Genomic DNA, 69,769 nt, shown 5'->3' on the forward strand with positions numbered 1-69,769 from the left:
GTAAGATTATGACTGCAAACCCACTCTCCTCCATGACACAGGTAGAGACACAGGGTATGGCCATGGCCTCTCAAGAATGCCTCGCTGTGTTGAGTTACTTCCTTCTGCAGGCAGTGGTGGGAAGCTTGGGTCTGGCCCTACCTGGCTCAGAGCAGGACACACAGTGAATTTTTTCATCATGCTCCTTCTGAGGTGGATGGAAATAAAGTGATGTGACTAAGTATGTGGCATGGAAATGGAAAGTCAGACCTCACATAAATGATGTCAGGTGGCAACTGGGTATGCAGAACATGGAAGCAGGGTGAGGGGTAACAAGTGAAGGCGTGACGATCTAAAACAAATGAGGGAGCAAGCCCACAGACTTCTGGGCAAAGAGTCCTTCAACAGCTCGTGCAAAGGCCCTGGGGTAGGTACCTGCTTGCCTAGGAAATAGTGGAGAGAGAAATACAGGACAAGTCAGAGAGGTAGGGTGGAGGCAGATCCAGGATGGCCTTGCAGGCCATGGGCAGTGCTTTGGATGGAGAGTAACTGAAGGGCTTTGGGCAGAAAACCAACATGTTTCATTTGTCTTAATAGGATCACTCTGATGCCATCTGCAGTATACAGCAGGGGGTGGGGAGGGCAGGGCAAGGACAGAAGCCAGGAGACCAGGGAAGAGGCTATCCCATCAGTCCAGGCAATCAACGCCAGCTTCAATCAGCCCTGGAGGTAGTAAGAACATGTTTTGAAAACTGCATTAACAGGCTTTATGTCCAAGATGATTCCAAGATATCTTGGCCCAGGCAAATATTTGACCAGGAGGAGTATTGTGGCAGCAGGGGGACTTTGGTCGTGGACATACTGGGTTTGAGATTTTCATCGGTCATCCCAGCGGAGAAAGCCACTAGGGCATGAGTTCTGCAGGGGCAGATGTGGGGCTGCCAGTGCACTGATATTTAGTGGGACTGGAGGAGACACTGGGGTGCATGGAGACAGGGGTCCTGGGCCTGAACTCACATCTCCAAGTGCAGGATCCAGCCATAGGACTGCCCAGTGAGGGCGGCAGACATGCGGTGGGAGGTTGGAGGGGATTGGGATCTGCTCAGTGGTCTGGATCTCAGGGCCAGAGTCGGGGAGATGGGGAGAAAGAGCCGTGGAAGCCCAAGCCCATGGGGGCACGGCCACACATGTGTTTCAGAAGCTCCTCCTAGTTGAGTGGAGTGTTTATAACAAACCTCTGGTGAGTGGATGGAGCAGCAGGTCTGAGAGAGGCAATTTCCGACCCTTCCTGGTTTGCCAAGCTGTTTTAACACTGATAAGTATGGAATTTTACAAAGTGGATTTTCAGCACCTATGAAACAATCACAGGATTTTTCTCCTTCATCTGTGAAGTGAAAGAAGCGCTCACTGCTTAGAGATGGGATGGCCTTATCTGGGGTGTCTGAAGTGGCCGGTGACTTCCCATCCTTCTTATCCACTTTGGAGCAGTTTCCATAACATATTAAGTATCTGTTCGTTAAGTGTCTGGTAAAGGTCAGGCAACACAGGCCTGACTTTTAAATAAATAAATAAATATTTGACCATTTTCAACTTCTCCCACAATGATGAGTCTAGCCCCATTTTCTAGGCCTTCCTTTGAAACTTTTTTAAAAAACACGCCTTTTTTTTGTACCTTCAAGCTGGTGCAGGTGGCACCATCTCTTTAGGGACTCTGCAGCCAGTCCCACTCCCAGCCCTGTGCCTCTCTCGGGGGCAGGGGGTGCCCACACGTGTTCCCTCTGCCCCTTTCCGAGGCCTTACCTCTTACCACCTACCCCCACCTCTTCCATCTCTGAGCGGCCTCCAGCACTGCTCACTTGCTAATGGCTGTGCTTTTGGCTTGCTCTGCATTAATTCATCCCTTCTTTATTTGGGATTTTTAAAGATTGCTCTTCTAGTTTCTTGGAACAAAAAAGCTCAGTTCATGTACGTTTGGTCGTTAGCATGTTGGAGTGAGTGTGGTCATCACCCCAACCTCCCTCTGAGCACCCTTCAGTGGCTGCCTGCGGGTTCAATGGGTGCTGCTCTTACTTGCTTTCATTTTAAAATGAAAAGTGTGCAAATTCTCTTCTGGCTTCCTTCATAAGCCCCAAATTATATATGAGTGTTGTTATTTGTGGTATTTATTTCCAGGTAGAAATATTTTTAAAGGTGAGCTCTTGTTTTTAATAAACTGTGCTGTGTTGAGTGAGCAGACTGCAGATCATGTATGCATATGCTTCTGCATGAATGTATCATATGTACGTACACTCAGTGAACAGACTGCAGATTATCTGCCTTTGCAATTTCTTGACATTTTCCTTATGGTCCACAGATGGTCAGTTTTTATGGCTATTCCATGTATGATATATATAAATCGTGTATTTGAGCAATTCAAGACATACAAAATAAAGTCAAGCTTTTTTATTGTTTTCTTTGTTCATTTTTGGCTTTTTGAACTGTTGCTTTAAATTAGGACAAAGAAACCCTATTTTCCAAAGACCCCCGAGGCTGCGGATGAATGGGCCAGAGGCTCCTCCTGGTCCACTGAATGCTTCCCCACTCCCCCTGCTCCAAGCTGCCTCAGGAGACCCTCAAACCCAGACTGGAGGGACACTGGTCTCAGCTCGCCTTCTCCTGGGGAGGGGGCCATCTCTCCTGGTGGTGGCACGTCCCTGTGTAAGCTCTGCTGGCCCATTATCCCATCACCCCTGCCTGACAAGTCCAGTTCCACATTCCCTGATTCCACCAGACAAAAATTAAAACCACACATCCCATGATGTCTGAACACAGGTGCCCAGTGAAGCCCATGTCCTGCTCCTCCTCCCTGCTGCCTGCCCGCCCCCAGCTCCCAGAATAGCCTGTGGCCAAGGCTGGCCTGTGGTAAACAGCCCCAGAAGCTTCCTCAGTGGGTCCTGGATGAGTAATCCCTAGGAAAACATCGAAGGGTATGAGAGGTGTAGGTGCCAGGACCTAGTGGGTGGGTCCCTCTGGGCCTCCCTCTTGCACCCTCCTGGAATGTTCTCTAGTCATTTGGGCAGGAAAACCTGTCATCCTCCCCTGATGGTCCTGGAGCTTCCAGGACAGTCTTTCTCCAGCAGCTCTGTCTCTTCACCTCATTGCACACCCCCCTCCCGCCCTTCATCCTTGTGGTGGGGGCTCCATGTCATGGTGACCGCCGTACTGACCCGCCCTCCATCCACACCGCCCTCCATCCCTCACACAACCGTCACCATTATGCCTGTCCTACACTGCCGCTCTTCTTGGACCTCACCTCAGTCACCCACAGGAGCCCTGTATCCATGGTGGTTCTCAGCCAGGCCAGCTGTGGCTTCCCACAGCCAGGGGGATGTTCAGGGTGCGAGGCTCACCTCCTCTGTGCCTTAACCAGGACTGAGGACTGACTGGCCACTGGGGGAATCTGGGCAGACTTCTCGGCTGCCCTAAGCACATTAGAGCAAGCGGCATCTCCTCGTGTTGCCTGTCCCCAGGGATCCAGCCACAAAACCCAAAGACCCAGAGTCCACAGTCCTGGGCCTGTGCCCAGGCCACGTGCTCCCTCTCTGCCTGGAAAACACCTCCCTCCACCAGCCACCGGGGAACTCCATCTGTCCTCTGGCCCAGACCCTGTCATCCCCACTGCTGCAGCCCATCGCTTTCTCCTTGCCCCTGGGAGGCCTCCTGGGCAGATGTCATTGGATGGCACCCTGGGGACTGTACTCTCACTGAGGCATCCTCAGAAACCCAGAGCCCAAGAGTCCAGGCCCTCTAGCTGGTCTAAATGGGAGGTTGGTCCTGCCTTGCCCCCAGCCATCGTCCCATTTCTACACTCCCTCCCGCACAAAGTTCTTCAAAAGTCACGTCTGCCCTATGGTCCCCACCACCCTCTGCTTCACTCAGGACTCCTGCCTGCCTCACCTGGCCCCACCAGGGCCCTGTGGGTAAGACCACCAGCAGGCCGACATGGCTTGGGGTGCTCCTTGTCTGCTTACCAGATGGGTCACCTCCCTCCTGGCCTCAGGGGCAGAGGTCCCAGGGCCCAAGTCTTGGCCCTGCCACCCATTCTTTCCTGATCCTTTGGGCACGACCTATGGCTCTGTGTACACCGGCAACTCACAGTCCAAAATCAGACTCCTCAACCCTAGCACCCAAACCTGGTCTTCCAGGGCCCATCCTGGGGCACTCCCCTTCCTTACCCATGGCAGATTCTTTATTCTACTTTCAAATGTCTGAGCCCAGGACATGGGGAGCCCACCCCACCCGGGTCTGACCTGCCACCTCCCACCTTTACGGCTGTGCTGCTGTTGCCATGTGGGCACAGCCCCAAGCCAGCCTTTCCTGCCCTGAGGCTACCACGTCTCTCTGTCTCTATCGTCTGGTGGCTGCTGGCCTCCTGTGGGTTGCCCTAGCCTGCTGTCTCCATCACTCAATTCCAACCTTGAGGAAACTGCCAGACATCATCCCATCCTAGGACCGTGTCACCTTCAGCCCCCCACCCAGACCCCATTCCCACAGACCTCCAAGTTGCTTATTCTTTCATGTGCACATTTCTGACCAAATGTCACTTTCTCAGGGGTCTTCCTTCACCTCAGCCAGAATGTCCAATTCACTCTCTCGGCTGCACCAATTTGATTTTCGACATAATTCTTGTTACCACCTGACTTATTTTACATCGGCTCATTGGAGCTCCAGCCCCCAGAACTGTTCCCTGGTCTCTGACAAGGCCTCATGTCAGTCCCCTGGGGCCCTTCCCAGAGCAGCCCAGCCTGGCCCCCAGGCCTTTGTCCAGAGACCATAAGGCAGAAGCCTGAGGAGCTTCAGGCACTATGTGCACGTGTGCATGTGTGTCTGTGTGCATCTGTCTGTGTATATGTGTGTGTGAATGTGCCTCTCTGTGTGTGTCTGTGTGTGTTTGTTTTTTGTGATTTCCACAGATAAATGGATTGAACCAAATCAAATTACTCCTCAGAGCAAAGTATAAAGACACTAGGCATAAAAATTCAGCCAAGGGTTTTCATGGTCCGTCCCCTATAGCATGTGCTCCGTTTTCAAAGGCCATTTCATGTGTGCACTTTAGCTTGCTAACACCTGACCCCAAGTTGGATGGTGGCTTGTGGTCTGCTCTGAGCACCTGCTCTGCACCAGGACAGAGTTGTGAACAAGGCATCATGGAAGGCTCCTACTTAGTGGGGCATGTGCCTTTTAGGGGAGACAGGCCATAAACAAAAACAGAAGATGTTGCCTTCCAATAGTGGTGGGTGTTGTTAGGAAAATAGAATGGTGGGACATTGAGGGAAGGGGGTGAGGATACTTTGAAACCATGTGGTCAGCGAGATAATGCTTCTTCAAGGTGATAGTTGAAATGAACCAAGGACTATGCAAGGGAGCCATCCAGTGGTGAACAGAAGTCCAACTAAGCTCCCCAAAGAATTTAGCAGGGGAGGGGCATGAAAATAAGCTCCCCTCTACATGATGTCTACGGTTCATAGGGTCAGGCCACCCCACAGCCACCCTGAGGACATGGACCAGGGGACCGCTGAAGCAGCCAGAGGCTACAGAATCCCAAGGCCAAGGAAGACGTGTGGAGCTCAGGGTCCTGCTCCCTTCGTGAAAGGGAGCCTCCATCTCAGCGTGGACGCCGTCTCCTCGGCCTCTCTGGGTAACCTTGCCCAAAGTGACCTCTTTGGCACACAAATGGCGCCGTCAGTGTGGGAAGGAGGGGGAGCTCCATCTCCAGATCAGATCCACGCTCACACTCTGCCCGTCCAACTTCCATTTCCAGCTCCAGAAGGGCTGAGTGACCTTTTCACTTACTTCACTGACCAGCTGGGCGGGGACTCCTCTTCTTCACCACAAGCAGCTAGTGGGTGCCTACTGCATGTTGGGCCCTGGGCCAGACGCAGAAGTGCTGTGAATGCAGGTAAGGGGAAACTGAAGTCCAGAGAGGGCAGGGAGATGCCCAGGCAGCACTGCAAGTGCACCAGACAGTGGGGGCACCCCGCCAGGCTCCCCACCAGAGACTGCTTCTCCACAGAGAGGCTGAAAATTCACAGTGCCTTGAGGGCATGGGGCAGACAGCCTGTTTGCTTGGCTGCGGATGTGTTTGGACTGCCTTCCCCGGCCAGGGTCACTTACCCTTCTCACCAGGACTTTAGACATTCACATGAATATTCCCCACTGGGGGCCCAGAAGAGGCCACGTAGAAGTGGCCCGCCCCTGGGTATGGGTGGGTGATTCTGCGCGTAGGAAGCAAACGGCGCACACACACCAGCCAGGGAGGTGCGGCCTCTGCAAACGCCAGGTATCTCTCAGTGCCAGGCGAATCCTTGCACGGGGGCGCCCGCGCCACCAGAGTTAAGGCGCAGGCGTGTCCCCTTGGGGTGGGGTGAGGCCCGGCCGGGCGCAGGGGCAGCTCCGGCATCCCCTCCGGATTTGCTATTGGGCCGAATACCGAGCTCCTCGCGTTTCTTTCGCGGCGGCGCCGGGGCTCCCCCTCCTCCCCGGCCGGCAGCGGGGCGCGCGGGGGCCTCCCGGGGCGGGGGCGGGGGGCACCAGGTCGCCGCCCGGCGGGGAGCTCATCCGGCGGCGCAGACGCCCCGCGGCTCCGGGGAGGGACTTGGCCTGGGCTCTGGCCCTCGGCTCATCTGGGGAGGAGCCGCGCGGCTGCAGCTGGCGGCCGCCGGCCCGGGCAGGCGAGGTCCCGCGAGCGGCGGCCCGGCCCGGGGGCACCCCCGCCCCCCGCCCCCCAGCGCCCGCGCCCGCTCCCCTCCCGCAGGAGCCGGCCCGCTGCGCCCGCGCCCCCCGGCCTTCGTCTCTCGGGTCTCTCCGTCTTCGCTCGGCAGCCGCGGGAAGGAGGCGCCCTCTCCTTCGCGGGCCCGGAGCTGCAGAGGCGGCGCGGGGCGCGGCCGAGGGGAGGAGAAAGAGGGAGCGGAGTCGGCTCGGGTCTGGCCGTGACTCGCGGGGCGGCGTCTCCGCCAATCTGCGGGCGCTGACGCGGGGGGCGGCTCCGCGGCTCTCGGATATCTGCCGGCCCGGGCGCGGGGCGCCGAGAGGCTCCGCCGGGCGGGCGCTGCGCTCGGGGGACGGCCGCTGCACCTGCCTGGGGACTCCCCGGCCGCCCCGCGCGCCCCCCGCCCTGTGCCCGCCCCCGCCCGGTCCCCGCCGTCCTGCGCCCGGCTCCCCCTCCAGGTCCCCGCCTCCGGGCCGCCGCGGGAGGGAGACCAGCCCTGCCCGGAGGAGCCGCCCCCTCTCGGCCGGGCCGGCCCACGGAGCGGCGGAGGGGACTGCGCGGAGCCATCTCACCGCCACCCCCAGGCCGCCGCGCCCTGGCCTAGATGGGCCGCAGCGTCGGGCCCCCGCGCGCCGGATGAGCGCAGAGACCCCAAGCCGGCCGCTGCGTGCGTGCGGCCTCGCCGGGCTGCGCACCCAGCTCCGCGGACGAGGGCCGCTGGGCCCGGCCGCCGAGGGCGCGGCCGCTCCGGGGAGGCGAGGGGGAACGGCCCCCGAGATGGCCCGGCGAGCGGGCTCTTCGGCGGTGGGCGCCCCACACGTGGTGCGCGCCGGGGGACAGCCCTGGAGCTGGTAGCCGGCCGCCGCCAGATGGACCTTGACCTGTGCCTCGGCAGTGCGTTCGTGCCAAGCCAAGACTAGCCGGGGCCGGGCGGAGCGCGCCCCGGGAGGGCTCCCGGAGTCCCAGGCGGCGCTCGCCCGCGCGGCCATGAAGATGATCCTGGTGCGCAGGTTCCGCGTGCTCATCCTGATGGTGTTCCTGGTGGCCTGCGCGCTGCACATCGTGCTGGACTTGCTGCCCAAGCTGGAGCGGCGCGCCGTGCGGCCCTCGGGGGAGCCCGGGTGCTCGTGCGCGCAGCCCGCGGTGGAGGCGGCTGCGCCGGGCTGGGCCAAGGCGCGGGGACGCCCGGGGGAGCCCGCTTCCGCGGCGGGCGACGGGGGCTGGCCCAACAAACACACGCTGCGTATCCTGCAGGACTTTAGCTCCGACCCTTCCTCCAACCTCACGTCCCACTCGCTGGAGAAACTGCCGGCCGCGGCCGACCCGGCCGAAGGCGCCTTGCAGGGGCAGGATCCCGGCCGGCCCCGGCCCCGCGATCCCGCGCACCGGCCACTGCTCCGAGACCCCGGGCCGCGCCGGTCGGTGCCGCCCCCTGGCCCGAGCGGGGACAGCTCTCTCCTGGCGAAGCTGTTCGAACACCCGCTCTACCAGGTGTCCGTTCCACCGCTCACCGAGGACGACGTCCTCTTCAATGTGAACAGTGACATCAGGTTCAACCCCAAGGCGGCCGCTGAGAATCCTGACTGGTGAGTGAGGCCGGAGGCCGCTCAGGGTGGGTGCCTGCAGGCCCCGAACCCTCAAGCAGCCATCAGCCTGTGCTCCCCTTTCCCGCAGATGCCCTTGCACATCCAGGCATTGTTTAAAGAGGCGTAGGGGCTCAGGAACCCCCAGGGGGCATGGACCCCTGTGGCAGAGTCCCCACCCTGGCAAGGAGAGCTCTGTGGGGCGGGGCAGCATGGTGCCTCCTACTCAGGGCAGTGCCTTTGTCTCTGGAGTGACTGCCTCCTTGAGAAGGGCCTCTGGGTGGTTTGGGAGCTGCTCCCTGTGGAGTCAAGGGAGGGTCAGTGCTGACTCTATAGCAGAGCAGTTGCTGGCCTGCAAAGTCCTGGTCACTGGCTCTAGAAACTAAGTCAGGCAATGCATGCCCAAGCTGGCAAGGAAGCGAATGAGAGACAGAGACTGCCCCTTACCTTTCCCTGGGGAGCTGCTGGCTGCTAAGATTTTAGATTCTCGGCGACATTTCTCTAGTGGACACGTCAGGAAAGTCTGCAAAAGCCTAATGAGCCTTGTAAGCCAGCCGCTGAGAACAAAATTAGCAGAGGGGCGTGCTGGCCCCAATGAGGCATAACAAAAGGGCTCTCCCAGCCGGGGTGCAGACAGCAGCTGCCCTTGGAACGGTGCCAGCTGCGTTGGGTGACAGCTTCATAAAAGGTGAGAAGCATCCTCAGGAGCATCGCTTTAAACTGTCCTGGTTTAAACAGGATCCCCCACCCCCACCCCACGCCCTCCTCGGCCACACAGATCAGAATAAACGGATGCTACAGCCCAGAGTAGTGAAATATTAACTAGCAGCAAGGCCAGAATAAATACCTACCTGCAAAAGGTTACCCAAGGAACTCAGGGGGAAGGCCAGCTTTCCAAAACATCTTATAAAAATCCTTTCTACCCTGAAATTTGACCAGGCCCAGGCTTTTCTGTCTAAATACACCAAGGTGCTTGGTGGCCTCTGAGCTTTGTCTGCTGGCCAGGTTCAAGGAAATGCTTAGAAACTTGAGAATCAGAGCAGTGACCTAGGCCTGGGGCTCTTCCCAGGAGAGACAGCCCAGGGCTGGGGGTCAGTGATGTGGCCTCTGGAGGACAGGACCCGGGGCCAGAAGGGCCTCATCCGTAGGTGAATTAGAGTTAAGACAGGTTCCACTTTCCCTCCAGCCCAGCCGCAAATAGGCTCTGTCCTCCCCCAGACTGGCCCCTCAACTCCAGAGATGTGAGGAGGGGCCACGTGGGCGGCAGGTCCTCACTTAGGGCCTCAGCTGGAGTGAGTGCCTGACTCTTTCCTCTCTCCCCACCCAAGACTGCTCTCGTTAAAATCAAATTTAGCTTCTTGCATCATTTCTACGCTTGGTTGTTGGAACCAAAACAGAGCGTCCAGGGAAGGTTTCTGACAGGCGGGGCGTGTCTGTGATGTGCACACAGCTCGTGGTCAAAGATGGCTTGCTTGTCTGCCCCCAGGAAGAAGTGACAGCCTCCCCTACCCCAAGCTGACATAACACTTGTTGGGCTGTTTTCGTGACCCCAGGACAGACGCGGTAGGGCCTGGCACTGATGTTCTGGGCTCAGTCTTGATTTAGTTATAGCTGTCTGGGCGTCTCCCGAGGGTAAGTAAGAATTACAGTTTAGATATGTTATTAGTTAGTAGAACAACAGCCGCGGAAAAAGTACAGGGTGTCCGCAGGGTCCTGTCTGAGCAGAGGCATCTTTGAATAAATCTGCATTTGTTTAGATCCAAAGTTAAAACCTTGGCATTGGCACCAACTCCCTCTTATTCATCCAGATTTTACCACCCTGTTCTTTCCCTGCTGATTCCGGGTCACCTTCATTTTCTGTAGGCCACGTGAAGGCACTGAAAATGAAGAATTCTTGCCCACGGGGGAGGCGGCAGTGGACTCCTACCCCAACTGGCTTAAGTTCCACATCGGCATTAACCGGTACGAGCTCTACTCCAGACACAACCCTGCGATCGAAGCCCTGCTGCGCGACCTGAGTGCTCAGAAGATAACCAGTGTCGGTAGGTGCCCTCACTGTGCTTCTCAATGGGGTAGGGTCTGCTGGGTGGGGGCTGGCTTTCCTGTGGAGGAGAACTGGGAAACCATGGCTCCTTGCTGGAACATTACCTCCTGGAGTGATTTATGAGGGCAGCCTTCTAGAGGGACAAGCTTGCGAGGCCTGTAAAGGAGGGGAGGGATACCTCTGAGCAAGGCCAGTGAGGGAGGCAGAGGTGCTGTCGCGTTCTGCAGGGGCGAGGAAGGAGCAGGCACCCCTGCTGACTGGGGCGCCTCCCTCGGCACAGCAGGAAGACAGCGGGCAGAGCTCAGAGACCCGCTCTGCCCTGCTCCTGCCCCTGCCGTTTCCATGCACAGGGAGTGACCAGGGCTCAGCTCTGCTAGGGTGGAGGCCCATGCGCTTAGTAATTCAGAGGCAATATCACCGAGTACTTTGGGATCTGCTGAATTGGACAAAAAAAGGCATCCAATTACTGATTTCAGGGAAATGTGTCAGCAGCAGTTTCTGAGCACGGAGGTTTGGGGCCATTGTTCTCAGGCCTGTAGGCGATCATTTGTGAAGATCCTCATTAGTCACCGTGGCTTCCAAGAGGCAGTGAGGGATGGGCTGAGGCCCTGGGGTGGAGGGAACAGTCTGGGGGGCTTTGCAGGAAGCTGGGCTGAGTTCACACCGCGGGAAGGGGTGGAGGGAGGCCAGTCGGGGTTAAGGCGAGTGTAGGCCCCCACCCTGTGCTGTGGAGCAGACAGTCCGAGACACTGTCTTCTTGGCATTCCCCTAAGCAACGCTGATGCCCTGGGGCTCGGTCCAGCTGCTGACACAGGGGAGTGCAGCTGACAAGTGGGTTTTCCAGAGCTCTTTAAGGACTGTGTTTGGCTCGCTCTGCCCAGTACTGAGGTGTCTGCTGGGCATCTACTTGCTGTGTAGCCTCTCTCTAGCCTGTGATTGCTCACCCTTGGGAAGGGGAGCGAACAGGAAGAAGCTGGTGTTTCCTCTCTTAACTGGCTGCACCTCCCAGACCCCCATCCTGCCTCGGCCTTCCCCGTGAGAAGCTCAGCCTCCCTCCTGCCATGCGTACAACACAGACCATCCCGTGGACAGCCACGGCCAGGGTGCCCCTTTCACTCCTGATAATAGACGAGGCCAGTATCCAGGGCGTTGACTCACTGGTTCATCCACTCAGAAGATTTTCTTGACCATCTCCTGGATGTCAGGCCACTTTCTGGGTAGCAGGTTGAGGATGAACGAACCTCAGCAGGATTGATGCTGCTGACCCAAGACGTCCGGGGGCAAGCAGGACATGAACACACAATGAGGAGGCATGAATGCTTTGAGCACCATTCACATAAAATCTAGGTGACCTCCATCTAGAAGGAGGGCATGGAGCATGTTCCATAAGAAAAGATGTCTGACCCAGGGCTTAAATGAAGTACAGGCACTTGTCATAGACAGGGATCTGGAGGGCTGGGGCTTCTGGGAAAATGAGAACATATTAAAATTAGAAATGTTTTTAGGGAAGTACAATGTTAAAGGAACCTGCGCTGCTGCTGTCTGTGGCACCTCTCTTTGCCTCAGTCTCCCCATCTGTCAAATGGGCTTGTGGCTACTCAGGTACATTGCATTTGTTCTAATAAGATGATGCATATGACCAAGCTTGTAAATATGAACTAGTTTTTTTTTTTTTTTTTTTGCACTGCGTGCTTGGAGGGTCACCACTCTCAAGTGCAGGGTCTGGGGTGGAGGAAGGCTTTTGGGATTCAAGGGCTGGCCAAGCTCGCCATATCCCTCAGGGAACAAACAGCCTGCAGCTCTCCCTGGACACCCACTGTGCAGAGGACAGGGCCCAGCAGCTCAGGGAGCAGCTAGAGTGAGAAGACAGACCTCTGGGGCTCACAGGCATGTTGCCCACCCTCAGTGTCCTCCTCTCTCTGTCTCCCCAGGGGCCTGTCTTTGAGGCGCCCCCTACCCACAGTAGTCTGACTGCCCTGGGCAGTGGTGCCTAGGCTGCCTGACCACAGTGGACTGAGCCTGTGCCTGGGGATCCCATCCTGGCGGGATGCTTGGTGGTGTGACTGGGAATGTGTCCTTGCCCATTGTCTCTGGTGGGCTGTCTGTGTTTCTGCCACTCACGCCTGGACTGCCCTGGCCAAGCTGGTCCTGCCCAGTCACCATGTAGGACCTAATTGGTACTGGAAGGTTGACTGATTCATCTGTGTGTGGTGTGAGTCTGGGCAAGTGGATTAACCTCTATGCTCTGGGTTCTCACATGGAACATAAAGATGGTGTAACCTAGTACCTATCATCTCTGGCTTGCAAATCTGAAATCCAAACATAACTTGTTCAGCAAAATCTGACTCAACCTGAACTTATATGGGAGCAAAACCTAAATTGACAAAGCTATTTATAAATCCTTATTTTTCTCACTTGGAGCGAATATTCACATGTTCCTCTGAGGAAATAGGAGTGTGTTTAATTACGGAGTTCTGCCCAGACCCATTTGGGCCGTTACATAATATGTGGGATGTACACATTACCTGCGCCTTTTGTCATCTGAAATTTTTGAAATCTTTGAAATCTATGAGTACTTCTGTCCTCAGAGATTTTGATGACGGGCGTGGACCCGTGAAACCTGTATCATGGGGTTGTTGAGAGACCTCAGCGAGTGAATAAGAGAAAGAGGTCAAAACAGAGCCTAAGCTGTGTCCCTGCCAGTAGGTGTATGTGTGGCACGAGGGTTTCGGGGGCAGGCCAGAGCCTCCTTGACCAGAGCAACCTGTGCCGGACAAGCCAATGGGAGGCCTCAGCCAACACTGGGCCCCACTGTCCCTGCTGGTCTGGTGTCATTGGTCAGAGGCGGACCCTTTGGAAACTGCCTTCCCAGAGAGGTCACAGTGGGTGGCTGCAGTGGGTCCCAGGTGAGTTCATGCTTGTGAAAAAGCCCTGGTCTACAGGGAGCAGCAGGAGAGGGGCTGGCCCTGGGCCAGGCTGCAGGCATCCCTTGGAGATGCACACTCTCTGGGCAGAGTCTGCCCTACATCCAGTTGGATATTTTGACCAAGAACCCAACCTTCTGCTTGAGATAGCAGCCCCTGGCTGGGCCCTTGGCTTAGCAGAGCCAGCTGGGCAGGTTTGGAAATGGAGGCCCTAGCTAGGAGCTATCTGCATGGCTGTGACCCAGAGCAGGATGCAGCCTTTGAAGGCCTGGTGGTGGGGAGCCCAGGGCTGCCTCAGGGTCAGGGTTCAGCAACGCCACCCTCCTGAGCGTGAAATGGGAGAGAGACATTGAAGCCACACTGAGCCACAATGGTGGTGTAGAGAAGAGCCTAAGTTTAAAGAACTGGAGATCCAACCCACTTCTAACACCCCTTCTGCAAGCAGAGAAACAGGCCCTGGGTTGGGGGTGGCTTGCGAATCTCCGCTCCCAGCTCAGAGCTCTGTCCCCTAGCCATCCAGCCATAGTAGTCCCTTTAACCTCCAAGGTGTGCATCCCGCTGTTAGGCGTGAGCCCAGAAACGTTGTTGGAAGGGGGAAAAGTTGCCGCAAGGTTCCCAGAGCTTCCTGTCGGAAGGGTTCCATTAACTCTCCCCGTTCAGAACCACTTGATCCACTTCATGAAGCACGTGTGGCCTTCGGTACAGCTGCTGTGGCCGACAGAGATTTATTTATAGCCGGGCTCCTGGCTGCTTGGTAACGGCCATTCACTGCCTTTAAAGAGGCTCGGGACGTTATCTACCTCTATTCAGCTTGAAATCAGGCATGCGGCGCCTTCAGCTCGGGCCGCCGATAATTAAATTGCTATCGTGCACAATTATGGATGCAAAGAATAAATGACACAATTAACTGCTCTGTACTTGGAATCGCTTAAAAAGGAAAAGAAGTCACATAACACGGAGAGGATCCAGGCAGCCTCTGGCTGAAAGACACCCCCGTAGCTCCATCCAGGTTGGACACAGCTGTGGTCGGTGCGTGAACAAAGGAGAACCGCTCCACAGGACCAAAGTCCCGGGCACTCAATGATCTAGCTAGGATCCAGGACTAATTGGCCGGCTAGCTTCCAGGAATAAAGACTGTCATTGGGGTAGCCCAGGGTGGGCAGCTGCCTGAGGGCCCCCCCGGGGGGGCACCCTGTGTAATTGGTCAGAGGCAGACTCCTTGGGAAGGCAGTTCCAGACCCAGAGACGGCACAGTGGGTGGCTGCAGTGGGTCCCTGTCTCCAGGTGCTGGCTCTCCAATAACCAAAAATGCTCAAGTCACTGGAGGCATTTAGGGTCATCCGGGAGGAAGGACGTAGCCCACCCCAGACCATCCGGAAGGACAATCTGGTGCCAGCAGTGCACCAGAGAAGGTGGCAAATAGCTGAGCCCTTCCTCAGCTCTCCTTCCCACTGTCTAGTCCAAGATCAAGAACAAAAATCCACACGAGTGCCTGGGCACCTGCTTTTTCATCTTGAGCAGGCCACTGGGGGTTCCAGAATCCAACAGGCATGTATTCCGATTGCGTTCCTTCTCATTCCAGAGAAGGTGCTGGTCTCCAGCTAGGGCAGCGCTCTACTTTCGAAGTAAATTTAATTATCATAACACAAGTGAGCTGTCTTAAAGAGCTTGGCTACACCGCTGTCTAAGCTGGGGGTGGTGACAGCTCAAACACCCTAGGGGTGCCTGTGAGGGACTAAAGTTTAGTAGAGGTCTGCTAAGCAAGTAGGCAGGAGAACCCCGGCCTCAGAGCCTCTTCCGGTCCCTCACTTGGAGCAGCCCCCTCAGTGCCAGCCCTGGGTGTCCACCAATGACGGACAAGTGAACACACACCACGCTGCTCTCTGAGGGCCCTCATCCTGGATACCCGCAGGCAGGATAAGGGGCTCTGTGTGGCAAGGGATCTAGAGCACTGGTTAGATCCCTGTCCCACCAAGGGTGAGGCATGTGGGATGGGTGGAGAAGAACAGGTGACCTCAGTGCTCCTGGCATCACAGTCCTCAAATCTGAGCCATCCTTGGCCAGGAGCTTCTTTCCTCTCACACTTAAAAATAAGGCAGTGGTTGTGAAAATATTTGGAGTGCTTGCCTGACCATGATCCCTGAAGACAAACATTGATCCCACTTCCAAGACGAGGTGACAGAGGCCAAGGATAGTGACGTCAGAGGGCCCCACTGGTGGCTTGGCAGCGCCTTACCCGTGGGCGTGTTTGTGTGGCCCACGAGTGTCTTAAGAATAGAATTCATTATTTAAAAATCAGGAGGTGGCTAATGAAAATATGACTTGGGGGTTCTTGTTAGAAATAGGGAGCCTGGCAGCATTGACCCTGGTTTCCATGGGGAAACAAATTGATGAGTGGGGGCTGCAGCCAGTGAGTCAGGACCCAGGTCACTTGTCCCTGCAATCACCAAGGTGTGTGACGCAGGAATAGCTGACAGCAGAGCCCAGAGCCCTGCGTCTCCCACTACTCACACCTCCTTGGTGTGGCAGTGTTTGGGTTCCCGGCCAGGATGGCACCCCCTTTCCCTTCCCTGCTCTCTCCTCCTCAGGCTGCTCTTCTTGCTTGGTTTACTTGATGCTTCCTTGGAGGATCCTAAGAAATGCAGTTCCCGTTCTAGTTCTTCAGAGGGGAGCTGTGTCTTGGGGAAAGACAGCAAAACCACACAGTGTCCGAGTGTCTTAGTGGTCATGAGATTTATAGCATCCATGAACATTAGAACAAAGTATAGTGTGTCCTGTTAGTTTATATGAATATGTATAATTACTGCGTGTCATTAATCATCACTAATCAGTGCTAATTAATGTATGTTAATGCATAGCTGGGGCATATGGCTCTCGAGGGTTAGCAGGAAGGACAGAGCTGACATCCATGGTCTGAATGGTGGGACGTGCCTGTAGGAGCCGGCTGAGGAGGTGAGAGCCTATATAAGAGGCTCAAAGGAGCCAGGCAACTAGGTAGGTGGCCCCCGTGTATTAGTGATTTGGTGACAGTGAGGCCTAGATTTGGGTGGGACCATGGAGATGGAGAGAAGGTGACAAATGGGGCTTCTTTGGGGTGAGTGTCTTCTGGGGACATGGCCACTGGGTGTGTGCCAGTACAGCCCCAGTCTTAACCTGGCCCCGAGTCCATGGTGGGCTCACTGCACCCAGGTGTCCTCAGGGCTGAGGTTGGCCAGGTGTTGACAGGCGTCTGTCCCCCGAGAAACCCGGAAACCTGACCAGGTGAGGGCATGTCCACCACCTCTCACGTGGGGTCCTTGCTGCCCACATGGGCTCCTCTCTGAAGTTTGCCTCTGCTCCACAGCGCCTCCCTACCCTGCACGGCGGACAAGATTCCTCAAGCCTGTGTTCAGGAAGAAACCCCAAACTCACAGCCTCCTTCTGGAGGCCTAGTTAGTGTCCTGGCTTTGCCACCTGGGCCCTCAGATTGGGCTCATTCAGTAGCAGCAGAGCAAAGCCACTCGCTCCATCTGCCTGTCACCCACCCCAGATGAACACTTGGCCTTTGCCGTGACTCGAGGAGTTGGAGTTTGCATGTGGGTTTTTGCAGGGAGACCATCCCCCATTTCCAAGCAGAATTCCAAGTGTCTTCTAGTTTTGGACTCCAGCTTGGCAGAGTGAACGGCGGACCCAGGTGGGAAGGCACACGTCCTTAGACAAGAGGAAGGCAGTGTCCAGGGCAGTTAGCAAAATCCTGGCCTTTCCAGAGTCCTTAGTCACCCGGAGCCTCTAAGGCCCATTAATCTCTAGTTCCGTGCTTGCTCCGCGGAGAGGAGCTGGCAGTGCAGTGGAAAACACGGGGCAACAGTGCATTGAGATTCGCTTCCAGAACAAGAATGACTAAACCGACCAGATTTGCATAATAATTTATTATTCAAGAAAACCAGGATTACAGGCCCTGGAACGAGCTGATGTGCTGTCCCCGATTGGCCCGGGAAGGAATAATTAAATCCGGTGACCCCAGTTATTACATGGAAATGGGGACATCGAATGGGGCTTAATCGGGCCACTAATTTTCTTAATGATCACTTCTGTTTTCATCTTATTAAAAATGTAATAAATGTTCATTGTAGAAATTTAGAAAGCATAGATAAGGGAAAAAAGGAAATTAAAATCATCTGTGGTTCTACTCTTGGGGGTAACCACTGGGCTGTAGCTTCGTATCTGCATCCAGATTTTCCCACCCGCTTACGTACACACCTTCCAAAGAAGGCAGCTCACGGAGCGTAAATGCTTCATAAGCTGCTTTGCTGTGTCATTAGAAATTCTTTGGTACTGTTAAGAGGGCTACAGAGTATTCCCTCACATGAGATTACCCTGCATTGTACTTCTGCCCCCAGGGTTGGGCAGAAAAAGCCTAAAAAGGCTATTTCTAGTGTTTTGGAGTGAAGTGGAATTTATCGCTGGCTTTGTGTTCCTGAAGAGGGTACAGGCTGGAAGGGCATCACCGACAGACCTAAGTCTCACACTGGTTTGGGGGAGCTATGCCTTCAGCTCCACCTCCTGGACCCCAAGACAAGGGCGTGTCCGACTGCAGCCAGGCTGTCCCTGCCACAGCCACAGACTCTCCAGAGGAAGGAATGGCCAAGTGGCTGGGTTGGGTACCCAGGGAGTAGGTCAGAGGCCATGAGAGCCCTTCAAAACACTCAGGGAACTTAGACCTCCTGGTCATTCTTCGCACTCATGGGGCAGTTTGCCATCTTGAATGTGCCATGTGCCCTGTGCCATTCCGGATGCTTCACAAGCATTACCCACTTAATTATGACAGCAGTCTTGCGAGGTAGATGTGATTGTCATCCCCGTGCTGCATGTGGTCAACCTGAGGCATTGTCAGATCAAATAATACATTGCTCTCATTTGTCTTGACCTTCACCATAGCGCCATAAAGAAGGCTGGGCAGGCATCTGCTGAGCTCCATCCAATACAAGGGGGAAACCAAGATTAGGGAGAGTGAAGACTCCCTCTCAGGCGCCTGGACATAGGAAGCTGGGCAGAGACTCCAGCCTCAAGGCTCCTCCATACCAAAGCCCCCCATTATGGCACCCTCTGAGTATGGTGCCCCTCCAGTATGGTGCCTCTCCAGTATGGTGCTCCTCCAATACGGCACCCCTCCAATATGGTGCCCTATAGTATGGTGCTTCTCCAATGACATTCCTCCAATATGGTGCCCTCCAGTATGACACCCTCCAGTATGGTGCCCCTCCAATATGGCACCCCTCAGTCATCTCTACTCATCTGGCCTTGATCTTCACCTCCATGCACATTCCTCCCCATTCATCTACTGCTCCAACTGGAATCCAAGGGTTATCCTAGGTTCCTTTCTCCCCTCCACACCCCACACCTACTCCACTAAATGGTTCCTTGGAGCCTCAGATATTTCTTAAATTTTTCCATTATCCCCATCTCTGTCATCCAAACCACCATTGTCTGCTATGGCTGCCTTGGCCTCCTTCCCCTGGCTTCTACTTTACACCCTTGTAGCCAGCCCTCTACACTGTGGGGGACAGCATTTACCTGGTTCCTGGCTATTCTGCAGCCTAGCACCAACCACTCACCCCATGTTGGAAGGACCCCTCTGAGAGCTGCTGCATACCCAGGCCCCCAACCCACTTCCCTCCTACCCACTGGGATGGGGGGGGGCCCCACGCGCTTCCTCGAAGGCTATAAATGTGCCTAGTTCTCTCCTTCTTCAAGGCCTGTGCATTCCTTCTGCCTTCCGTAGTGTGTTCAGGCCAACCTCTACTCCTCCCTCAGAGCAGCTTAGGTGTCACCTCCTCAGAGAGGCCTTCCTAAGGGTTCCCCAGGGCCTTTTGTCCTCTTGTACCAAAGCCTGAAGTCATCTTGCTGTCATGCCATACCAGACACAGACTCTGGTGGGGATACTTTGCCTCTTCCTTGGTCATACCTGTGACAGTAGCACAGCTCGTGCCTGGTGTGGATGCAAGAGGCCCTCCGTGTGGCCTCTTTCACATGGTCTGGGGCTCTTGCCATGCAGAAGGTGGGGTGGGTAAGTGAGCTCAGCTTCTAAGGTGGCCAGAGACCAAACCCAGCCTCTCACCCCCACATCTTGTGGAAACCCCTGAATATTTTCCTTCCTTCAACTCCATCAGCATATAGGAGATCCAGAGTCTGGGGAAGAGCAGGTATTTTCAAAAAATCTTTAAGCTTCTGAGCTGGTGTGGCAGTTGGGAAGCCATAATGATGCTTTTGGAGACTTCTACCCCCATAGTGTCCATGTGGAGCCCCTGAAGCCCTCTGTGATGAGTCAGGTGCTTCTGGCCAAGGGGTCTCCAGGGTCTCCTCAGACTAACCCTGCTCAGACTTGCAATCGAACCCCAGAAACTTATACTGGGCAAGCAGTAATGTGGGGAGGGGTTGGGGGGGGGCGTATAAGTAGGTCATCCAGGTGTCTGGGGAGGGAGACATTGCTGGGATGTACATATACTTGGCCATCCTTTCTAGAAGCCAGTCCCTTTGTGTCTGGGTCAGACTGTCTGAGAGATCCTGCCTCCAGCACCAGCACCTAAATATCAGGTGGGAGTGTGTATCAGCATCAGTGGCCGTTGGAGCAGAGTGGGAGCTGGCCTCACTTGCCCATAGGAGGAGTCTTGGGTAGCAAGTGACTCCATATCTCTTTCCCTCTCCCTTGCAGCCATGAAGTCGGGGGGCACGCAGCTCAAGCTCATCATGACGTTCCAGAATTATGGGCAAGCGCTGTTCAAACCCATGAAGTAAGTGCTGGGGGCTGGTTGGGACTGGGATGCCAGGGGCAGAGACAGGTCTGTACCAGCATGTGCAGCACCAAGTTTCTGGTGGAAAATGCAGTGTTTCCTCCCAGAGGTGTTTTGAGGTGAACTTTGGGTGACTGCTCTGGGCTTTCTCTGCATCAAGGCAAGAAGTTAACGCAGGTGTCCTGCATCCTCACCTCCTCCTCTCCCAGGCCTCCCCAGTCCTCCCCATCCCCACCTTCACCCACTGGCAGATCATTCCTACCCCAGTGAGCATCATAAATGTTTTAAACAAGGAGCCTGAATATGGACACCAAAGAATGCTCCTAGAGGAGGCGGCTTTCGCCTCTCCTGCATGCCTCAGGGATCAGCAGACTGTTTTTCTATAAAGGGCCAGCTGATAGGTATTTTAAGTTTTGTAGGCTATATGGTCTGTGTCTCCATGCCTCAGCTCTGCTATCCTAGCCCAAAAGCAGCCAAATGATACATAAATGAACAGGCATAGCTGTCTGTCAGTAAAGCTTTATTTATAAAACTAGCGGTGGGCTGGATCGAAACCCCCCACCACTGTAGTTTCCTGTTCCATAAAATAGAAACCGTGCTACCAAAATAAATATTAAGGCACTTGTTGGCACATGAAAATTTATGGGAGTGGTAGAAAGGGGTATTTGAAAGCCAGGCCACCGCAAGAAAATTCATGAGGAGCATCCGTGTTTTTGGTGTCCGCTCCGAGGATGCTGGGGCATAGGTATCCCGTGTGGTCCAAGGTCGCTGTGCCATCTCCTGTTAGCCCCACCAAGGCCATTTGTGAACTGACAAGAGAGTTCGTTGCACTTAAAGTGTGGGTTGTACCTCCCAGTGCCCACGAGGACCATGCTGGTGGTGGGAGCTCATGGCAAGCTGCCGGGGCTGGGCTCCACCAGAAGGGGCAGTTGCCTGTGCTCGCCAGATCTTGGCCATCTGTCCCGATCTCCAGTTTTCAGGATAAGCTAGAAATACAGATATCTTTCTCTGCTAATTTTCAAATTTCAAAAAGGTTGGTAACTAATTAAGAAACATTCCAAATACCTTAGAGACCCAACAAAATACAGCTACTAGTTGGTAACTTGTTACCAAAGGGGTGATTTGGGGCTGCTGGGATAAGGTGCAAATGCCCCACACTAAGGCGTAGTGAAGCTACCCGTGATGCTGTCGGATCTGTGAGTACAGGCCCCTCCTTTCTGGGTCTGTGCAGAAAGGGAATTTTACAGAGCCTTCAGGAGAATCAGTATAGAAAAAGGAGCTGCAGTGGGCTTGGCTGTCTTGGGAAGGTGGCTGGATGCAGGAATGTGGACAATCAGCATGGCTCATATAGCCCCCCCCCCCCTCCAGAAGGATGACTGGGGCAGGGTCCACACAGCTGGAGGGTATGTAGCCTGGGCAGGGTGTGGGTTCCTCCTGGAACATTCTGGAAGGAATGAGGCCTGGGCAAGCCTGGGCTCCTTGTGGAACATTCTGGAAGGAATTGAGAACTAAGCAGGCATGGGCTCTTCATGGAACATTCTGGAAGGAATGAGGCCTGGGCAGGCCTGGGCTCCTTGTGGAACATTCTGGAAAGAATTGAGGACTAGGCAGGCATGGGCTCCTCATGGAACGTTCTGGAAGAAATGAGGCCTGGGCAGGCATGGGCTCCTCATGGAACATCCTAGGCTCCTTGGGCTTCTTCATGATTTCAGCCCCTCTGTTGAGGAAAATAGTTGAAAGGGTGTGGCCTCTCACAGGGGAGCTGAGGCAGAAGGACTACTTCCGGGTCCCTGATGCCACGAGGATGCTCTTCCCGCCCCTCTGTGGGATTACCTGTGTGAGCACCTGTGGTCGGGATGCCCAGTGTAGGCTCTAACAACAGCAGGAATGGTAACGTTGCCTGAGTGGCTGCCGTGTGCGTCCCTTGGGCCTGGCCCTGTGCCAAGGGTTGCAGGTCTGTTGTTCCGTCAGCACGCCTCTGGGAGTTATAGGAAGTATTATTACTCCTGCTGCTGTTCTGCCACATAAAGAGGAGGAAGCCGGAGCTTGGAGAAATGGCGTAGATTGCCCTAGGTGGAGCCCAAAGCCCAGGCTACCCAGCCTCCCCCTCTGCCCTCATCTCCCTGACCACCACCACTCCGGCCTCCCCCTCTGCCCAGCTCCCCCTTCCCCCACCGCCCCCTTTTCCCTGGTCTCCCTGACCCCCTCCCCCCTCCCCTCCACCTGCCTTCCCCCCACCACTGCCCCAGCCTCCCCTCCCCTCCCCCTCCTCCCATCTCCCTGACCTCCTCCCCCACCCTCCACCTGCCTCCCCCCCCTCACCTCCCCCTCCCCTTGGTCTCCCTGACTCCCCCCCTCACCTGCCTTCCCCACCCCACTGCCCCAGTCTCCCTTCCCCCTCCCCCTCCCCCTCCTCCCATCTCCCTGACTTCCTCCCCACCCTCCACCTGCCTCCCCCCTCCTCACCTCCCCCTCCCCTTGGTCTCCCTGACTCCCCCCCCTCCACCTGCCTTCCCCACCCCACTGCCCCAGCCTCCCCTCCCCTCCCCCTCCCCCTCCTCCCATCTCCCTGACCTCCTCCCCCACCCTCCACCTGCCTCCCCCCTTCCTCACCTCCCCCTCCCCTTGGTCTCCCTGACTCCCCCCCTCCACCTGCCTTCCCCCCACCACTGCCCCAGCCTCCCCTCCCCTCCCCTCCCCCTCCTCCCATCTCCCTGACCTCCTCCCCCACCCTCCACCTGCCTCCCCCCCTTCACCTCCCCCTCCCCTTGGTCTCCCTGACTCCCCCCCTCACCTGCCTTCCCCACCCCACTGCCCCAGTCTCCCTTCCCCCTCCCCCTCCCCCTCCTCCCATCTCCCTGACCTCCTCCCCCACCCTCCACCTGCCTCCCCCTTCCTCACCTCCCCCTCCCCTTGGTCTCCCTGACTCCCCCCCTCCACCTGCCTTCCCCCCACCACTGCCCCAGCCTCCCCTCCCCTCCCCTCCCCCTCCTCCCATCTCCCTGACTTCCTCCCCACCCTCCACCTGCCTCCCCCCTCCTCACCTCCCCCTCCCCTTGGTCTCCCTGACTCCCCCCCCTCCACCTGCCTTCCCCACCCCACTGCCCCAGCCTCCCCTCCCCTCCCCCTCCCCCTCCTCCCATCTCCCTGACCTCCTCCCCCACCCTCCACCTGCCTCCCCCTTCCTCACCTCCCCCTCCCCTTGGTCTCCCTGACTCCCCCCCTCCACCTGCCTTCCCCCCACCACTGCCCCAGCCTCCCCTCCCCTCCCCTCCCCCTCCTCCCATCTCCCTGACCTCCTCCCCCACCCTCCACCTGCCTCCCCCCCTTCACCTCCCCCTCCCCTTGGTCTCCCTGACTGCCCCCCTCCACCTGCCTTCCCCACCCCACTGCCCCAGTCTCCCTTCCCCCTCCCCCTCCTCCCATCTCCCTGACTTCCTCCCCCACCCTCTACCTGCCTCCCCCCTCCTCACCTCCTCCTCCCCTTGGTCTCCCTGACTACCCCCCCCACCTGCCTTCCCCACCCCACTGCCCCAGCCTTCCTCTCTGTCTCCTTACCCCCAGCTGCGGCAGCCATGGTGGGCAGCACCCAAGGTCACGGGAGGAGCTGAGTGTAGAGATCTGGCAGGTAGGACAGCCAGGCTCCTGGGTCCCTGGGAAGCCTACGTGGCTCACCTTTGCCCCTTCTCTCCTAAACTGTCAGTCCCCAGCCCATTTAGAGCAGGAAGGATGCCTGGTCCTGCCTCTCCAGCATCGAAGGCCGAGGCCACTCGTGGACAGTCTGGGGCAGGGCTTGTGCCAGTGCTCGGCAAAGACCAGTGTGACCTGTGGGCTGAATGGGGATGTTGAGGCCAAGTGGTAGCCATGGAAACAGGGTTGAGAGTCTCTAGGCAGTTGGGGAAACTGAGGCCAAGAAGGGCAAACACATGCTCATGGTTGCCAGCTGGACTGCTGGAGGCAGAGCCACGGTGGGTGTTCTGAGGTCAGCTCGTTCCTGGGCAGCCGACGCCCCCCTCCGCCACCCGCCCCGGGCAGAGTGGACACACGTTGGGTCTCTGATGTCCCTCTCGCCTGGTTCTCTTGCTATTTCTGCTGGCTTGGACCCAAGCGCTTCCTTGCACCCAGACCCTCCTCGCTGACCATGTCCTGAGTCTGGCATTGATCGTGGTCCTGTTGCCAGCACCCTGCTCTCCCCTGAGGAACCCCGGGGCCCAGGCCCACGACCTGAGGAGGCTGCACACGCCATTCCCGTCCCCAGTGCTGCGGTCTGAACATGAAAACAGCTGTGGTTTATGACCATAGCATTACAAAATTAAAATCCATGATTAATAGTTCTTTTTAAGAAAAACTTTCTTCTATGAGCTCCTAATGGCTTTATGTTATCAGTAGCATATTATGAAGTACTTTTCCTGTTTCTGGACATTCTTGCTTTAGGATTAAGTAAGTAAGCTTTCCGACAGCTTCATCAAGACGTAATTCACCTCTCACACAGTTCGCCCACTTACAGCCTGCGACTCAGTAGCTTTTATTCTATTCACAGAAGGGCATGTCCACCACCACCATCCACGGTAGAACCTTTTGGTGACTCCAGAAGGAACCCTGTGTTGCCATCCCTCCCCGACTCCCCCTGGACCACCACCCATCCATCTTCTGTGTCTGTGGAGTCACGTTCTGGAATTTCATATACATACACTAGGATATGTGTTCTTTGTGACCAGCTTCTTTCACTGCGCATCGCGCGCTCCAGGCTCATCCACGCACGGCGGGCGGCGGTGCCCTACTCCTGTCTGCGGCCAAATGGTACTGCATATGCTGTGGATGGGCCATGTTTTATTTGTATTTCCACCAGTTAATGGGCATTTGGATTATTTCCACTTTGGGGCTGTTACAGATAACGCTGCCGTGAACCTTCATGTCCATGTGTTTGCGTGAACCTGTGTTTTCATTTCTTTTGGGTCTAAGCCTAGGACTGGAGTTTCTGGATCTGATAATAACTGAACGTAACTGAGGGGCTGCCAGAGTGTTTCCCACGGGGCACACCGCTTACATTGCACGGCGACCTTGTGCCCTGGCCAGCACCTCTTACTTACTACCTGTCTGATTCTGGCCCCCCTGCTGGTGTGAAGTGGTGTCTCCTTGTGTTTTGTTTTGTTTAAAGACTTATTTATTTATTCATGATAGATGTAGAGAGAGAAAGAGAGAGGCAGAGACACAGGAGGAGGGAGAAGCAGGCTCCATGCCGGGTGCCCGACGTGGGACTCGATCCCGGGACTCCAGGATCGGGCCCTGGGCCAAAGGCAGGCGCAAACCGCTGAGCCACCCAGGGATCCTCTCCTTGTGGTTTTGACCCACGTTTTTCTAATGACTTGTGATGTTAAGTATCTTTTCATGTCCTTGTTGGCCATTTGTGTATCTTCTTTGGGGAAATGCCTCTTCAGATCTGCTATTTTTTGGTTGGCTTGTTTGGTTAGTAGTTGTAAGAGTTCTTTATTTTGCACATGAAGCCCTCATCACATATGTGGGGTCCTTCAAAGCACGAGCTTTTTATTTTGAGGGTCCACTGTGCCTATTTTGGCATGGTAGTGCCTGTGCTTTTAGTGTAGCATGTAAGTGTTCTGTGAACTAGGTATGCCGTGATGCAGGTGAGGAGAGTGACAGCAGTTTGCAAGTGCTGGCTTGTCCACAGAGCCAGCAGGCCTGGTGGTGGTGTGGCCACAGGCACCACGTTTCTCAAAGGCAACTGTGAGGAGCTGGTGGTTTAGCAATGTGAGGTGGAGACAGTTGGACAGGCCAGAGAGTATGGGCACTTTGCAACAATTCCAACTTGTTTCTTGAAGAACGGCCATACAGGTAGGTGCATGATGCCAACTGTGAGCACCTCCTGGCAGAAACATGCACAGCCATCCCACAATTGCCCACAGAGCCCTGGGGCCTGGCCTCGTGCCTCGGACCCACACTGTGCAGACCCCACTCTCCTGCTGCTCAGATGGGATGGAGAGCAGTGTGTGTCTGCTCCTACCACGGCCCCGGGGGTGGGGGCTGAACTCAGAGTTGGTGCTGTGTACGTGTGTACAGAGCAAATGAGGGGGTGGGCGGACAGTGGCAGACATGAGCATGTGAGCAGCCACCCTCACCTCCAGGTGTGACGGGGGGCTGGTGAGTGCATGTTAGGCAGCTGGATAGCTTCTCAGAAGGGACCTCCAGCTGAGGCCTAAGGTTGAGGTCCTAGCACTCCAGACCTGGGGACCCGAGAGCTGGAAGAGGGTGAATGCTGGACTCCCTTCAGGGAGCACCAGTCAGCAAGAAGGTCCATGCCTACTGCTGGCAGAGGGGTGCAAGTGGTGAGTGGGGGAGGGCTTTGTTGGGTGTCAGACGAGGCGGTGGTGTAGATTCAGGGCTAGGGTGAGTGAAGGGTTCTGCCCGGGGGCAGGAGCACCCAGCAGAGAGGTGCATGTGGTGGCCTGGAGCCTTGCAGAGCAAACGTGCCTGCATCAAGTGTCATCTGCTGCTCCCTTGCCTGTGACGTTACAGATGCCCCTTGTCTGCTCTGTCCCTCGGTTTCCTTACATGGCCCCAGGTTGGATTCCATGAGGCTGAGGGTCCCTCCATGTCTTGGGAGGAAAAGGACTTGATGCCCAGCATGGGCTGAGTGCTGGGTTTGGTGGGAGATCCAGGGAGTCACCTACAGTTTCCTCCATAGCGTTAACTCGAGCTCTACAATGATTTCTGGGCACTCTGGGGTTTTGGGTTCTGACTATCCCAGGGAAGGTGACTATTTGATGCTACTGCAGGCAGGCCAGAAAAGGAGTGCAGACACGCTTCTCCTAGGGTCAGCCAGTGCCCGGGAGGCCAGTGTGAGGGTCCCATCATAACCAGCACTACTGGGCTGTCCCTCAGCATCGGAGGCCCTCAGTGAAGTGCACACCAGAGGCTAGAACGCCTCCTGTGCCTATATGCGGTTTGGGATCAAAGTGTCTTCAGAGGCCGTGAGGAAGGGGAAATATCATGACCCATTGGTAGCTTCTCAGGGAAAACTAACTTCAGCAACAGGAATGACATTACTGGGGTTATGATTGCTGGTGCTCTGAGGGCTAGCCTTGCTTGCAAAAAAATAAAAAATAAAGAGAGAGAGAGAGAAACAAGAAAAACCCTGCAAGTCAGGCTCAGTGAAGTCTGGGATGGGTCATTTTGAGGCTGGGTTAATGACTGTCATCCAAGGCTTGGGGAAACCTAAAACCTCGGGAGGAAGATAGGAAGCTCCCCACGGGAAGCTCACTGTACCTGGCCTGAAGGTGGACAAGGTTGAGGTCTTGGGTGTGGCGCAAGGGTATCACAGATCCCCTGAAGAACCCCATCATGGAGGAACAGACCAAAGTTTAGGGTGGCAGGGGGACATGCCTGAGGGCACCCAGGTCACCCAAGGCCACACAGTCAGGAGGTGAGGCTGGAATAGGCTATACAGATAACTGACCCCAGCGCAGCTGGGGTGCTACTCAGATCTCAAGGCAGGCGCACCCCAGCCCAGGACCACAACCGTCCCTGATACTGTTAAAATGTAGGTTAACTTCCTAATTCCTCATTGATGATACTTGAATTCTACACTTACATATGCACCCCTGTTTGAGTGTCTGGGGCCAGAAGTATGAACCCAAGGTGTCCGGGCCACGCTCCCTCTCTGGGCTCCAGGGGAGGGTCCTTCCTGCCTTGTCCAGCTCCTGGCTGCGTGGCCTCCTCCATGCGTGCACATCCATGCTAACCTCCTCCATGAGGACCCCACCCTGCTCCAGCGTGACCTCAGCGTAACCATCACCACCTTAGAGTCCCTGCTTCCAAGTAAGGCCACGTTCGTGGGTACCAGGGCTCAGACTTGGACGTACCTTTTGGGGGACAATTCAACCTGTTAGCGCCCCCGGGTAAGACACGGCCTGCGTGTTCACCAAAACCTCTTCTCAGCATCAGGGTTGACAAAGGTACTAAAGACTCTTCATCTCTGCTGTTCATCTGTTCACCCTCCAACCCCCCAACCTCCTTCTCTGTGTGTTGAGAGATTAGATTAGGTCAAGAGTAAATATCCTAAGCATTGCTACAATCCAATTCCTGCATGCAGACAGCTTGCCCTGGTCCTTTTTTGTGTGGAACATGCCAGATGCCTTATGCTGAGTGCTGTGCTTGCAAGATGCCGCTACCTGCAGCACATCTGTTCCCCTTACCAAACTGGGTTCCGTTGTATGAGTACATCCCCCATGTTGATGGATGTGCAGCTTGCTTCCAGTTTGGGAATATTATTAATAACGCTACTATGACCACTCTTGTACTTTTGGAGGACCCTGTTTTTGGGAGGTGCAATATGCTCAGAGTGAAGTGCTTGGTCTCAGGGCGGGGTGGTAGTGGGCTATGGTAGGTCCTGCCAAAGTTGTCCAAAGGCTGTATGGTAGTCTGTGCTCCAGCAGCCTAGCGTGAGGGTTCCAGGATGGAGCCTTGTGCCTGGGCTGGATGCTGAGGTCTCTGCTGGCCGTGGGGCTGCAGGGGGTCCTCACAGGCCCATGAGAGGTTGTCCACACAGCCTGGAGAGGTCACAGGCAGCAAATGTGCTGATCCCCAGGTCAGGCCTGGGTCCCCACTGCCCTTGCCTAGGTGGGTGGGAGGCTCCCTGCTGTCCTGCTCTAGGCTCCTGCGTCTGAGAGAACTACTGGATGGTGTTGGGGCCCCCCGTACCCACGTATCTTGGTGCAGTGTGGACATGTGTTGGTGGCGATTGTCCCCATGGGGAGAGTGTGCCCCTGCTTCCCCCACCATGTACTTCTCTTCCTCCTCCTCTTTAATGTCTTGACATGGCTGTAGAAGGAACGTGCGTCCCAGGCAGCCATGCTGAGTTTTGACCCTCACACTCAAGAAGGCCATTTCCTCATCTTTGCATGTCCATCAGGGTTTTCCATCTCTGCTCTGGCCTGCATCGGAGCAGGTGACAGGGGATGTTACGTGGCTCACATCAAGTCGTCTGACCTTTTCAACCACAGAGGTAGGCTTTATTTTTATTGCCAACTCTCCTTTAAGGAGGAGGAAACTGAAGATCCAGAGGGTTTAAATATCAACAGGGAGTGACTAGGTGGCCAGGGCACAAGTCCAGCACCTTGGACACTAGGTCCTGGCCCTTTGAGTGGCAATAGGCTGCTGAGGCAGGGCCGTCTTGGGAGTTGGAGCCTGCCTTGCTGGGACCGGGGTGCCCACAGGGAGGCACTCACTAGGCTATCCTCCCAGCCTGCAGATTTCCGGAACCACCACACATGGTGAAGAGGCCTCAGTACTCTGATTCGTCTCCTGTCTGCTATTTTGCTGTGTTGACGGTGTGCAGGGCAGGGCCTCCAGCCCTGCATGTCCGATCTGCCTTGATTTACCTCTTCTCTGTGGCTGGGGATGCAGCTCGGCCATGTGTTCTGTGCATGCTGCAGACCCTGCAAACTGGCCATCTGCTTTTCTTTCCTCTTACAAAGAACAGAAACGTGTGTGTGGATGTGTTTGTGTCCCAGAGAAGCCATCTGCCAACAGCTGTTTGGGGCCGAGGAATTCCTAGCAGCCAAGACGCATACACAGAGGCAGCTGTAGAAAATGTGCAGGCCGAGACGGTATCTTAAAATGCTCTGACCAAGTGTGGTCCACCAGGCAGAGTGCATGCCGGCAGGAGAGCAGGACCCCTCCTCATGACCCAGGCCCTGCTCTGGGCTGCAGCCATGTGCCTCCCCAATGAACTGAGGGCCCAAGTGAACCTGGGCCAGCCCATTCCCTTGTGGGATAAGCAGGTTCAGCTGGGAGACTCTTAAACTTAGCATCGACTTTCCCAGGGGCCCTGGGGCCACTCAAGGGGCCACACACTGGAGACCACTTACCTACCATCCGCCCCCCCCCCATTGACGTTTGGGCTTCCCGCATGACCCGTAGCCCACCAGGGCCCATCTTCCTGTGCTTGTGCTTCCTCTGGGTTGCTGATGCAGGGGCCTACCCCTTGCTGAGGCCCATCCTCTGTGTAATGTGAGGCCTCAGGGGACTCCAAGTTCTGAGAAGAGCAGGGTCTACCCTGGGGCCATCAGGGGGTAGAAATTGTCCCTGTTGCAGCTCTGACACAGACTGGTGGCTGGGAGGTGCCAATTTCCCCCTGCCTCCCCTGGGCTTGCGTGGGCAGAGAGGCTGTGGTGGGCTCTCCATGGTCCCCACGATGCCTGCCCCGTCGGCAGATTTAACCACAACCTGGGGTTCCAGCTTCTTTGTAAAAGCATGAAACCGTGCACACTGTCTCCCCTTACCACGTTCATGGGGACAAGGACTCAGAGAGGCCCCATGAAAGCTTGTGTTTGCCCGGTCATCCTGGAGGAAGACACATACAGCCATGGGCTTTAATTCCGTTTTTACCGTGATAGTATTGGGCTGTGGCATGATGTGAGTTTCAGGGGGTTCGACATGTTGATCTGATACATTCACATGGCAACATAGGTCAGCAGGCCTGACCACCCCGTGCAGTGGGAGCAGTTAAGATCTAATTTCTTCCCAAGCCTGAGGGTTAGGATGCAGGTTGGCTGCATCCTACCTACCCAGGACCCACCTATCTATTGGCTGCAAGTTTATGCCTTAAACAGCATCTCTCCAATTTTTATTTTTATTTATTTTTTAAAAATTTTTTAAAGATTTTATTTATTTATTCATGAGAGACACACACAGAGAGGCAGAGACACAGGCAGAGGGCAAAGCAGGCTCCATGCAGGGAGCCTGACATGGGACTTGATCCTAGGACTCTAGGATCAGGCCTTGGGCTGAAGGCGCCACTAAACCACCCAGGCTGCCCCATCTCTCCAATTTTTAGCATCATTCCACATTCCTGTTAGTTGAGCCACATAGCTCATGTCCAGACACATAGCTGCAGAGACATAGATGCCACTGTGGTCAGGCTCCTAAACCTCCCTGGGCCTCAGTATACTCTTCTGTGAACTGGGGTCATGTACCAGGGGCACCACGGGACATGCTGGGACACATCATTAAGGCAGCCCAAGTCAGACCCGTAGGCCACAGGAGGATTCAGTACAGACAGTGTAGCTGGGCCCTTTGGTGGTCTTGACCCCACTGGCCTGGCCTCACTACCTCTGCCAGCTGTTTGCCCAAGGGAGGGCCCCAGCTCAGCCCTGCACACTGGCCTGCCCACTGCCTTCAGTTTGTCCAGTTGGTCCCCATCGAGCCCTGGGAGTGGCCTTTAACACTATTACGTGACCTGTGTAATGTCCCCAGTAAGCACAAGGCCCAGGGACCTCAGAGGAGCCTCAGCCTCCAAACTCCATACCTGGTCTCTCAGGGTGACAGGGGTCTGAGAACACTTCCTATCGGTGGGCATCATGCAGCTGCTGCTCTGACCCCTCCTGGCTCTCCAAGCACGGCCCATGTTCAATAGCCAAGGCTCAGCCCAGGCATGGGGCTGGCCACTCCTTCCTCCCAGGGTCCACTGTAAGTCAGTGCTTACTGACTGGCAGGGCTAGGAAAGGGGGGGGGTGAGGTCGCTGACAGGAGTCAGCATGGGACCCGGCCCAGCCCGCATCTTACAGATGTGTAAGCCCAGATTGGAACCAGGGGTGACCTCAGAATCACTGAAGGAACAGCATGGCCAGGCTGTGAAGGGAAGAGTCCCCAGTGCTCCCACCCACAGCAACTGGAGAGACAGGCACACAGCACAGCACATGTCCTAGCAGAAAGCCCTTCATCAAGCAGGAGATGCAAACAGTGAACCCACCTGGCAGGGGCAAGGCTGACCCTCCCCAAGCCACAGGTTTCCTCCATGAACACCGCGGTCCTGAGGCCCAGAAGTACAACAGGAGGGCTCTGTGGGTAGTGAGACCCCAGAGGCCTGAGGGTCGACACAGTTGAGGCCGTGTAAACAGCAGATGAGACTCTGACAAGAGGTGATCCTGAGAATGATTCACTGATCCTGTAAGAACCTTCGGTCTTGTCCTGTCCTGTGTTCACTGTGCTGGACTCAGGGCTAAAACAGCTCCTGGAGGGGAAAGCTTAGGCTGGTGTGTGGCACAGACCCAGGCAAGACCACACGACAAGGTCAGACAAGGTGGGAGGGCAGGAAAGAAGGGTTCTTGGCTGCCAGACCACCATGAAGATGACCTTTGGGCCAAGTCTTGTATATATAGGTATATAGGACTTCTTCCTGGAGGCAGGAAGGGTGCTAGGCACATGCCCTACATACTAAGGCTCAGAAAATAAAAAGATTTTGAGGTTCGGTGAGTGAGCAGTTAGGAGTTTCAAGGATTTGTCATTCTGCTGCAAAATAATCCACGTTTTGTCTGCACTGGTACACTGACCCAGGCCCCAAAGGCAAACTGATTGCCCAATAGCCAGTCCCCGGGTGTGGGGCCAGCAGAGGCCTGGCCCGACCAGAGGTGAACAAGGACCCGTTTGTGTCCCTGCTCTGCTCGGGCCAATCTCCAAGCTCACTTCCCACCCTCGTTCTGACTGGCTTCCAGGAGCTCCAGCATCCTCCCTTGTGGGGAGTCGGGCCAGCACCCTTGGTCAGACTTGACCCACTCAACAAGCTGAGCAGCGATGCGGGCCGTGCTGCGGTCCATGTGTTTCTGAGGAAGCTCTTAGGCTAGTGTGGGCAACGGGCAGGAGGCACTGGTGCGGTGTGAACCCAGGGCCGGCCAGGTCCAGGGGGCTGATGGTGAGGAGGCACTGCTGGACATGTCCAAAGCAGTGAATGGGCTGACACCATCAGCCTCCCACCAGGGCCCTGAATCCTGGAAATCTTTGAGAAGTGGCCTGATTGCCCCCATGCAGGGAGCAGAGGGCCACCGGGGAGTGGCTCCAAACCCCAGTGACCTGAGCACCAGATGGAGGCCAGTCAGATTTCTTCTGACGCTCCACCCTCTGGGAGGCTCTAAAACCCTGGGGCCTGGCCCTAAGCAGGGGTCTCTCCAGCTGGCTGCAGGGGTGAGTGGAGGGGGCTCCAGGGTGGCCATCCAAGGGATGGTGAGCAGCCCAGTGCAAGAGTGTGCATGTGTGCACACGCACATGCAGGTAGGCACACAGGAAGTCAAGACCAGCACTCGTCTCCCCAGCCAAGGTTCAGAGGTTGTGGGACCGGCTCCTCTCTGGCCTGAAGCTGGTTGTTGGCTTAGGGCCACACATGGGCTATGTCTTCTCTTGGAGCAGCAACCAGGCTCCCACCCAGACGGGCAGTTTGATGCTGAGAGCTCAGCCAGCAAGCGTCTTGTTGTCAGGGGGTGCCCACTGAACACTCGATCCTTCCAAGTACCTCCCTGCACACACGCAGTTACAGTAACAGGGATCGGGGGTCTAACTGTTATCTGTGCTCTCTTAGACCAGGAGCAACATGGGCAGGTCTTGTGTTACTTTTCCTCAACTCTATGTCTGTAGCACAAGCCACATGGTAGGTGCAAAATAAAATGAGTGTGTGAATGAATGAACGGAAGGACAAAGAACCTGATGGGGTTTAATGTGCATAGCCCACCAGTGAGGGGTGCATGGGGCTCCCCTGGTATCTGGATCACCAGATGGGCCACACATGGTCCCCGCAGGAAGGAGTAGGACCCTACCAGGCTGTCCTGGCCATGGGGGAGTGCATGCACACACAGCAATCAGAGTTGCGGGGACCTGATGCTCTGGATCTGGGGCAGGTGGAGGTCCCTGATATGGGGTATGGACAGGCCCCTCAAGTGACCTGTGGGCAGGCTCCAGGCACAGGTGGGAGCCCTTCTGTTGCGGTGCCAGGTCCCACTAGGGCCTTTGGCCTGTGTCTCTGGAGCACTCAGCCTGCAAACCTCCCAAGTCTCTGGGAGTGATGAGCAGATGCCACATTTCCTATGGTCATTTACTTGATAGTCCCTCAGCTGCAGGGCACTTGGGTTGTCTCCAGCTTTGTGGGTTATTTTTAGAGTCAGGAAAAAAATGGACCTTCCTAATTGAAAAACAAGTAAGTTACAACCCAAAACAGGCTTTTGGGAGACTCTCCTGGGCCTCCCCAGCCATTGCTGGATAGCACTTGCTAGTGCCACCCTCAGAAGACAACTGTTCACCCTGAGTTCCGCTGCCCCAAGAATAAGTTGGATTTCATCAGCCTGAGAAGAGACAGCAAGATAAGAAGCCATGGGGACAGAGTGGGGCTCTCTTGATCTGCAGGGGGCTGTGACCAGGAGCCATATGGGGAGTCCCATCAACCCCGGCTTAGCTCCCCTGGGGTCCCCTGCAAGCATTTTCCCTGGGATCCTAGTGTCCCCATGCATGACTGAGGAGGACACAGTGACCTGCTCTGCCCCTGGCCCACTGAGCCCACCGGGAAGACTGGCATGGCACTGCCCACTCAGAGAATGTGGCACATCCCTTACAAGAGGGCCTCGAGCTCTTGGGAGCTGGCTCAGATGTCTCAGCACTGTGTTCACAGAGGGGACCCAGAGTCTCAGCACGGAGATTGCTGCCCACGGCCACAGAAGGGCAGAGCTGCTGGACACCAGTGCTGTGGCCCCGAGGGATTGTTGCTCCGTGGCTCTGTGTGTGGCCCTGTGTGGCCCAGCACAGGTGCTCATGCTGGCTCACCCTTCCATGGTCCCAACACGGCCAGGCCTCCCTAGCCGCTGAGGTCACTGCAGCTTCCCCAAGCGCCCTGCTGCTGTACCGTTAGCCAAGACTGCATTAACTCAGGCTGCCCGCAGAAGCTAACCATCCTCTCCTGCGCTTACTTGGCAGCTGGGAATTCCTTTGCTTAGCAAAATAAAAAGGAAAGGAAATTATTAACAATTCTAAAGCAGTTGCAGAAACCTGGCGGAAGATGAATAAATGGTAAAAACATCATAAAACCTTCAGAGAGCGTGGTTCTGAACCTGCACCTGCTTTGCCCCTGTGGTGCAGATGGAGAAGTGGAAATCCGTGTGGGGAACTCCAAGCAGGACCCATCACCCCACCTCTCAGCCAGGCTCCTGGCTCGCTGCGGCACATGTTTCCTTGGGGGCGTCTGGCAAAGATCCCTTTTGTTTAAAGGGAAGTCATTTCTTCCAAAAATGTTCTCCCAAACAGCAATATCAAGGGTGTCTTTTTGTATTTTTCTGTGGTTATCATGGTCTCTGGGGTGCCTGCCAGTGTGTGGGCCGTCATTCTAATTGTCTTGAAAGAGAGGGAGGATTAAAAGGCGGGTAAGAAAATACGATTTTCATTTTCCTTGTGCTGGGGAAGCAAGTGGAAGCCAGGGACTTCTCTCAAGTCCAGCTGTCTCTTACGCCCCAGAAGGAAATATTGCAGACTTTAGGTCTCCTAAAACAAGCTTGGAGAATGAACTGGAATGTCCCCATCCTCTGGATGAGTTTGTTTTTCTGTTTTTCAGAGCAGTCACTTTGGTGCTGAATATCCACGGTTTAGTGGATCGGGAGTCAGTAGCATCTTGTCTTATTCCCTATAAAAAAAAAGTGTTGAACCGCAAGGCCTTGCACACCTGTGTTTTCGGGGCTGCTGCAGAAGGTGTATCCATGTCCATGCTAATTTCATTTGTTAAGTCATCCCCGTGAACGCTGAATGAGCTGGCAGGAGGGTATTTAAAACACAGCGGATCTTAAACTTTCGAATGAGTTGTTTTCCTCCTTGACTTGAAATCAAATGGCTTTCTTTACAGTTCCAAATCTTTGAATCATTTTTTTAAAGATTTTATTTATTTATTCATGAAAGACAGAGAGAGAGACAGAAAGAGAGAGAGAGGCAGAGAGAGAAGCAGGCTCCATGCAGGGAGCCCGACGTGGGGCTTGATCCCGGGTCTCCAGGATCAGGATCTGGGCTGAAGGCGACGCTAAACCACTGAGCCACCTGGGCTGCCCATGAATCACTTAAAAAAAAAAAAAAAGAATATTTATTTATTAGAGAGAGAGTGGGGAGGGAGGGGCAGAGGGAGAAGAAGAGAGAATCCCAAGCGGACTCCTCACTGAGCATGGACCCAACCTGGGGCTTGATTCTACTCCCTGAGATCACAACCCGGGCTGAAATCAAGAGTCGGATGCTCAACTGACTTGAGCAGCCAGCCCCCCACCTTGAATCACTTCTACATTGGTTTTTACTGAGTTGGCCATAAGATGGTTAATTTTTTCACCCAAGCAGGTGTGACTTTCTCCTATGTAGCCTACCTTGAAGAGACCTGTGGGGAGGTCTGGAGGCTCCTTGTGGTCACTTGAATAGTGGCAAGTTACCTACGGTGCTGAAGCCCAGGTGGCCAAGGCTCATAGTATAGCTGATTGGGAGCATGTGCAGGTGTGTGCCCAAGTAACATGATGGCAGGAGGAGGACCCATCCACCAGCTATGGTCATGATGAGGCCCATGACCATCAGAGAAATTTTGACAAAAATAGAAGCCAAGTTGGTAGGAAGCCCCACCCCTGGGCACTGCCTTGCCTTGGCGACTCCCATCCCATGGCTTCTGGAGAGAAGGGCTCAGCAGCTAAGCTCAGAAACCTCTCCAGCCTGTGCGATGCCAAGGGTTTCTGTCAAGGGCCGGCTTCTTGAGGGCTAAGGTCCCCTGTGCAGGTCAGGGAGGCCCCAAGAGTCTGTGGCACTTTGGTGGTGGCCACTGGGGCCAGCGTCATGGCTCAGCATGGCAACAACAGGCCAGCTCTGCACCCTTGGACTGGAGGTCACCTCCCCTGTCCTGCACAGCTGAGGTGCCAGTACCATGGAAGGCCCTGAGAGGGTGGCAGGGACAGTGTGCACAGTGGCTGCACGCTACTGGCTCTCAGTGGTTTCCAGAGCTGGTGTGAGCCACAGAAATGAATGTGTCCCACAGGGAAGCAGCAGGCACTGGCCACCACTTGCCAGAACCAAGGCCTTCCTATAGGTGCCGACCTCCTGGGCACACACCATGTCCTCCACCAAGACCAGCTTGCGCCCGCTGGACAGCGCCGCAACTCAGGCCGCATCAGCTGATGGCATGGTCAGGGCCTGGGTGGCCGCCTTGACAGGTTAAAGTCCCGTGAACGTACAGGTCCCTCCCTAGGCCACCTCATCCTGAACTGGAATCTCGACCAACTGTCTCATGTACAGACAGGACCAGAGCCAGGTTCTGAGCAGCACAAGGGCACAGCCCGGCCTGCAGCCCTGCTCGCTCTCCACCTTGGGTGCCCCCCCGGCCCCCCCCCCGCCAGGCCCCACAGAGGTCAGTCCGCCCGCCTGTCTTCACGCCTGGATTAGCAGTTCTCGTTGTAACCTTCACACCTCCAGATTCTTGTGGAACAGACATGCTTTCCAGGGCTGAGTGTGCGTGAGTGCGTCTTCTGCTCGGCACTCATTATGCAGGGTCTTCCCGCCCCATGACGAGTCTGTACCTCGCCCATTCCTCCAGGGTTTTCTGTGGCCGTCAAGTTTATCTGGCATGCACGTGCCGCAGGCGTGGAGAATAGGGAGAGGTCTGGGGGGCATGGATTGGGGTGGTAGCCTGTCCTTTCTGCAGCCACGGAGTCTCCAGAATAACACAGGTCTGATCCAGAGAGTCTAGGTAGATGAACAGGTGCCAGAGGTTTTGAATAGGACAGGCACGTTTTACCAAATAAACAGATTGCCCCACACCTGCATGGGACCAGAATTGGCAGGAAATACTCAGTGGGCCGTAAGGCTAAAAGGTCACGCTGAAGGAGCTGCCAGGAGCGGCCCTTCTCTCCCCTTCTAGAACATGTGCCAGCTGAAAACCTGATATTAAACAGCTTAATATATCTCTTTAATGACAAGGTGGTTGTTTTCTGCTGTGTGAGTGATGGGAAAATTATCCAGGATAGAAAGGCTAATTTTTGCTTCTCTGCCTTCATTTGGTGAGTCAGGGATGTGCTATGTGTTTAGGAGGAAAGGGAAAGCATTTGCCTTATCTGGTGTTTTCCCTGCCTGAGGCTAGCCAGGCCCCCAGCGAATCAGACCCCGGTCCCAGGTGCCGGGACGTGAGGGGATCGCCCTGAATTCAGCCTTGTGTGTCCTTGTAGGAGGGAAGCAGGGGAACCAGGGACGGTGATGGGACTGCCCTGAGGAAGCTACTCACACAATGGTCAGGAGACCAGCTGATTTGCTCCACCGTAGTAGCTGGCCAACACCTGCCTCGGCCTTTCATTAGCAAAGATGGTCAGGGGCCCGAGCATTCCGGGGACAGCGGGAACAGTGGTTAAGTGCAAAGGGCCTGGGGCTCCAACACAGAGACCCCATCAAGTTCAGCCTATTCGAGGCACAATAGGCAGATGGTGAGAAGTGGGATTTGGACCATAGCGGTGGGGGTGGGGGTGGTGCACATCGTGATAATGGGGTCCATTGGAGTGCAGTGGGTGCTCTTAGGGTGAGTGGGAGTGGCAAGAGCAGCATTGCTCATGGTCATCAGGTAGGAGACACTGGTGGGTGGTGCTTAGGGACATGCCCTGGATGGGATCCTCTTAGGTGGAGGGTTCCAGAGGGGGCCATCCAGGCAGCTACACTGCACGTCCCCAGCTAGTAAGGGTGTTGGAGAGCACTGGCTCTGTTAGTTCCTACAATAGAGTGAGCAGGGAGCCCGGCACACGGGAGTCCTGGCAGCCTGCTGTGTGCCCCAGCATGGACACGCGCGTTTCCAGCTGAGTGGAGGTGCAGTGATATCTGCAAACTTGCTTCCCAGCGGTTTCTCTGGGGCCCCTCAAGTGTTCTCTTTCTCTGCTTCTGCCCTGCGGGTTTGGCTAGGAGTGCTTTTCCCCTGATACACAAGAGGTGCATGTGTGGCCCACCTCTCTCCGGGCCTCAGTGTTCCATCTGCACTCAGGGACCTCAGGGGCCCTCAGCTCTGACGAGAAAACAGTTGTGGAACAGCTGTCTGTGCCCCGAGCAGTCCCACAGCTATCCCTGCTCCAGAGCCTGACCTCAGAGTTTGCAGTTGGCTCTGTTCTGGCTCTTGTGTCCCATCCGATCGGCCTCAGCCCCCATGCCTGCCATATGGAACCCACTGACCGGACAGGCATTTGGCTCCCTCACATGGGACTGCATACCTCTGTCCCCCTCTGTAAGGCCATCTGCAAACTGTGCAAACTGAGCCCTTTCTTTTTTTTTTTTTTTTTTTAAGGAGGGGATTTGTGGCTCTAAAGACTCTTTCTTTGGATTTTTAGTTGCCTTTTGGATTTTATCTCTAGTGCGCACATGTTTTTTTTTTTTTAATTTTTTTTATTTATTTATGATAGTCACAGAGAGAGAAAGAGAGAGAGGCAGAGACACAGGCAGAGGGAGAAGCAGGCTCCATGCACCGGGAGCCCGATGTGGGATTCGATCCCGGGTCTCCAGGATCGCGCCCTGGGCCAAAGGCAGGCGCCAAACCGCTGCACTACCCAGGGATCCCAAACTGAGCCCTTTCTAACCGGCGGTGTCCTGGCTGTGGATGGGGACACTTCACAGGCTGTCATGAAGGTGCGGGGAGTGGATCCACATACACAGCTTAGCTCATAGTAAGAGCTGGATACTGCTGGATTTTCTTCCCCCACAGGCTTTAGTAAAAAGCTGCCAATTTCCTCTATTTTTAACCAAGCACAAGTTTTCTGTTTTCCCACAACTTAAAGAACATTGAGATGTGAATAGCGACAGTAGGGACTGGGCGGGGAGGAAGGGAGTGGTCCCACTGCGCTGAGGGCCAGCGGGATGGAGAAATCACAGTTGTTGGGAGCCAGGGCCTTTCTGGGGACTCGGGGACCGTTCCTGCAGCCAGCCCTCTAAGCCGGCACATGGCCTCCCCAAGTCCCCAATGAAGCCTGGCACCTGACCCAGTCCTAGTCCCCAGAGGTGGTTCTGATCCGGCAGGAAAGGCAGACGTGCAGGGCCAGCGGGAGCCACGTGTGACCTTGGTGCTCCCTGGAGAAAGAACCCAGGACCTGCTATTTCTGGCTGTGTGATTCTGCACAGGCTTTTCCCCCTTCCTGACCTTGGATTTCCTTGTCATTAAAATGGGAACAAGGACCAGAGCCCTGAGGGACTCACGTAGTCTGTACTAGATCCTGCCTCTCTGGCTTCTTCAGAGGCACCTTCTCTCAAAATGTTCTGCATCAGTTCTTAAAAGTCTAATAAACGTAGCAGTGATGGCATGACCCAATCTGAGGAAAGAGACCGGATTTCACAACTGTGCCAAGGTTGCTAAATCGCCGTGTCCTCCCCGGTGCTTTCCTGTGCCAAAGGTTCTGTGCCAGTGGCCTGTGCTACTGTGGCCAATTACCAGAAGCTGAGTGGCTTGAGGCAACACGAACGTGTTCTCCTACAGTTTTGGAGGTCTGCAGACTGTGCTACTTCTGAAGGCTCTGGAAGGCCATGTGTTTGCTTGCAGAGAAAGGCAGGAAGCCTCTAGAAGCTGGAAGGTCAGGAAACAGATTCTCTCCCAGTGCCTCTCTCTGAAGCCACCACTGTGGCCTCTTGCGCAGTTAGATCTCCCTCTGCCTCCTTATATGGACTCTTGGGATGACGTTACACCCCAGATGATACAGGATAATCTTCCCATCTCAAGATGCCTAACTTAATCACATCAGCAAGGTTCCTTTTGCCCTTTAAGGAAATTCAGACCATAGATTTCCTAAGAGAGTTCAACATAGTAGTCATTCTCACTTTAGTATAAAAATGCATGATCAGCTCTTACTGTGCTTCCTCCTGAGCTAAGGGAAGTCTCCTCTAAAGGGAGGGAGTTTGGGTGTGGTTGGCTCTGGAGAGGAGGGAAAGAGGGAATGTGGAAGAGTGGGAGGCCCCAAGAGCTGGTCCTGAGCAGCCCCTTGTCAGGGTTTAGCAGGCCTGGACTTCAGGGTGTCAGGATGCTCAGCATTCCCCTGGGGGCTGCCCTCCACTGCCTGTTTCTCATGGCCTGTGGGGCTCAGTGTGGTTGTCCAGCCAGGCAGAGGTACGAGGTTCGGGGGCCTTCCTCGAGAGCAGGACCATAACCTCCCCCAGGGTCCGGGCCTCCTGAGTTCACCGTCTTCCTGCTTTGACCTTGAGTCACTGCTGCCAGGGCCTTTCCCTGAAACCATGTCCTTGGCTGTGCTTGGTGCCTGGTTCCTTAGCTGCTATTTTCCGAGGAAAGTGAGCTGACACTCCTCCGTTGGAGTGGGGCTCCCAAGCTCTGATTGCTCGCTGCGTGGGGGCAGTGACCCCGGGGGGGGGTGGCCAGACCAGGAGCCTCCTCCTGTGCCTGCGCCCCTCGGAGGGGCTGCCGCCCGCCTTGGGCCCTCCCAGTCCCCGGGAGAGGACAGCGACTTGCTGGCACTGTGCTTCCGGGTGCACACTCGTCCCCAGGTGCCTGGGCTCCCCGCCCCTCGTCAGGGCAGGCACAAGCTCCGGGTGCCGAGCCAACCCCGACTGTCTGATAGCATCTTCTTTCCACATTTCCATGCTCCGCGCCCCAGGAAGAAGGCCAGAGCCCCGGGCAGACCACTCCCTTGCCTGGGCCCAGCTTCCGCCACCCACCTGGAGGAAGGAGAGGCCGCCAGGCGACTAGGTTCAACCGTGTCCGGTCTCCTGCCGGGTGCAGTGAGTTCAGAACTTTTCCAAAGTGTTCTCCCCAGATGGCTGAGTGAGCATCAGCATCTGCTCTCCAGTGCCACCAAGGACGTGGCAGGAAGCTGGCAGTCCTCCCCAGAGGGGACCATGCCCAGCTCCTCCCAGCCCAGGGTGAGGTGAGAAATCCCTGTCTCCCCTCCACTGGTGCCCAGAGCCTCCTCCAAAGCCCTGATGCTGTGCCTTGCTCCACAGCCCAGCCCTGAGAAGAGCTCTGGGACCCCCTGATTTTTCCTCTCAGGCGGGGATTAGCTGGTAAGGATGTCCTGCAGGAGGCAAGCTGATGGGTCATGTCGTGTCACCAGACCGTGCAGGTGGGTGGCGGGCACAGCTAGCAAGTGTCTGCTCCCCAGATAGTCAGCAGGAAGAGCCAGCCTGCCCGTCTCGAGTACCCTTACCACTTAGTCCGGGCCTCTTCTTGCCATTCTTCCTGCTTCAAGCCCATTTGTGTGTGTGAGTCTTGGCCACTCTGATGACAGGAGCCAGGGTCAGCTGGCCGCACCCAGAGCCCTGCTCACCTCGTGGGGATAGAGACTCACAGAACTACCCCCATTCCACAGCTGGGGAAACCGAGGGTCCTTCACTGCCACCCACAGGCACTCTGTCTGAAACAAAAGCCTGGGGAGGCCCACCCTGGAGCCCACCGTCCCTGCCACATGCCCTCTCCCCTTTGGGTGTTTCCTGAGTTCCCAGCCCCACCCTTAGCAGGACAGGTTAAGCTAAGCCCCTACCTCAAGTTGCTCACAGCCTACAGGAGCCTTAAGACCATGCCCAGGTCTTTCACACATCTGGAGGCATTGCTCAAGGAGCACACAGGCCCCGGGAGCCCCTCAAGCACCTCAGGGGTAAAGACAGTCGCTGAGCATACAGACAAACAGCATTTCATCACCACTTCTCTGCACTCGGCCTCATTCTGGGGAGGGGCATTTGGAAGCTGAGACAGCCAAGCAGAAGGCCTGTGTGTGGCCTCGGGGTGGGGGGAAGAGCTGTCTCTTTGTGTGGACAGCTTGGGGACAGAGGTCACTGGAAAGCCCTGAGGTGGGAGACAGGAGGGAACCAGGAACTGTCCTGGAACCTGATGACACCACCTCCAGGAAGTGTCTTGGCGCTTCCCAGGTAGCAGGGCTCGGAACCACCTGCTTTCCAGGTGTGCAACCTGATAAGAGGGATGAGCTGGAGTGAGGGTGAGGGAACAAAAGCCAAAGAGTTGGCAAGTAGAAATGCTCACTTGTTAGCATCACAGATAAAGTCGCTGCACGTGGTGATGATGGTGGTGGTGATGGTGTTGATGGTGGTGATGGTAGATATTGAAGAAATGAGGGAGGGAAGAGCTCGAGGCTGCAGACCGATTTGTGCCCATTCCCTGTCCCTCCATCAACTCATTTATTTATTGCACACCTGTTCTAAAGCTAGGCACTCCTGCCCCAGGCCCTGCGAACAATGCTCTGATGTAGCAATGCCAAGTTCCTCTGCAGAAGGTGCGTGCCAGCGCAGGCCTGCCGGGTTGCCAAGGAAAGCCTGTGGGGGCTGAGGCTGATCTTGAAAAGGACGGAGGAGGCCAGTATAGGTGGAAAGCCCATCAGAGGCAAAGGTGCAGAGGTGGGGAAGTCCGGGGAGCTGGGTCTGGGAGAGGTGTGGTGATGCTGGAGGCAGCGCAGGGGTGAGGAGAGAGGAGCGCAGAGCTGAAGAGGGAGCCAGGAGGTCTCTGGTGGCAGTAATCCTGGGTTGGGGGTAGGCACCAAGGAGATGGGGTGATGAGGGCCATTTGGGGAGGCTGAGCCTGGCCAGCACCCTGTGGCCACCTGCCCCATACACTCTCATGGCTGCTCCCTCTGCTTCCCTCCTGCCTGGACCCTCAGTGCTCACCCAGGGCTCGCAACCCTAGGTATGCTAATCTGGCTAGAAGGCCTTGGGGCTGAGGGTGCAGGAGCTGAGGCCTGGCCACAGAGCCTGGGGTGGACCTGCCCCTGGCTGCCCTTCTGCTTCTAGGCCAAGAGCAGAGCAGTGGGCAGTGGGATGTGCTTATGCCTAGATTTGTGCTGGTCACTCATCTCTGGCTTGAGCTTGGAGCCTCTTTTGCCACAAGGAAGCCAAACTATCTTCTGTGCCACCACAGGCTCCTTTGCGGGAGGGTGGCTGTGCCAGAGAAAAGGTAACAGACCAGGTCCTACTTCTCTTGGAGATGCTTCTGACACCCTGTCCTGGCGAGGAGTGCTTGCGAGTGTGTATGTGTGTACACATGTGTGCGTGTGTGGTCTGTAGCAGGCAGTCAGGACCCTGGCCCCGCCATCAGTGACCCTCCCTGGGCTTCAGTGGCCCTCCTGTGAAGACGAGGTCCTTGAGGCCCACCCTCCCTCCCTGGAGGCCCGCCCACACTGAACCTCATCCCACAGAGCCCCCAAGAGGCAGCTATGCCCACTGTCCCTTCAGGGTGTAGAACTGGGTATCCCAGAGGGGTCACACACCAGCCAGTGGCAGAGCTGGGCCTGGGGACGTGCTCTCTGTTCCATGGAGGCAGATCTGACAAACGTTCTCCTGCAGACAGGGTCTGGGGGAGCCAGGAGGGGTCTCCCATCTTAGCATGCATGCATGCAGACCCCAGGTGCATTTACCAGGAAAGGCCTCTGAAAGGAAAAAAACTATTCTGGAGGGGCTTCCTGGAGGTGGTGGCCACAGATAGAGCTGGCCCACCTGGAGGGCAGACAGAAACCACATCAGGCCAGAGGAGCTGCCGGGGTCAAGGGCATGCAAACAGCCCTGGAGAGGCAAAGCCAGAGAGACAGCAGGCAGAGAAGGATCTAGGCCCACTGTTCCGCTTAGGTGAGGAAAGCAGCACAGAGGACGAGGACTAGGGAGGCCTCAGGCCTCACCCACTAGAGCTGCACCGTCCAGGACAGTGGCCCCTAGCCAGGTGCGCCCACTCACATCCAGATCGGCCAGAATGAGACACATCAGCCGGTGCCTCAGCCACACTAGCACACTGTGTGTCTAGAGCTGCACGTGGCTAGTGATACGTAGAACGTGGTCTTCTCCACAGCATGTTTGGACAGCACCGGCTGGGGCTGGGGCCATACGAAGAAGCCCATCCTGTGGTGCAAATACTTCCTCATTGGCTGATTTGAAGTTCTCAGCAAGAGGTCACTGAAGGTGGCCTTGGGGACATGCATCAACTCATCATATGCTATTTGCACCTGCAAACGCAGGAGAAGTCAGCAGCCAGCCTCGAGAGCAGACAGTAGGATGCCGTGAAATAACTGGGAAGTGATGAGATTTAAATGTTTATTACTTTTTAAATGTAACTTATGTGGTTGTGTGTTTATATATAAGCTGATTTTTAAGGATGACTTTAACAACTGGCTCAGAACATTCTTGGAAGTTTGACAGTCTGTGTTTGCCAGCCGGTAAAAGCCACCTGTACCCTTTCACTGGAGGGTTTTGACGGTGATAAATCCTTTGTTTCATCCCATTTTCTCCAGGCAAACAAGGGAGCAGGAAACACCACCTGACTTCTTTTATTTCTCTGACTATGAGAGGCACAATGCAGAGATCGCTGCCTTCCACCTGGACAGGTGAGCTGTGCCCCAGATCCGTCGCCCGTCTTCTGGGATGGCTCTACCGCGCACAACATGAACTCCTTTTTGGTCTCCGCACTGCCGCCTGCTGCTGGGGAGCTGGGCAGGCGGTAATGGGTGGCCGTGTAGGTGTGCCCTCCAGAGGTTGTCACGGGCCAGCATCCGGGGGGCGGGGGACCCCATCTTGGCCTTCTGGAGCTACCCTGCTTACATGGCAGGGACCTCCAGCTTGGGGTGTAGTCCAGGCCGCAGCTTCACGGTCCTCCAGGCTGGGTAGAAAGCAGAGTCCCCGGGGTCCCCCCAGACTTGCAGATGAGGGTTTTCTTAAGACCCCCCGATACACTGAAGTTTGCAAGGCCTGTTTTGTTTTGTATTTTTAAAGATTACAAATCCTGTTTGGCAGCCACAGAAACCCCAAGTCAGATTTTCAACAATTTCAGCTACTGAGCATCCCAAACCCAGCAAAGAGCCCTTCTGTGAAGAGTAGTTGCCACAAAGGCAACAGGGGTCACTCACTTGGGAGGTAGAGCTTGTTTATGACACAAGGCAGCAAATATAGCAGGCAGGGCATGCCTGCAGGAGTGTGTAGGGGGATATAGGACGCCCGGCTCCCCATGCCCAGCCACCTTCCCTCGGAGGGCATCCGGGGGCAGCACATGGGGCTCGTATCTGTGCAAGTGGGTGAGTGCAGTGCAGTTCAGATGGCATTCCGTTAAAAAGTGGCCAAATTAATTTTAATTTATTGAGCCCTGAAAGGAGGGTCTGGGCACCTGGCAGGCCTCTGCTAGAAATAAAGTAGTCTCATGGAGCCCATGTCTTCTGGTCGCTGACAGCACCAGGTAGAACTGTGGGCTCCAAGTTGGGCCTAACCCCTTAGGCCCAACGCAGAGAGATGGGTATTCATTCTGCCCCAGCCCGGGCATGAACCCTTTCCCTGTCACTTTCCCACCAGGATCCTAGATTTCCGCCGGGTGCCCCCCGTGGCTGGCAGGATGGTCAACATGACCAAGGAAATCCGGGATGTGACAAGAGACAAGAAGCTGTGGAGGACCTTCTTCATTTCCCCAGGTAACCAGCTTATGACATGGTAACCACCAGTGTGTACTTACCTTTTTGACGAAGAAGAAGGATTATAAAGAGTAGTTGTATAATCCAGCCCGTTGCTTTCATGGGGCCACATGCAGGGCATCCCTTCTGCTGGACAACACAGTTATGTGTTGGGGTGTGTCTACATCATAATTTTAAAAGGCTGCCAAATGGCCAAGTTACCATCCTTAAATCAATCCCCTGGTCTGGGTATAGAGGTTTTTCCTACCATTTGTTTGTTTTCGAAGACAACATGAGTTCATTTTTTTTTTAAGATTTTATTTATTTATTTGTGAGAGACAGAGAGAGAGAGAGGCAGAGACACAAGCAGAGGGAGAAGCAGGCTCCATGCAGGGAGCCTGACGTGGGACCCGATCCCGGGACTCCAGGATCACGCCCTGGGCTGACAGCGGCGCTAAACCTCTGAGCCACCGGGGCTGCCCAAATGAGTTCATTTTTGAAAACTCCCAGCCACTCTGGAGAGTCTTCTCCAGGTGGCCGGGCTGGAGGAACCTCTGTTCTCTGAAATGTCCCCTGGAGTAAGAAACACTCCGGCAAGACCCTCACCCAGTGGCAAGGCCTGGGCTGCCTCCTGGTGCCCTCAAGGGTGGCAGGGGCCTGCGTGTACCATGTGCTACAGAGAGAGAGGGGCTGACATTTATGGAAAACTTTAAGACTATATCCTCAATCTCCAGCGCACACCTAAATGTAAGTCACACCCTCCAGAATCATGGGTCCCAGGTGCTGAGTGACAGCAGGTATCCCTGTCCCTGAGAGAACTTGAGCCAGCAGGGCTGCTAGCAGGCTTGCTCAGCCTGAGCGTGGGGAATACCTTCAGTCTCAGGATCTGTCCCTTGTATGCGGTTCCTGGAGGTGCCAGAGTGTCCAGGGGATGCCAGAGAAGTGGAGCACAGGATGAGCATGGACCTACCCTGGGATAGAGACCCTCCTGGTGGTGAGGGCCTGTCCGTGGGAACGCCGTGGCCACACCGTTAGTTCATGCACATCAAACCCACGTAAGGCCCTTGACTGGCTGTGCCCGGGGGTCCCCGACATCTGGCTTCTGCTGGTGGTTTGGGCTGCATGGTTTCTTAACAGCATTCACAGATTTGCCTGGGGTGAGGCCCACGGCTTAACCAGGCTTCATTTCGGTCATCCGCAACTCAGCACACCCTCACGGGGCTCCTCCTCTCTGACCCCATAACAGGGAAATAGGACAGAAATCTCCTGCCCCTGCTCTCTGTGCCTCAGCGGCTCACCCCGTGACCAGAGACCAAAGGGTGCTTCTCGGTCAGCCTTGTCTAAGCCTGCCCTTTCGGTAAATTTCTGTGGACATGTCTCATACATCCTGGGCAGCTTACACACCCAGAGACGGGAGCTCATCGGCTCACTGGGAACTCAGCTCCTGTTTGCACAGCCTGAGCTTCTGGGAAGGTCCTTCTGCAAGGGTGGAAACCTGCGTCCCCAATCTTGGGTTCTAGTGCCCTCTGCTGGAATTACGCCCCCCTCCTCCCCCACCCCAAGACCTCGAGCTGCTCCTTTCCCTCTGCCCACAGCCTACCCCAGGAGCTCTTATTCCCAGCATCTGTGATCGGCCTCCACACCCTCACACGCCACACCCATGCTGCCCCAAGTGCTGACGAGCCTTCCGAGTCCAGGCTGGGTCACACCGCGGGACGCCCAGGCTCTGTGGCTGCTCCTTGTCCGTGGTTTTGTGGTTTTTATTGTAACATTCCTGGTAATGTTGTTCAGTGTTCAAAAATTACAACATACCTGCTTCCCACACCCACCGCCCAGTTTATCACTCACCAGTGTCCCTCTATGTTAGGTGGATGCTCTGTATTTCTGTCCTGGGCTAGTTCTGGGGCTTTCACCACAGAACCCACACCCACCGAGGGACTGACATAGGGTCAGCAGAGATGGGCCAGAATGCCTGTTATTGCCAAGGGCATACTTGGGGGGGTGGCCGTTCAGGCTGGATTGTGTCCCCTCGGCAGAAACTAGCCCATTCCCATGTGGGCAGCCCCCAAGCCCCTCAGACGGGGCTGCGCCTGCCAGTGGGGCCTGCAAGGAGGCTCCCTGGGCCCTGCGTCCTTCCCCTCAGTCATCACACGGTGGGGACGGGACACGTACATCACTGAGCACCTGCTATTGCCAGGCACTGCTGTGTGCCCGCTGTGGGATTCCTCATGTAACTCTCAGGCAGGACCGGGGGGCAGATTGTTTCGTCATCCCCGTTTTTAACCGATTTTATCAAGGTGTGATTGACATGCTCTTTGTAAATAGTGTCACAGTGAGAAGTTGCATGAGTTTTGATAAGCAGAGAACTGGTCCATCCTTCCCGGTCCCATCCTGGCCTATATCCTCCGAGACAACACAATCTGTTATGTATCTCTGAGGGTGACTTCGCTGCTTCTGCAGTTTGCACAAGCGGGAGTGGCACACGGTGTGTGCTGTCGTCTGTCTGTCTGTCTGTCTTCTGGCTCGGCAGCACCATTCTGAGATCCATCCGCATGGTCGTGTGGTATCCAGCATGTTGGTTTTTAAGTCAGAGTCCGGTTGCACCAGACGGATGCAGTGCACGTTGTCATGCAGTCATCTGTTGAAGGCACCATCCAGAAGGGACTCAGTAACTTGCCCAAAATGAAGAGAGGAACTACAGTCTGAAGTGTCAAGAGAGGAAAATGCATCAGGATGTTTCCATATTTAGTTTTCTCAGGGCAGAGGGGCCTCCCCTCAGGAGCTGCCGTGCCAGGGCTCTCAAGGAAGGAAGGGGCCGCGGAGCCACAGCATCCAGGGCCCCAGCACTGATGTTCTGCGTGTGGTGGGTGATGGGTTATGGATTCCTTTCTGTCAACAGAAGCCAGAGTCAGTCCCTCCTCTGAGCAGGCACATTAGGACACGTGCTGCCCACTGTGGTGGTTTGGTGCTCCATGCACTGCAACTGTCAGCCCTGGCCTGTTCCCAGTGTCCTATGGCGATAGCGAGGATGCCTGCGTTCGGCACCATGATTGCCGGAATCTTCCATGGTGCCACTCAGATGGCTGGATCCCTGTTCCTGGTGTCTGGACCTGATGGGACGCAGCGCCACTCCATCAGCCGGATCTCTTCCCAAAAGCCCTTTGAAGTGTGTGGTTTTCTGTAACGCAGCTGGATGGTGGGAGCCAGCGTCGACCCCATTCTAGAAAACAAAGTCTATTCAGATTCACTTGCACCCCTTCTGCTTTGCATTGCTAGAACCATCCAGTCGCAAAGTAGCCACAGAGGCCAAGCTTCACTTGAGCTTCAGGCACATGTTGGAGAGGTTAATCTTCCTCCCACCTCAGAGGCCCGAGTAGTTCTGCTCTGGGGTCAGTCATGAAAGGGGAAAGTCACAGTCACCAAGAGGGGAGCTTGGCACCAGCTGAGAGCCGGAGGGGCCTGTGGCAGGTACAGGCAACCCTCTGGCCCAGCCCTGCCTGATGCCAGCCTCTGGCAGGAGGACTGATACCCTAGGAGGTGGGCTGAGCTCAAGTACACTGCGGTCCTTCTGTGCGCCAGAGACAGGGCCCTGTCAGTACGGAGGATGGTGTCAGGATGCAGAACTCACAGGAGAGCAGCCAAGTGCCCCCCGCCACATAGCAGTGCAGAGGCAGGACAGGTCAGAACCCAGTGAGCTGAGCCCCACAAATTCCTTATGCTTTTTCGGTAAATATCTGTGGACACGTCTCATACATCCTGGAAGGTGCCCACATCCATGGGTTTCCATAGGGGAGCCCACCTCCAGGATGAGACACAGAATGTGAGCAGCTGGGAACCCCTCCCAGCCACTCAGCCCCCACCCACATCTTTAAAGTGGCTCTTGTTCCTGCCACATGGGCCAGGGGTCTGGGGACCCTGCCCACACACTATGGACACAATGTCCAATTTAAATGCACGTGGAGGGTGAGAGGGGGTCCCAGGCTGGGCCCAGATGTCTTCAGGCCACTCCTTTATATATATATATATTTTTTTTTATTGGATTTCAATTTGCCAACATACAGTATAACATGTGCTCTTCCCATCAAGTGCCCCCCTCAGCACCCATCACCCAGTCACCCCATCCTCCTGCCCACCTTCCCTTCTACTACTCCTTGTTCATTTCCCAGAGTTAGGAGTCTCTCATGTTTTGTCACCCTCTATAAAATGAGTGGGAAAAATTCAGCCACTCCTGAGTGACGGTAGCTCCCCAGCATTCCAGCCCCACCTGACAGCCACCAACATGTCAGAGCCACCCAGGTTGGACAAGGATAGCAAGCGTCCCATTCTTTGGGACTCACCTTCTTGCTGGGCAGATCCCTGAAATGCTCCTGGTCTCCACCCTCAGGCCTCACAGGTGGGGGGAACGCGTCAGTCCTTGTGCAGAGACCAGCCTGTCTTCCCCCAAGGTGTCAGGTGTTGAGGAGTGGCCTAGAGTGCTGGGGAAGGCAGGTTTTCCTGTGTCTATCTCAGTTGTCATCACGGAGATGAAACAGGCCCCTGCTCCTTCCTTTCCCTCGCCCACTTCTGTCCAAGGGCAGGGGCGAGCTAATGACCGCTCACATGCAGTGGCCCCTGACTTGCTGCTACATATCTGACTTGACCTGGTTACTGTGTTTAACACCCAGCCCCCTGAGCAGGTGCTGCTGGAGCCGTCATTCAGGTGTGGACACTGCAGCCCAGGGCAGAAGCACCCCACCGGGGTTGCACCCCTGGGAAACTTTCCGGGCCTACCCTGGATATCCCTTGAGAAACCAGACTTGCATCTCCGAGGAGGAAAACGCCGTGTGCTCACAACATGCCTTTGTCTCCCAGCGTGAATCCATCTAAAACTAGCTCCGGCTCCTAGATTAGACACCCCAGGGCTCTGGCCAACAGGATCAGAGAAAGACTTTCCTCCTGAAAGTGGAGCCGCTGCCTCGGCTGAGGCTGTTTTGGGTGTTGGTGGGATGCTGACAAACGAGGTCACAGACTGATCTTTCCTGGATCGTCCTCTGTGGCGATCATCCAGCGCTGGCTCTGGGGTCACGAGGTCCTGGGAGGAAGAGAGACAGGCGATCCAAGCAGGGACGCGCCGTATGCCAGCAGGGCGCCTTCCCGTCTCCTCTGGGTGGCTGCTCACCGGGCGCGGAGACTCTTCACTTGCAGGAGAGCAGACAAGTGCCCCCCACCACGTAGCAGGGCCTTGCCGTGCATGTTTTCATTCCATGAGGAGAGTGAACCTGTGGCTGGAAGACCCTGGGAGCCTCGTGAGTGTTGCTTGGGCAGGGTGTGCGGCAGCAGCAGAGGAGACGCCTCGTCTGGGAAACTGGCTGTTTGCACCTTTGGGGGCTTGTGCGTGGTGCCTGCCCCTCTGGCTGCCGAGTTACTACACACCCCAGGTCTGGAGGGTTTCTCCCCCGTACCCACAAAGCAACTGAACTCCGTCGGGAAGCACACATCAGGGACAACTGGTTGGGGTCTCCAGCGACAGCTCACCAAAGCACAGCAGCCAGCGATGCGCGATTTATCAATGACTCGTCTTACTGAGACATGAGTCAGATACTATACAATTGGTCATCTTTTTTTTGGCAACAAAATGACCATGGCACTTTATTCTTTTTCTTTAAATAATGTGCCCATCGTTTGTGCTTAGACTGAGTTAAATTTGCCCTGCTTTATTATTATTTTTTTAATGAAACTCATCATTTTGAAGTGTGCAATTCAGGGGTTTTGAGTACATCCGTGATACAGTGCCACATCACCACTAGTTCCAGAACATTATCCTCACCCCAAAAAGAACCCCATCCCTGTTAGCAGCCCCCCCCCAGGTCCCCCAGCCGCTGGACCACCACTGTTTTCTGGATGGATCTGCCCATTACAGACACGTCGCACACACGGAGCATGCCAACCTGGGTCCCTCGTGTCTGGCTTCTGTCACGGAGCATCACACTCTTGTGGCTCATCCACGATGGAGCCTTGTTGTGTCAGCAAGGCTGACACTTTCCCATTGTGGGTAAACAGTGTTCCATTTTATGGATGAGCCACATTTTGTCCACTCGCCTCTGGAGGGACACGCGGGTTGTCTGCATTCGGCCACTGAACTGAGCTGCTGGGACCCTCTCTGTACGACGTGGATGCTCGAGCGTAGAATTGCCACGTCGTGTGGTCATTGTGCGGCAGACTTAGTGAGGAGCTGCCAACCCGGCTCCCAGGGGGGCTACACTACTTGGTGTCCCTCCAGCACCGTGTGTGCCTCCAGCTACTCCACACCCTCAGCAATACTGGTCCATGTCTCTTCCCCCGACCGAACCTAGCCTGGTGGGTAAGAAGCAGTGTCTCACTGGGGTTTCAGCATGCACTCCCCGAATGACCAAAGACATGGAGTATCTTTGTCATGTCCTCGTTGGCCATTTCTATATTTTCTTTGGAGAAAAGTCTGTTGAACTCCTTGGGGGCATTTATTAGTTGGGCTATTTACCCTTTTATTATGGGGTTGTACAAGTTCTCCTGTGCTGAGTGCTAGATCCTTGTCAGGGCTACGAGTTTTGAACATCCTCTCCCACTGTAGAGTGTTTACACTTTCTTCATGGTGAGAGTGCCTTTTTTTTAAGGCACTGAACACTGACTCTAGAATCTCAGTAGATGCCAGTCTGAGATCCGAACGCCGGCTCCCCCAGCTGTGTGGCCTCAGGCAGGTCAGCTCCTGTCTCTGGGCCTCTGTGTCCTGTAGCATGGGTTGCAGCAATTCGTAAGAGCCGGGGTGAGACGGTGGGTGAGCCTGGCCTGCCAGAAGGTGTGCCCCGGGGCCTGGCCCCAGACAGACAGGTGGGGAGGGCTGGCGTGAGGGTGATGCTCCCCCCCGCCCTACTGATGCCCCCCCCGCCCCCGCTCCACTCACCAGTATGTCCGTCTGCCACCAGCCAACAACATCTGCTTCTATGGCGAGTGTTCCTACTACTGCTCCACCGAGCACGCCCTGTGCGGGAAGCCGGACCAGATAGAGGGCTCGCTGGCGGCCTTCCTGCCAGACCTGTCCCTGGCCAAGAGGAAGACATGGAGGAATCCCTGGCGGCGCTCGTACCACAAGCGCAAGAAGGCAGAGTGAGTGTCGGCTGGACAGGCCCTGCGCGTGGCCCGCATCCTCCTTACTCGGACATCCCGGGGTCTGAGAGGCTTCTGCCCACTTTGCTCAGAGGGGCCTCAGGCCCGTTGACAGCCACAGGGGTAAGGAGTATCAGGGAGGGGAGGCACACCCCCTGCCTGCCCCCTGCGTGGCTGGCACCTCCCCTTTGTGAGTAGATGGCGGCCAGAATCAGATGCACCCCCGCAGTGGAGCAGACTGGCCTGCTGCAGCCCGAAACACAGCTTGTCCGAGTTTGAACTCCACTCACACTCCCTGCCCTTCTTGTCCCTTGTGCAAAAGGGTGGCCATGGAGGTATCTCTGTGACTGCTGTCCAGGCCCTGTTTCTTAATGGCAACCCTCCAGATGTGGTTTGACCACCTCCCAGCCCCACACTCCTGTTGATGCAGCCTCAGCTGTAGCACTGTTCTGTGGTGACACCTCTTTCCACCCCCGGTCCTCACTGCAGTAATTCTGCTGTGCTGAGCTGGTTGGGGCCTCCCTGTCCACACAGAGGAGGCACCTGGCCTTCTCACACTGGCTTCCCTGCAGGTGGGAAGTGGACCCTGACTACTGTGAGGAGGTGAAGCAGACACCCCCCTATGATAGCAGCCACCGCGTCCTGGACATCATGGACATGACCATTTTTGACTTCCTCATGGGTATGTCGCAGCCCCAGCCTGCACTGGGAGCTCCCACCCTACATGTGACCCTGCTGCAGCCAAACACCTGCTTTGCCCCGTGGCTCTGGCCTTGGGGTCAGACGTGGGCAGTGGGGGACAGCCCTGAGTTTTCGGTCTGCTTCTCTCCACAGGGAACATGGACCGCCATCACTATGAGACTTTTGAGAAGTTTGGCAATGAGACGTTTATCATTCACTTAGACAACGGAAGAGGGTGAGCCTTCTGGACCTGGGAGGACTCGGGCTCCGAGTGCAGGTGGTGGCCGTCCCCTGGGGACGCTTTGTGTGTGATGCAGCTCCTGTCGGCAGGAAAGGCCTGTAGTGTTACTCTTCCTGACCATCAGGGTCACCCTGTGTGCTGAGTCCTGTCATGTCCTCCTGTTACCCTGGGGAAACTGAGTCCCAGAGAGGCTACTTGCCCAGAAGGCATCTTAGTCATCTGGGACTGGCTCACTGGGACAAATGGCTCTCCCTGCCCTACGAAGAGGGCCACTGCTGGCTGGCTTCTGGGCGGGCCTGGGCCACCTAGGAGAGCCCTCTGCCTTATGAGCAGAGGGGTGCATGCGGGGACCTACATTCCTAAGTGGTTAGAGCTGCTGGTCTCAGATGCCTGGACAGTTGTATGTGGGGGCCACAGATTCCCAGCTGTAAAAGACAGCACTGCGGCTGGACCCTGGGCTGCCCCACCCTGGTGCCTTCTCCCCTCAGCCTGCCTCAGGTCCCACATCTACGAGCTGCTGCCCAGTGCAGTGGCCAGAACACCAAGCAGCTCTCAGGGGCCTCTCTCATCCCAAGCCCCACGTGTGCTGCTGGGGACAGCAGAGACCGGGACACACTGCCCAGAGACATACTGCCCAGGCTGCTGGGGACACACACTGGGGACAGACTGCCGGGGACACACTGCCTGGGACACTGGGGACATACTGCCCAGGGTGCTGGGGACACACACTGGGGACAGACTGCTGGGGACACACTGCCCAGGGACACATTACCAGGGGACATATTGCCCGGGGCACTGGGGACACACTGCTAGAGGACATACGCCCAGGGGTGCAGGAGACAGACTGCCAGGGACACACTGCCTGGTTTCCGTGGCCCTGGTGGCCTGGCAGGGCACACACGAGGTGCTGCTCACTGCAGTGCTTGGGGTCCCCCGGGGGATGCGTGTGGGAGGTGGTGCACACAGGAGTCCTGCTGCCCATGGCACCCTCAACAATCCCGCTTTCCCTTGGGCAGGTTTGGAAAATATTCCCATGACGAGCTGTCCATTCTGGTGCCTTTACAGCAGTGCTGCAGGTACGGTGTCCACCCTCTGCCCCCCTAGGGAGCCCCCAGCCTGGCCACAGGCTGGGCAGAGTCCCCCGATCCCTGCCAGCCAAGATACAGAGAAGAGGGGCTCCCCCGAAGCCCCACTCCCACTGCACGGCAGCACACAGGCTGGCACCCCGAGACCTGGCGGCAGGAGCTACGGCTCTGCAAAGCTCTTCCTGGCACGCAGCTCATGCCAGCCGTAACGGCCCATCTTACAGATGAGGACAGTGAGGCTCAGACAGCGTCCTGCCCCCAGCGCTCTGTGCCACTCTGCAACCCTCTCTGTGGGGCTCCACCCCCCCCACACTCCCCACCCATGCTTCCTTTTACGGTTGATGAAACAGGCCACAGGGCAGGTGTGGAGAGCTGAGCTGGGCACCGTCCCCTGGATGGGTGGGCTGTCCCTCCCCACCCTGTGTCTGCCTGGAGTATTGGGTCCCTGTGCTCACCCCTCGGGTCTCAAGTGGCCACCTGCGCTGCCGGGCAGGACGCTCACCACGGTGCCTCTGAGCAGGTCAGGGACCAACCCGGGACCACCCCACATAGAGCCAACACGGCTCCTCATCCCGGCCTCCCCATACCCAGTTTCTGGGGGTCAGGTACTGACCTCTGTCTACACTGCAGGATCAGGAAGTCCACCTACCTGCGGCTGCAGCTTCTGGCCAAGGAGGAGTACAGGCTGAGTCTGCTGATGGCCGAGTCCCTGCGCAAGGACCGAGTGGCCCCCATCCTGTACAGGCCGCACCTGGAGGCCCTGGACCGGCGGCTGCGCATCGTGCTGCAGGCCATCAGGGACTGCGTGGAGAAGGACGGGCCCCACAGCGTGGTGGAGGATGACCTGGACCCCGAGCACAGAGCGCCCCCCGGCAGGTAGTGACCGAGAGCCGCCAGCCTGCCGTGGAGGAGGGACACGCGCATCTGCACCGTGAATTCGGTGATTTCAGGAACAGACAGGCCACTCCGGGAATTGGGGAACCACGGGAACGTGAGGTCCTTCGGCAGTGGGTCTGACAAGACACGTTGTATTCGCTTTCAAGACCAGAGAAGGTTGGGGAGGGGGCGCTCTGTGCTCACGGACGAGGCGGCCTGGCGGCGGGGGCGACCCACCCTTTTTCTACGGAAAGGAAGCCTTTATTTACTATTTTGTATTTATACATGGTGTCTATGTACATAAATAGTGACACCTATGCAGACCCCAGACCACCTACCAAATGCACACAAGAGGGCCGCGCCCACTGGGGCCGGACTCTCCCCCCAGGTGCACTCACTCTGGACCTAACTTGAAACAAGCCCCCATCTCTCCCTCCTGGGGCCCCAGCCCCATGGCTGAGTCCCGTCTCAGTGCAGAAGGCACCCGGTGTCATCATGGGCTGGTGGACGGACAGACTCCCAGTTTCAGAGTGACGCCAATGACCACGTCTTCCATTTCTCAGAGCCGCCCAGCAGCACCTGGACTTTTCTCGGCGGCTGAGGGTGCTGCTCATCTTCTGACTCTGCTTTGATAGTTGGTGTAAATACATCACATGGGCTCCTCTGCGGGCCTCGGCAACAGGCTGAATTTTGCAGCATTTTTGTGGAATAGTTTGCAATGTGGTAAAAGTGCAATAAAACTAGAGCAAATGTATGTTGGAGTCTGGGTCCTCATGCCCTGAGCTCCGCTGCCACCCACCCTCCACAGAAGTAAGTCCTGGAACTGGGTGGAGCCAAGGCTCAGCTTTCCAGGCGCTGTGGCTGGCACCGTGGCTGGCACCGTGGCTGGGAGGAGGGCCTGCAGGCAGGAAGAAGAGGGGGCGAGCCACATGTCCCACTTCTGGTGTGGCAGACAGAGCTGGGTGAGGGTCAGTCCCAGAGGGTAAGCATCATGCCTACACAGCCCTGGCACCTGTGGGCATACTGTGTTTGCCCAGAGGAGCCAGGACATTCAGGGCCTGAATGCTCCCGGGAGCCCTCCTGGAGGCTCCCCCAAGCCTGTTGTCTGCGTGGGGCGCCGTGTGGGCACAGGATTCTATGACAGGCCAGCCCCAGGGCTTCCAAGAAGAGGACTCCCCTGAGGGCCAACATAAACCCTGGAGCTCAAGAATCCCTGGGAGCAGAGCACGCTGGTGCCTCCTGGGCTCTGCATCCCATTATGCCCCAGCCCCCCTGCAGCCCCTTTTTTGTGCACCAGCACCTTGCAAACCAGCCAACATAAATTATCACTGTCTCTAAAGCAAGATTGCAAGGTCGGCTTTCTTCTCATTTCACAGGTGGGGACACTGAAGCTCAGTGAGGGGCTGACACTCTGCCCAAAAGTCAGGTTAGGTTTCCGGAACGGCCATGCCCTTGGCTCCAGGGCCAGAGGCCTCCCCTCCATCCCTGAATCCCACCTGGAGCTGCACTCAGTGTACGGCAGACCTGCCTGCCACAGAAATACAAAAGAACCTCGACTACAAAGGCAGTGAGTGGGGGGTGTGCTAATGTGGCCCCCAAAGCCAGCTTCTCCGCAGCCCCCCGCTTGGCGCAGGCTTCCCACCCACCACTCACCCAGTGATCCCTGGCCGAGTCATCCCTGCCCCTTCTTGCCAGTAGCTGGCACCTGTGTACCTTGGGCCTTGCCCACCATGCTTCTCCAGTCTTCCGCTGTTCCCCATCCCTGCCCCGGAAAACGCATCCCCCCAGCTCCCAGGCCATCCAGAGAGAATAGAGTGCTGCTCTCACAGCCTCTGACCCAGGGGCTCCTTGGCCCCCTTGGTCCACTCACCATCAGTCCAGTAGAACGTGCTGGGCGGCTGTTATATGCAGACCCTGACTCGCCACCAGACAGTGAGGGGGTGACACATGACCAACTCATACGTACACCACAAACTAGACCCCTCCACACAACAGGGACGGGGAAGGGAGAGAGGAAATGGAGACACCAGGCCAGGCCACGTGCAAAGACGTCTCCCAAGTTCCTGGGTGGAGGCCCGACCCCCATTGTGACTGCATTTGGAGATGGGCCGTTAAGTAGGCGATTCAGGTTGAATGGGGTCAAGAGGTGAGGCCCAATGCCCGAAGACTGGCGTCCTTGTAGGAGGACGAAGGAACACTGCAGATCCCTCTCTGCACCTGCAGAGGACAGGCCACGTGGGGACAGGCCATGTGGGGACAGGCAGCAGACCTGAGCAGAAACCAGCCCTGCACCTGCTCTTGGGAGTCCAGCTTCCAGACTGCGAGAATAAACATCCACATGCAAGCTGCCCGGCGTGCCTGTGCCACCGTGGGAAACACACATTTGGCCTTTTTCCTCGGGTCCCAACACAGAACCCCCAGGTCCTTTGGAGCTGCCTGAGCAAAGACCGAAAGCAAGCACGTGATTGTCATGCAGATTCAAGCCAGAACCTGCCTCTGTGACCTGTAGTCCTGGGTCCTCCTCGGCCACAGCAGGACACACCCCTACATGTGGAGGTGCCCTTTTTCGATGCGAACATCCCACTCTACAGGGTCACTTCCGCTCCGCTTCAGAGCATCTCCTGTGTCTGCTATTTCTCAAAATAACCAGCTCAAAATAATCCTTATGCCAAAGAGGCCCACTTTGGGGTGACATACTCTGCTTCCCTTCAAAAGCCAGGCAGCTTCACGAGGAAACTAGAACATGCAGATGTGTTGAAGGAACACCAGCTCAGGACGGTGGCGGTGGTCACGAGACCTCAATGTGGCCCTGGGCTCCATTCAGACACAGCTCAGAAAGTGGGGATTCACAGACAAGGGGCAGGAGGCCCCTGAGGAAGTGCAGGGTCTGGGCAACCGGACACCACCTGGGTGTGCAGGATGGGGACCCCCATCAGGCATCAGGAGTGCTCAGGGCTCTCACTCAAGTCACTTCAAAGGACTCTTGCTAACAGTGGCCAATGCAAAGCAGAGCCGGAGGTTCGAAGGCAGACAGCTGGCTGGGAGGAAGGCAGGTCAGGTAGAAAGGAGACCCCTCACTCCCAGCACACACGGAAACACTTCCCAAAGCTGGACGATTGGGATGTGATGGTGGTGATGCTGGAAGCTATGGGGAGGTGGTGATTCCCTCAACAGCCTGGCCAGCCAACCACCCAGCGAGGAGACCTTGGACCCTGGACAAGGACGCAGGCCTGGACGGGAACTGCTGGAGGATGGCACCCAGGGAGAAAGCCAAGGAAGAAGGAAAGTGGGCAGGGGAGTGTCCGTGCCACCCTGGCTTAGCGGGCAGAGCAGGGTGTGGGAGGGCCGTGGCCAGGAAGACACGGAACAGAGGAACTGGCTCTTTCTGCAGAAGAGGGGATGACACAGCCGCAGCCGGTGATGCAAACCTACTGGGAACGGGCAGACAGGAAATGCCTTCCTCCCAGAGGATCAGCAGGGCAGGAGAGGACGTATAATTACAAGAACTCATGACTCAGCACTGTATGGTATTCACAGGCATAATCAACATTCCTTCTCCAAAGAAAGAAAAGGTGGTACAACCGAGTCGGGACTGAGCGGGGAGGGCGCTGTCTGGGAGCTGAGTCCTCTCTTGCAGGCAGAAAGTTGATAGGTGTTAAACTTAAAAACCACTGTCACATCTGTCTGTGAGTTAGAGACACAGAGGAAAGACAGACGCAGATGAGAACACACCCAGGGGAACGTGGGATGTGGTTTCTCAGGGACACGGCGATGGGGACAGGAGGGACGAGGTCTGCGGCTCTGCTCAACCCTACCCCAGTGTTACTAAGGCTTCGCAAGGCATGTTCATCAGTTTTTTTGGCACAAACTCGGTATAAAGGGAGGAGGTGAGATCAGAGCCTGGGCTGCAGGCCTGGCCAGGATGCAGGACCAGCCCCCGTGCCCCCGAGAGAAATCCCCACCCGACTACACCCATTTCACAGCTGTCACACTGAGGCCCAGACATGAGAGATGACTTCTGTGAATCTAACACTGCGCATGTGGTGTTCAGGCCTGGCCTCTAGATGCAGGAGACCCCTCTTTCTGTATTCAAAATCAAGCCAGACTGGCCCCCGATGCACCCACAGCTGCGGAGAGAGAACACAGGCCCAATACCCTGACCAGCCTGCGCCCCGGGCTCCCGTGAGACCTCATGGGGTGGAAGATGCCAGAGTGGAGGGAGCCATCCCATCCCGAACAAAGAGAAGGAAAGGACTTTCCTTTTTTTTTTTTAAATGTATTTTTTATTGGTGTTCAATTTGCCAACATATAGAATAACACTTAGTGCTCATCCCATCAAGTGCCCCCTCAGTGCCCATCACCCAGTTACCCCCAGCCCCCGCCCACTTCCCTTTCCACCACCCCTTCCATTCCACTCCTCTGCTTACCCAGCCCGGAGGGTCCACACACCAGACAGCATCTCTCCAGAGGTGCCTGAGGGCAAATGCAAGGAGAGCTCACACAGAGTCTCCCCTCTGAGGCCTGGAAGCTCATTCTGGAGACTCAGGGGGCAGGCAGGAGTGGGGGCAGCACCCCACCAGGGGCTGCAGGCTCTGTGCTCAGACTACCACCTAAGGTAAAGTAAGTGAAAGAACAAACCAATATATAAGCCCCAGTCCTCGTGGGCACAGGGCGCAAAATGTGTGCAGTGACACTTTGGCAATGCAGGGAGGAGGTGCCCCCGTATCCTAGCCCCTACCCAGAGGACTAAGATGCACAAAGGACACACCCATGCCCCAAGGCTGGGTGATGAGGGCGCCTCATCGACTGCAGCCCCTCCTGGGTGCTCCCCGGGGGGTCCCCAGATGTCACTGCTCTCTGTCACCTGGGAGCAAGCTGGATGCATAGACCCCCGGGCCCAGAGCCCCAGAGGCCAAGCCCCAGGCAGAGGAGGCCTTCGTCAGGCTCCTAGGTAGTCCAGCGCCATGCATCACCCATGTGGCTTCCACCTGCCGCCCGGGGGCACAGACTCACCCTCCCTCCCACATCCGGACCAGTTTCTGAGGAAAACCCCTCCCCACATCCCCGTACCCCACCCAGAGGGGTGAGCCAAGACAGTCTCGAGCAGCCTCTGCTGGGTGTGGGGTGTGGTTAGTGGTGAAGGGAGATAGACCTCAGACCTCTGTTAGGAGAGCAGCCCCTAGAGCCCCCACATGGGAAGGAGGTCCCCATATGCACAGAGGGGGCCTTTCTTATGCTTCTTGGAGATGGCATTTGAAAGGAAGGGTTCAGAGCTGGCTGGGACCTGCCCACCTGGGAACTGGGAACAGTGTACACTCTGTCTCAGAGCGGGGAGGACGGCTCCTGGCCTGGAAGTTATAACCGGACAAGTGGGATGAAGCCAGGAAAGAAGTCAGCTGCAAGGTGGGGTCGGGAGGGGTACACACTGGTGCCTCGGCCCAGATCAGGCTAGGTTGCTGTGCCCACCGGAGGCCCTCGGTGTGGCCATCCCATGGGTCTCCTCACCACACTGGCTGTTGCAGCCAGATATGTCCTGTGGCCACCATCATTCTGGAAAGGTCCTCCGGGTTGAAGGGGGCCACCAGAAACACTGCCCAAGACTGGCCCACTTGCACCATCTAGAGGAGAGCCCGAGAAAAGCAAGGCCCCGTCCACAAGGCCCACTGACCAGAGCCTGGCCCCAGGAGTCTGTTGGTCCTCAGGACCAGAATCCAGGACCTCAGAAGCAGAAAGGGGCATGGGGACACTCAGCTGCCTGGCAGGTGGGCCCCTCAGCCAGGAAGGCCATCAGCAAGCCCCTGCCAGCTGCTTAAGCACCGACCGGGCCAGCCTGTCCTCCCATGTCCAGGGCTCAGGTGGCCCCAGGCAGAGGGCCCATCAGGCTTGCTCTGCACTGTCCCACCAGGATCGGCACAGTGCCTGCCATTCAAAAACCAACCCTGAATGGATGAGTCATTCTTCAAAGACAATTGAATGGAAACTCTGTGCCCCTGTAAACGTGTACCGACATTCTCAACACAGAAGTCAGGGGCTCATCTGGAGGGCAGTGCAAGCAGTAGAAGTACACCTTCCTGGGGCCACAGGGCCTTTGCACAGTCTCCCAGCCTGGTGTTCTCTGCCCCACACCAACCGTATTGTGTTAATTCCTATCCTGAATGCTGCTCAAATATTCCAGCAGTGGAGAGGAGTTTCCTGGTACTTCAAGGCCATCTCAGTATGTCCTGTCATGGGGACATACTGTCCTGCTCTCTTCCTGAGAGCCTCTGCTTTCTTTCCAGGCTGGAAGCAATGTGAGGACCGGGAATGCTCTCCATTCTCCCCGGCTCCCGAACACTGTGGATGAGCAGCGTTGTGTGGATCAGTCCCCACCGACCTTCCTTCTTGTCTCCTGCGCTGAATTTGTAACGTTCCTCTGAGGCACCTCCCTCTGGCACCCTGAGTGCTGGGACCCGGCTCGCCTGCTCTGCATCCGGGGCCCATCACCGTGGCACTGTAGCACTTGCTATTTCTCTCCATGCTGTCCTCACCACTAGAGTCGAGGGTTCCCAATTCCCATGGTAGCAGCAGCCCCCTGTGGGCCCCCTGTGGTCTACGCCTCCTGGCAATCACAGCCCTGTGAGCCCCCCAGGGGTCACAGAGGACCCTGGGCCTCTGCTTCTCTGTCTCCCAGATCTCCTGTGTGGGGCACTTACCTGCCTTGTTATGAGTGGCTTGCTGGAAAGGCCCATGCGGTGAGGACCGGAGGCCCCCCCAGCCAGCAGCTGGGACCAGGACCAGCTTGGGGAAGGCTGCCTGCAGGGGAAGCCTCCACCCATCAAGCTTTCAGAAGACACAGCCCCAGCTGCCATCCTAGCTGCAGCCTCGTGAGAGAGCCTGAGCTGGAGCCGGTCAGCTCAGCCACATCCAAATTCAACTCTCAGAAACCCTGTGACACAGTGAAGGCTTATTGTGAGTGTAAGCCACTAAGTTTGGAGTGGTTCGTAATGCAGCATCGCTAACAAAATGCACTGTGTCAAGACTTTTACGTGATCTGCACAAACCTCTCCATCTGTTCACAGTTGCTGGAAGCTCACTTGTTAGGAGCAGAGGATCACCCTGGCTCCAGTTCAGACATCTTGGCTATCTGTGTTTTTCATGAGCTATTGCATAGGTCCTTGCAATGAGCAAAGCAAGGGACAGTTTGCTCTCCTATACTGTTTGTGCAGACAGACTGCACAATCTGCATTATGCCTGCCGCCCCACAGCCTGCCTCACCTTGAAAGGCAGGTCTTGCTTTTACCAGACCTTGGCTCCACTGTAGGGAGTCCCACCTCCCTTGTGAGCTTCAGTCTTGTGGCTCGAATAGGACTGACCTTGCTTCCGGACACCAGACCTGGCCCTTTCTAGTATGAAAACTGTAATCATCCGGCTGCAATGGTTGAGGGGCAGAGGTGACCCTAGGCAGGCCAGCGGGGAGTGACACAAGGAGATCTCTGTGGGCAGGAGTGAGTGTGAGGCACAGATGGAATGCAAGGGGGGGCAGTTCACTCACCCCGTTTGGGGGCTGGATTTATGTAATTAGCTCTGTTCTTTCTTTGGCTATTTATCTCACTAAAATGTAGGGTTCTGGAAAGAAATTTTTAAATCTCTGTGAATGTTCCATTTTGCTTCTGATTTTAGAGGAGCAATGATTGCTTGCCAAGAAGAAATCCCGAGATACTAATTGCCTCCATTTATATTGGCGGCTGAGAGCACACACTCAACCACAGTGATCAGGAGCTTATGCTAATGCCTATACTGTTGGTTTGGAAAAGGGACATTGATGTGATTTTTATATTTCTTTATTCTGTCCATGCATTACCCATTGACAGTCTGGGAGCAAAAGAACCAAATCTCCCCTCCTGGCTCCAAGAGAGCTCAAGCAAAATCACTTGGAAAAGACCAGGACCCTCCCTTCGTGGGAGCTGCTGCATGCTTGCCAAGTTAGAGAACTTCTCACCAGGTCTGGAATGTGGCACATGCTCTGCCAACGCCAGCTGAGCACGAGCAAGCCGCGAAGGCTTCTGCTCTTTAAAGTTTGGTCGGATTTTTAAGGAAACTCAGCATTAATAAATCTATATAGCACAAATTAGCAGATGATTATCCACATAACGAGGTTCCTGAAATTATTTACATTTAAAACATGACTTATAAGTGAATTCTGATACATTCTATATTCTGTAACATTAAAAATCAAATTCTTAAAGAATATTACAGTTAGCAGTTTTGCGAATGCTTCCCACCTCCCGAAATTGAAATAGCATATTCCAGCATGTGAACAGAGCCTGCTTCTGAACAACTGAATTATAGCTGATTTTTATTTTTATGCCTTTCTCTATTTTATAAACTTTCTATAACAAAAGCAACTTTTAATTAAAAATACAGCAGTGCCCGAACAAGTTGTGACTTGGCATTACAGAGAGCTCCTAAAGACCCCCAAGGCCCTCTCTGTCTGTAATGCAGCATAGCTAACAAAATGCATTGTGTCAAGACTTTTACGTGATCTGCACAAACTTCTCCATCTGTTCACAATTGCTGGAAGCTCACTTGTTAGGAGCAGAGGATCACCCTGGCTCCATCCTCTTTCCCTCTGCTTGAATTTGGTGTTTATCAAGACCATAATTCTATTTTTGCCATTTATGAGTGTGTCACAAACAGCACAAGTCACCACTCCACTTGCGACATCCATGAGTGGCCCTGCAAGGCTGCTCTGGGTCTGCTGATGAGGCCCGCTGACTCGCTGATTTAATGGTGGCGTCGGAGAAGCTCCCCACAGTCTGGGCAGCCCGGTGGTCCCCTGCATGGTCCCATTCTCCATCTCCGCCCAGCCACGTGGCCACACATGGGACTATTCCCAAACCGTGTTCTGACACATGCAGCTGCTGTCATCCTCCTGGAGGGTCTGGGTTCAAATCCTTTCCCCACCACCAGCAAGTGGTGTGACGTGGGTGAGAACTTATAAACCAGGAGCAACCAGGAGTGTCTGACTCGGGGGATTGCCCCTGAGAAGGGAATCGGTCAATATACGTAAAAAAGTCTTAGAACATTGCTGGTCTTGTTTGCTGCTGACGTCACCATGTTTAGGAGTATTTCAAGAACATTTTGGCTAAAGATCAGAGAAGTCTGCCTTCTCACTGCCGGGACCCACATTAAGAAGTTAATTTTAAAGTAAGTCAGATAAGTGTTTCAGAACCCTAAGAAATCAAAATTCATTAGGGAGGTTTCCTAACTAACCAACAGGTACTTCTATTGAACTGAGTGAACACGTGTGCTTTCTCCACCACCATTGTAAGTGCCATCCTTTCATGCTTCAAATGGTGGCCTGCCCATCCCTGAACCACACTAGCAGAGTTCAGGACAAGAGCTACCAAAATGTGAGTGGGGGTGCGGGACCCAGCCTGAGCTCCCCTCCCTGGGGGACTGTGCGAACTCCCACCCGCCTGTGATTGGCTTCAGCAGCGCATCCTCCTCGCAGGCCCACACACCACACCTGTCGCAGGTCAGCAGGTGCTCAGACCTCAGACCCGCCTGGGGTGTAACTTGTTGCCCTGAAACCTGGGTTCTCTGACCACCAGGAATAGCCATGATGGGACACTTTGGTCTCCTGCCACGGGGCTGCTTATGTTGCTCATCTCGCCATGCTCATGCTCATCTCGGCGCACTCATCTTGACACAGAGCTGCAAGCTGACAGGTGGATGGTGGGTGAAGCCACTAAGTTTGTGACAATTGGTTACATCACAACAAAATGGTGATTATATACATTTGTTACGCTAGCAATACACTGTCCTTATAAAAATTTACATTTGGCAGCCTGGGTGGCTCAGCGGTTTAGCACCGCCTTTGGCCCAGACCATGATCCTGGAGACCCAGGATCGAGTCCCACATCGGGTTCCCTGCATGGAGCCTGCTTCTCCCTCTGCCTGTGTCTCTGCCTCTCTCTCTGTATATTCTCATGAATAAATAAATAAAATCTTTTTAAAAAATTAACATTCGAGATGCGTGGTGGCTCAGTCAGTTAAGCATCTGACTCATGGTTTCTACTTAGGTGGTGATCTCAGGTCTTGATCGAGCCCTGCATCCAGCTCCTCGCTCAGTGCAGTCTGCTTCTCCCTCTGCCCCTCCCCTTACACCACCCCCTGTCCTCCGGAATTAATAAATAAAATCTTTAAAAAAAAAACTCAAAGTCTGTGGCTGGTTCTCTCCCCAAAGGTCACCACTGTTGTTGATGGATGGATGGATTGATTGATTGATTGATTAAAGATTTTATTTACTTATTCATGAGAGACACACAGAGAGAGGCAGACCCAGGCAGAGGGAGAAGCAGGCTCCATGCAGGGAGCTCGATGTGAGACTCGATCCCAAGACCCCGGGATCATGCCCTGAGACGAAGGCAGACGCTCAACCATTGTGCCACGCAGGCACCCCTGTTGTTGATTTAGGGTGCCTCCTTCCACGTCCTTTTTAAAGAGACATGAGAGGCATGATACTCTGACTCTGCCACATACCAGCTCCCCTGGAGTTCATATAGCAGGAACTCAGAGCAGTCCTGGCACACAATAATTGCTCAGAAAATGTTCCTTGTGACTGCTGGGAATTTCTGTGTGTGTCTGGGCCCAAACAAAGTAGGTGGCTATGTTTGATTTAGTTTTTTGTGGGCAGCACCAGACTGAAGGTAGGTTCAGTTCGTTGCTCTGAGGACCTGGCTGTCCTGGGTGCCGGCTTCTGTCTCTTGTCTAGCTCAAGGGGGCAGCTCATCCCCTTGGTGAGTTTCAGAGCAGCTGGCAGGGTCCCGGGAAACTTCCCGCGTGCTGGGTTCCAGGTACAAAAGGAGCTCCCCGGGATCAGCCAGAAGCAGATGTGGACCAGGCCCCCAGACAAGGTCTCAGACCCACAGATTCGGAAGGGTGATCTGGTTTGCCCCCGCAAACACAGACTCCAGCAGAGCCAGCCATCTCGTGGACTGTGTCTACTGATTCTATACAAGAAGCAGGATTCCACCAGGGGTGTTACAGGGCGCATCACGGGGTTTGGGCCAAATTCCCATCCCAAGGAAAGGAGCCCAGCTGGCAGCTGGGAGAGAAGGTTGCCTCCATGTCATGTTGTTATGACAGTGAGTGTTTTCCATCAGCCCCCGCAAGTGACACATGGAGAGAGGGCATGGCTTTGGTGATGAGAGCTCTTACGTTAGAAGTGGTTTCAAACTTGGGCTCTGATCTTCACCAGCTGTGGGATGCAGGGCCGGGGATCACTGTCATCTGTTTATCCACCGGCTGGGATGTGGCTTTTCCAAGGGAAGGGACCATTTCCAGGGGATGGGGCGGCGCACACAGATGTGTGAACTGCTGTGGCCCCAGCATAACCCGGCCTCGGGGTGATGGCTCCCTGAGCGGTAAGTCTCCGGGCTACTCCAGCTCAGGGTTCCCCTGCTCTGGAGGCTCAGGTTTGGGGTGGCCCCCGGAGCCAGTCTCCCAAAGCTGTGGAGGGCTGAAGTGAAGTAGCCATGCTGTTTCCTGCTTTTCCACCATCTGTGTGACAGAGGCTTCAAGATCCCCAGAGCACGGGGTCCCCTGGTGCTGGCTGACCTCACTGACGGGGACAGAGGCGGGCCTGGAGCCCTGCCAGTCGCCACCACATCTCCTCCCACGTTTTTGCCTGACCAGCGGGAGGACACGCCTCAGAACCTAGGCTCTCCCGAGAACAGCGAGAGGCTTGACGTGGAGGGGAGGGGCTGGCGGGGGAGCACGCAAGGACATGGACATCAGGCAGAGAAAACCCCCACTGAGTGGGGCTGATGGGATTCTCTCTTGGGCACAGACTGCTCTGTCTCAAATCTCCCTCCCGCAGCTTGGCATCTCTAGGTCTCCAAGCCCGCTGCAGGATAGTTTAATTAAACTTTTTTATTTTGAGATACTTGTAGATTCCACACAGTTGTAAGAAATAAAACAGAGGGGGGATCCCTGGGTGGCGCAGCGGTTTAGCGCCTGCCTTTGGCCCAGGGCGCAATCCTGGAGACCCGGGATCGAATCCCACGTCGGGCTCCCGGTGCATGGAGCCTGCTTCTCCCTCTGCCTGTGTCTCTGCCTCTCTCTCTCTCTCTCTCTGTGTGACTATCATAAATAAATAAAAATTAAAAAAAAAGAACTTCAAAAAAAAGAAATAAAACAGAGGGGGGGATCCCTGGGTGGCTCAGCGGTTTAGCACCTGCCTTCGGCCCAGGGCATGATCCTGGAGTCCCGGGATCGAGTCCCGCATCGGGGTCCCTGAATGGAGCCTGCTTCTCCCTCTGCCTGTGTCTCTGCCTCTCATTCTCTCTCTCTGTGTGTCTCTCATGAATAAATAAATAAAATCTTAAAAAAAAAAAAGAAAGAAAGAAAACAGAGATCCCACATACCCTTTACCCAGCTTCCCCCTATAGTGACATCTTGCAAAACTCTAACACATAATCTCACGACCAAGACCTTGACACTGACACAGTCAGGACATGCAGAGCAAGGCAAGGCCACAAGGGCCCTTGTGCATGGTCCCATGACGCCTCCACTTCCGTCCTGCGCACACCTCCTCTTAACCCCTGGAAACCACTAATCTGTTCCTCATGTTATCATTTTGTCTTTTCAAGGGTGTCCTATAAATGGCAGTGTGTTCTATGTAACCCTTTGAGGCTGGCTTCTGTGCTTACATAGTTGGGGATCCATCTAGGCTGCTGCTGGACTAGTGGTTATTCACCTAGCATAGCTGAGGTGTCCCTTGGTGTAGAGGGGACCAACACCTATGTAACCGTCTCCCCGTGTAAGGACATTTAGGCGAGTTTCAGTTTGGGAATGTGAGCACAGGTGTTTGCATGAATTTACCTTTCCAATTCTCAGGGATAAATGCCCCAGAGTGTGATTTCTGGTTAACACTGTGGTCACATGTTTAGTTTTTAAAGAAAGTGCCAAAATGTTTTCAAGGGGGACTGTACCACTTATGTTCCCACAGTCCAGCGAGCATAACTGACATCTGACAGAGAACAGCAGAGTCAGTGAATGTCTCTGAGCCCCACTGTGCTTCCGACCCTCCACAGAAGCCAGCCATAGCACCCCTGCAGAAGGGTCGACTGCACAGCCTCCCCCGGGGAGCTGGCAGGGGCGCTGCCCCCTTCTTCACCATGGGCTGTGTGCAGCATCAAGCCCTCATGCAGCCAACTGGCTGGACTGAACACAGGTCATTTCTGAGCAAAGGGTCCTGCTTCGAAGGGAGAATTTTCTGGAGAAAGACTATCCAGGCTTCCAGGCCTTAGGCAGATTCACACATATGGGTCAGTTCAAAATTCTGCAGAGTTGGGGCACCCAGGTGGCTCAGTCAATGAAGTGTCTGCCTTTGGTTTACGTCATGATCCTGGTGTCCTGGGATCAAGTCCCGCATCAGGCTCCCTGCTCAGTGGGGAGGCTGTTTCTCCCTCTCCTCCCTGCTTCTGCGCTCTCTCTCTCTCTCTCTCTCACTATCTCTCTCTCTCTCTCTCAAATAAATAAATAAAATCTTAAAAAAAATAA

The 69,769-nt window shown here is 55.6% G+C and overlaps 1 protein-coding gene across 1 annotated transcript; it reads left to right on the forward strand.

Annotated features, from left to right (window-relative positions):
• Positions 1-7,563: 7,563 nt before the first annotated feature.
• FAM20C (FAM20C golgi associated secretory pathway kinase) lies at positions 7,564-56,975 on the forward strand. The gene is made up of 10 exons (XM_072836619.1): positions 7,564-8,313; positions 10,174-10,352; positions 19,970-20,048; positions 45,077-45,169; positions 46,125-46,240; positions 53,158-53,338; positions 53,911-54,020; positions 54,173-54,254; positions 55,277-55,336; positions 55,976-56,975. Exons 1-10 carry the CDS (start codon positions 7,715-7,717, stop codon positions 56,223-56,225), a joined length of 1,749 nt encoding a protein of 582 aa, XP_072692720.1. The 5' UTR covers positions 7,564-7,714; the 3' UTR covers positions 56,226-56,975.
• The last annotated feature ends 12,794 nt before the right edge of the window (positions 56,976-69,769 follow it).

The sequence above is a fragment of the Canis lupus genome, chromosome 8 (assembly GCF_048164855.1).
Source record: "Canis lupus baileyi chromosome 8, mCanLup2.hap1, whole genome shotgun sequence".
Lineage (NCBI taxonomy): Eukaryota > Metazoa > Chordata > Mammalia > Carnivora > Canidae > Canis > Canis lupus.

Excerpts from the sequence above, each read along its gene's own strand:
- FAM20C (XM_072836619.1), top strand. The coding sequence starts at position 7,715 with ATGAAGATGATCCTGGTGCGCAGGTTCCGCGTGCTCATCCTGATGGTG. Across the intron at positions 10,353-19,969 it reads TCAGAAGATAACCAGTGTCG|CCATGAAGTCGGGGGGCACG; the intron begins GTAGGTGCCCTC and ends TCTCCCTTGCAG. Across the intron at positions 54,255-55,276 it reads CACTTAGACAACGGAAGAGG|GTTTGGAAAATATTCCCATG; the intron begins GTGAGCCTTCTG and ends TCCCTTGGGCAG.